At 38.9% G+C, this 72,089-nt stretch overlaps 2 protein-coding genes and 2 long non-coding RNA genes across 7 annotated transcripts; 1 reads left to right on the forward strand and 3 right to left on the reverse strand.

Annotated features, from left to right (window-relative positions):
- Nucleotides 1-1,815: 1,815 nt before the first annotated feature.
- CYLD (CYLD lysine 63 deubiquitinase) lies at nucleotides 1,816-25,168 on the reverse strand. 2 transcript variants are annotated; one of them, XM_035336692.1, is made up of 17 exons: nucleotides 25,038-25,168; nucleotides 20,599-21,251; nucleotides 19,466-19,633; nucleotides 18,370-18,475; nucleotides 17,206-17,304; nucleotides 16,410-16,526; nucleotides 14,457-14,836; nucleotides 12,665-12,830; nucleotides 11,743-11,884; nucleotides 11,012-11,134; nucleotides 9,682-9,773; nucleotides 8,542-8,608; nucleotides 7,122-7,254; nucleotides 6,806-6,914; nucleotides 6,010-6,128; nucleotides 5,166-5,382; nucleotides 1,816-3,438 (listed from the first exon to the last, which is right to left on the reverse strand). In XM_035336692.1, exons 2-17 carry the CDS (start codon nucleotides 21,103-21,105, stop codon nucleotides 3,254-3,256), a joined length of 2,730 nt encoding a protein of 909 aa, XP_035192583.1. In that variant the 5' UTR covers nucleotides 21,106-21,251; nucleotides 25,038-25,168; the 3' UTR covers nucleotides 1,816-3,253. The 2 variants fall into 2 exon arrangements, with proteins under 2 accessions (XP_035192583.1, XP_035192582.1); XM_035336691.1 differs by having other exon boundaries at nucleotides 19,331-19,633.
- Nucleotides 25,169-30,823: 5,655 nt separating this feature from the next.
- On the forward strand, nucleotides 30,824-39,099 carry SNX20 (sorting nexin 20). 2 transcript variants are annotated; one of them, XM_035337011.1, is made up of 5 exons: nucleotides 30,824-30,944; nucleotides 33,416-33,594; nucleotides 35,210-35,361; nucleotides 37,855-38,346; nucleotides 38,971-39,099. In XM_035337011.1, the coding sequence occupies exons 2-5, from the start codon at nucleotides 33,429-33,431 to the stop codon at nucleotides 39,004-39,006; spliced, it is 846 nt and encodes a 281-aa protein (XP_035192902.1). In that variant the 5' UTR covers nucleotides 30,824-30,944; nucleotides 33,416-33,428; the 3' UTR covers nucleotides 39,007-39,099. The 2 variants fall into 2 exon arrangements, with proteins under 2 accessions (XP_035192902.1, XP_035192901.1); XM_035337010.1 differs by lacking the exon at nucleotides 38,971-39,099 and having other exon boundaries at nucleotides 37,855-38,866.
- On the reverse strand, nucleotides 30,943-60,201 carry LOC118172831. 2 transcript variants are annotated; one of them, XR_004753874.1, is made up of 3 exons: nucleotides 60,055-60,201; nucleotides 57,736-57,874; nucleotides 30,943-31,702 (listed from the first exon to the last, which is right to left on the reverse strand). It is a non-coding gene; the product is annotated as an uncharacterized LOC118172831 (long non-coding RNA). The 2 variants fall into 2 exon arrangements; XR_004753875.1 differs by lacking the exon at nucleotides 30,943-31,702 and adding an exon at nucleotides 49,053-49,482 and having other exon boundaries at nucleotides 60,055-60,200.
- Nucleotides 60,202-65,738: 5,537 nt separating this feature from the next.
- LOC118172569 lies at nucleotides 65,739-68,894 on the reverse strand. Its single transcript, XR_004753758.1, has 2 exons — nucleotides 68,733-68,894; nucleotides 65,739-66,568 (listed from the first exon to the last, which is right to left on the reverse strand). It is a non-coding gene; the product is annotated as an uncharacterized LOC118172569 (long non-coding RNA).
- Nucleotides 68,895-72,089: the final 3,195 nt, after the last annotated feature.

Consider the following 72,089-nt stretch of genomic DNA (forward strand, 5'->3'; position numbering starts at 1 on the left):
AGAGGTGGGGGCTTAGTCACTGGAACCTCTGGGCATTGCATTTACCAGCAACAGCTGTGTTAAAATACAGGCTAATACAGGCTGTTTCTTCAAACTACCTTATTCAGTTCCCCATCAATATATACTGAAGGCTAAAACCAGTTTATTACCCTATTGTATGACTTATTTTACAAGTTTCCTTTCACAGTGAGTTTTTTTTTCTCCTGCATAATCCTTTTCTGAGAAAGAAAACCAAAATTAGGGTTAGTTTCCATTTTCATTACATTAGTTTCCATTTCATTTACATTGCCAGATTACCTCAGATCCAATGCAATGCTTAAAGTAGTAAAGTACTACTTAAAAGATTTTTAGATTAAATGGAAAAAGACTCACTTATCAAAAACCAACTTTTTAACTTTTTTTTTTTTTTTTTTAAATTCCATAGAAGACATCCCTGCCCTCTTAGCTAATGAGCAATAAACTAACCATGTAGTCACAGAGCATTTGCAAAACTAGTTGCGGTTTTGCAAAATAAAGTTGTACAAAATGCAGGCTGTAAAACAGTGGCTGCATTTCAAAACACAGTATTTGTCACCAAGAAGCATGCACAGTAACGCATTTAAACTGTTTTCTGTGTGTTCTGCACATACCCCAGTAAAAGTTCACACGTTTACATGTCCAGTCTAAGACCATAAGATTAGCATCAAGAAGTCAAGAGATTCATGTACACCTATCTAATATACTTCTGCTAATAAAATATGCATTGTGGAAAAAAAAAAAAGGGGGGGGGGATCATTGGATAGTTGCATTTGTGAAAAACAGTTGACTATACTTTGCTACAGGATTATCCATCTAGAAAAATTTAACGCGGGTGCCAGGCCCAAGTCTCCCCTCCAGCCACAGCCGTTCAAGGGTCTCTGAGTTACAGCAGGACGAGGTAAGGCTTACTTACAACTTTAGTAGCTTTCAGTACAGATGAAGGCAGAGACATGGAGGCAGGAGAAGCAGCTGATTCAAGAGCAGAAGGCTGCTATTATGCCATGTGAAATGTAATGCATAGGGAAAAGTGGAAAGTAAATCAAGGGAGAAGAAATCCAGACATTCAGACTGGTCGCATTTTTACGTGGGTTTGCGCTTGTCCATCTGTAAAGCTTTTATGTTTGCTTCTTGTATGGAAGTACCTTAAAGTACTACTTGCAAGTACTTTCAGGTTCAGTCACAAAGGGGCATGATCTTGCGTATCTTCAATATGCAGCCAAAAGGAAGGATGATCATACCTCGTGCTCACGTTACATTAATAAATAGAAGGTAAAAAACAGACCACACAGCTTGTATTCCCTTGCAATGCTTCTGTGGCATCTTTGTCAAGACATGTAAGTGCATGCAGCTGCTTTTCCAGAGCCGGCTGGTACACAGCCTAAGAGCCCATGGACAATAACCCCTCCTAGTGACAGCTGTTTACTTACAGAATTAATCACCTACACCTTTACTGGAATTTTTCAGGAGAGAAACAGTTCAAGAGCTCAAAATACTACTGACACTACAGAATCAGAGGTTTGCCAAAGAGCACAGACTAGGTAAGTAAGGCAAGGGATGGTGGAATCCAGACAATTAGAGGCAAAAGCAGCAGTGACACTTAAAGAACTTTGCTTGCTCTTCACAGTGAAAAGTTAAAACACACTTCAGCAGCAGCCAATGGAACAGATCAACTCTCTCAACATACCTACATTTCTTAGAGCTGACAGCTAGGTACTTTAAGTGTAATTTTCAGATCTTGCTCTAGTACAACACTGTGGTAGAAACGTGCCAAATACACATTTTAGTTTTTGTTTTTTTCCTCCCATGAAGCACAAAGTAACACTTTCTACGATATAGGATCACTCTCGTCTTTACAACAACGAAGCACATGATTTTTCCTCTTACATTTTGCGACTTTTCCTTCTACAGACTCAATCCCACATAAGATGCTTTGTATGGAAAGCCTCCTAAAAGTTGAAAATGTACAGCGCTCTCTATATGCAATTTTTCATGTCTGTACAGCCAGATTTTACTGTGTATTTATATATGTTTGCTAGTCAGAGTAGACAGCAATAGCTAAAAAAAGCAGCTAAAACAACAGTATTTCATTACAAACAAGAACCAATAAACTTGGTTCTAACCAATAATATTTTACACCAATACAGGTTTTGCAGCTTTGAGTTAGTTTTCATTAGGTACTTGGTATACAGTAAAACACCTATCTACTTTTATTTCTGGTTTCATCTTTCCAGAGATTTTTAATATTCCTTAATAATCCTGAAATGAAGAGTCAGATGTGTAACATATTCCCAGGTAGTAGCTTAATGTACTGTATAAAAGTCAGTTTTGTTTCACCAAGAACCAGAGTCCACTTCTGTAACATTCCCTGAGGCAATTCTCCATTTTATTGTTTTGTCCTCCAACCATTTGTACACAGTTGATGTTGTTCCAGTCTACTTCCTTTAGAAATACAGTTAGGAAAAGATGTTATCTTGCATTGCTAGTTTTGTTTCAGCAATTATACTTCCCCTCAAAACACTCTTCTTCTCTTTCTCCTCTTTCTCTCTCCAAAAATCCCAACTTATCAAACAGCAAATCAGTGTGCTTGATTTTCACAAGACAGGAATTCAGATATTTTAAATGGATGTGAATTTTTCAGAGATGTAAATGTATGAACTGAAAAGAATGCAGTAATGAGCTAACAGGACAGAATTAATTGCAATGAACAGTTTAAAATTTGTGTTATTAAAACTAAAGTTCTCTCTTGAAGAGAGGATCTATGGTGCTGAAAAGATCACAGGTGAGGAGCAGTGCTGGGGAGGGTGGAGAGAAGAAAGCTATCTGAGACTCATCATCCTTGGTCCACAGAAATACACTGCGCAATAGCACTGCATCTTTACATTCTCAATGGACTAAGGAGGCTTCTCCTGATAAAATTCCACTTTAAAGATTTTTTTAAAGTCTGTATATTATCAATGCACTTAAAGCTTTAAGTTTTAGTAACTTCATTTAGACTTTGTTTATAAAACAAACACACACAAGCACACTTCCTAGAGTGCAAAATGCTTAAATACTTCAATTACAGAACTCCACATGTAGTTTTTGGAACAGTAATCTTTTTGTTCTTAGAGTCCGCTTCTTCCTTGTCATCGCATCCATTGCCAGCAACGGTTGCATTAAAACTAACCAAAAAAATGCAGCAAATGCAACAGTAGAAATCTCTTTACTGTTTCTTCAGCTTTCCAGAGGACATTGTTCATTTGTATAAACTCATCGTTGGACTTTGATACATGCACATGTAAGCATCACAAAGCAGTCTTCGTGCACAGCCTTGAATTTTTCTAGAATCCAGTGAATGTAGTTCTTCTACAGACATCTTCAGGTATTCACCAACTTCTGGACATGGGGTAACTTGTGGAATGTTAAAGCCATTCTGACCTCCTATTGCATATAAGGAAAGAAAGAAACAGATTAGGATACCATCTACAACTATTAGGATAGATATTTATTCTTTATAATTTAATTACGACAGCATGAACAATTCTTGGAAAGGCCTTCTAAAGAAAGTAAATGTTTCATTTTGGACTACCTCAGGGTACACACACACAAAGCGTAAATGTCCAAGAAAAATTACGATTGTTATCAGAGTATCTGTAGTATCCAAAAAATCTCAACCAACCAACATTAGATTTAGTCTTTAAAGAATTACTGCAAATTCATTCTGCACAAGAACTTCAAAGCATCATGAAAAAGTAACATCGAGCACAAGTATTTGCTTTCCTAACAGAGCATCTTTTATATATTTGAAATACTCGTCTGCATAAGAAAAAATGGCAAGGTATTTATCTTCTTACTCAGATTTGCTTCCCAAGTCTGATTGCTCTATCACCAAACAAAGAAAAACCCACACAACCACCACACATGAACCCCACCTGAAAGAGCACTCTGGGTATTCATTAACGCTAAATGTTGTTGTGTACAACCTCACAAGAGTGACTTGCATATAAACTCCGTCTCACATGCTACTGAATTTGTTAATAAAATTACACCTAATAACAGCTGATGAATTTATAAGCCATGAGTGCCTGTACCTGACTTATATAACTAGGGCACCGTTTGCTCATGGCTATTTTCAATGTAAAAACCAGTAAATTGAAACGTAAGTAGACATCCATGACACTTCTCCAGGAGACACATTAGTTTGTAACACCAGCTGAAGAAAAATATTTGTGATACCAAAAAAACACAACTAAGATCAGCAGCATCTCATGTGAACTATATTTCCTGAAATACAGTGTTTCAGCGTTTCGTAACAGACTTAAGTCATACACATTTTGAGCACTTCAAAACAAAGCTAGATTGCCTTGCAGGTGTTAAGAAAGAGACCTTAATCCTTGTAGCAGATTGTCATTTTCAGCAGGAAGCATGATTCTTCTCCCCGCTCCAATAAAAAAAACACACCATAACATATAGGGCCTCAAGACCTCTGGAGGCACAGAACTGATAGAGTCTGTCACTTGTACCTATTACTGTTTTTTTCAGGCATCAGAACTAAACACAGTCCTTTATTTAAACACAACTTAATGCAGCAGTATCTAAGAGAACACCTGATTAATAACACTTGTATTATTACAAGGTAAGTTTTTCACTGATTCTAAAGAGATTCAGAGCAGTGGCATAGATTTTGCAACATTAGTTCTGTTATCCCAAAGAAAATTATAGTAACTCATTTAAGCAAAACCAGTAAAAATAATATTTGAAATTCAACCTGATAATTGTGTACATCCACTTAAAAGTAAATTGAACGAACACATTCCTGCAGCTCGGTATTTTAAAGATGTTCCCTCTGCCAAACTTGCAAAATATAGAAAAAACTGTAACGAGCCTTGCTGGAAAGCTTCTGCCATTGTTTTTGTACCATCTACTTACTACTAAAGCATCCAGTTTAGGTGAAATTCAGACCATACACATTCAGGTTGCTATGAAATCAGTGAGCTGAGGAAACTGAGGAAAAGCTGAGTCAAAATTAATGTCTCAGCATTAAATACCTCAAGTTGGATGATATTAGTATCCACGGATGTAATGAAATAATGAATTTGAATTTGGCACTACAATTTAGAACAGTAATACAAGTAAAAAAAAAAAAAGAGAATAAATTGAAGATGTACCATCCCGATCTGCCATGCTGTCAAAGAAAAGCCAGGCGGAGTCATCCCTCCCATACTTAACAAAAGCTACATAGTGGCTCGTTTCTATGCAGAGAACAGCAAACAACTCCATCTTCTGGTAAGGAATGCAGCCATGTCGCCAGTCCCAGTCTGGCAGGTCTTTAGGGAGTGACAAAGGATTGAATTTATGGCTCTGTCTCTTGGGATGAAGATGAACCTACAATTGAAGTAATATTTCAGAAGAGAAAAAAAAAACACAAGATTATTTGTTTCTGTGGCAGACTAAGCTAAAAAGAACAGTAGTGCTGAACTGAAGATTAATGGCATCAGAGAAGGAAGTGTAATAAAAGTCGCAGAGTAAACATTTCTTTTCTATTTTCCCAACAGTTAGTTCAATACTGCCCAGAAAAGTCAAATCTAAGGATAGAAGGAGGAGCAGCTTTAATGCAATAATTTCTACTATACTCAGAATTGAAAACAAGCTGTGACTTTGACAGCTTTCTGCAAGTTACTGAACAACTCTAAACATTAAATCGTTCTGTGTCATGAATTTATCAATTCAAACAAGGCTGCAGGTATGTAAAATTATGATTTAAAGCAAGCCACATGGGAATAGATTCCAAGCTGCCTGCAATTACTACTTTTCCAATGCATTCAGCAGCAGACTTAGTATTTGCCACATTTTTATTATGAAGTTCTTGATAAATATGTTTCAGTGTCAAGCGGAGTTCCCAATTTGTCACTGAAGGCCGCACAACCTGGCATGGCAGTTACGCTACTGTTTATGTGAAAGGTTCACCACACTCTTATCACTGCAGTGAAGAAAAAAGACAAGACAGCTTACTTGTGTATTGCAGGTTTTGCAGAACTGCTTGATTTTTCCAGCAGAAATATCAGTATCTTCATAACATTCTCTGCACTCATACATAGCAAGCCCTCCACATATACGGCATTGCCTGGGAGCTGCATTTTTAAACAAGATATTAGTCTCACACTTGGGGGGGGGGGGGGGAGTTAGTTTTCTAAGATGACAGGTATGGAAAAGAAGGAGACATTACTTTACATGAAGAAAAATTAAATTAAAAAAGCTTAAACCATACTGCTGATCAAAGCAGAAATGTATCACTGTTTTTAATTTCTTCCCTTTGATATAATGCAGAAGAAGAGAAAAAGGTTTAAAGAATGGTAAGTTGCAAACAGAGGATGATAAAATTTCAGGTCCACCAACTAGATGAAAACTAAAAACAGGTTTTTAAAAATAAAAACATCATACTGGTCTTAGCCTCTGTGTCTGTCAGCATCAGCAAAGAAATATGTAACATAAGCTGATGGCCATGACAATGAAAGAAAAGGTAATGACAGTTTCAGAGCAGAGATTAACACAAGAATTAATGGAGCTGTTAAAGTTGATTAGAATATTTAGAACTAGATGTCTTCCCATAGATAACGCAATGATAATCTCAGTGGATGAGAAGTATAAATTCAGTACTGCCTAATTGAAAAATTGGGAGACTTCAAGCTGAACATGCACCATCTGAACATAGACACACTCTTGAAAACTGCCCGATATACTTAATTTCGTTGTGTTAGCCACTTTCAAAAATTCATTTTCATTATACGACACAATACTATATACTTACTGTCTTCAAGTAAATCTGTTATATTTAACTCCAAGGATGGAAAAATTTTGTTGAACATTTTGAAGTCTTTTCCAAATCGAGGCATCTGAATAATCAGGCAAGAGGGTGCCTAGGTAAAATGACAGAAAACAATGCAATAAGTTTCAAATAGGTAACAATCTAAATTTAGAGAGGTATTTCTAATACTATGAACATATTCATGTTATTTACACTTGCAGCTCGTTGTCTTCAAAATTAGAAAGAGTAAAGCAAGACAGATTTGAAACTTAAAACTTATTTAGGTATCATTACTAACAAAGCAACCATTGTCACCAACCTCTGCAAACTTCAAGTTGCTGTTGATGAATGACCACTCCAGTAACTGCTGAATAGTTGGGACTCCCACCTTCTCATTTTTGTCCATAAAAATTTGATAGAAATAACAGTCTTGTACTTTCTGACCTGCTGATCTAAAAACAGATTACAGGAGAAAAAAAAATCAGATCTACTGTAAGAGCAGCTGTATTTTCCTAAGAACATATTAACTTCTAAAAAATATTATATCCAACATTCTACTTTGAAATATGTTGTGCTTTTAAAAAAAACATCAGCAACAAAAGGCATTAAACAATAGGCAATCAAGTATTAAATGTGGACTGATTATATAAAGACTTACTTAGGAAACAAAAGCAGTATGCTTTAAAAGCATATGCCTATGCATTGCTAAACTACCAACTCAAAAATACTTCCTAAGCATGTACAGTGAAAACTCCCAACACACTAAAGCAGCTTTCATTGAAGAGACAAGTAAAGAGTTTCAGTAATAAAGCATCAAAAGGAACAACAGTAATTCTCTTCTGTGCCTTCACAATATTCCCAAAAAGGAATTTAAAAAATCTGACTGGGTTTAATGAAGTATTTCACTTTAATCAAGAGACATTTACACTGCTTAACTATATCCAGCTACAGTAGGAGTTTCAGAAATGGCTAGTGTTGTCAGACTTCCTACACAGCCAACACAACTCTTTAAAAGGGTAATCCAAACCTGGGGGACTGCCCAGGTCTTAGTTACAACTCCCATGGTAAGGAAAAGACTCTAAAACTATATAAAATGCAACATCGCTGCTGCCACGGAATACAGTAAGGAACCTAGGGGCCAGCTAGCAGAATGACAGCAATGGGCAACAACCCCCTGCCTCTGTTCATTTCAGTTATGACAGCTGAATCCTCGTAGAGATACTGTCAGAGTGAAGGCAGATATAAATGCCAGTACCTGTTAACTTTGGAAAAGAGAAACAAAACTTGATCAAGACAAGCCACTGGAACTTTTGCATTAGCACTGACAAGGAAGGCTAACACCTTCTGACATGCAAGTCAGGTTCTATGGCTTAAACACTGACTCAGGAATCTCTGCAGCTTGTTCCAAAAATAAGCAGCTATAAGCTATAGGCCACATTAATAAGGTCCTCTTACACTAGCCCCTCTCCAGCATAACTAATAGGAAGGCGCTAAAGCTCCCACACAGACATCCCTAGGACAGGGAATCTTCATCCAGTTCTCATGAGACTGTTTGTTGAGTTTTTAAAACAAAAGATGAAGAGGGCAAAATACACTGTCGGGTTTGTGAATATAACTTCATTACATTTAATTTTATTAGCAGGAATAAACACAAGTCAAAAGTGTCTTAAAAGCTGACTCAACGTGAAAAGCAACAGACTCTACAGATAGACAAGTTCAATGTAGAAAAAGAGATTCACCTTATTTTCAACAGTGGCTCAACTCTTAGAATATGGTGAAATAAAATATTCAAAAATTCTTCTGGATCTAGGAAAAAAATGAAGTCTTGTTACTATGTAAAAACAGGTACAGTATTCAAGACTGATATGAAAGTTTAAAATTGTTTACAGGAAAAATGTAAAGCTTTTTTTTTTTTACACATTAAGATTATGACAAGCTATGAACATTTTTATGACACAAACCTCTATTTACACTTTTGGTGTCAAATGGCCCTAATAAAAGACAGGCTCAACAAGGCAACAAGACTTTCCAGTACAGATTGAAAACATACTCTGAATTTCAGAAAAATCATTTGGCACCATGTTTGTCTTTTTTTTTTTTTTTTCCTGGAGAAATAAAAGCTTTCAAAATACAACAGCAAAAGCACATGTGAAAGGGGAGGGGGAGTGACAGTAACACTTGTATGAAAACACACAGCAGTACAAAGTTCATCTAACCTAGAGACTGAGTTCTCTAATCAAGAATGCAGTCAGAACAAGCTTCCCAAGAGGTCTATGCTCCCCTGACGTACAGTTTTCTAGTATATTTCTCTTCCTGCCACCAACTGCAATAAATACTGATTTTCAACACTTAGCATTTTCAAAGAACTTTATGTTTCTTCAGGTAAAACCACACCAGTCACATAATAAAGCATTCATCACAATATGCAGCAGCAGATGAAAAGATCAAAACGTTTTCTAATATAACATGTATTTTATTTCTTGAAATAATACATAACCACTGTGATGATGAAATGTTGCAGTGAAAGATCAAAGGGAGCAGAGTGACATTTTGAAAGAGGACAGACCACAACCTTATCACAGTCTCACTTCTGAGATCTCCTCTAACTACTAGAAGGGAGTTCTCTCTTCACATAGACACAGGAACAGGAAAACAACAGCAATGAAAAAAGATCCAGTCAGAGAAAGACAGCGGGTTCCTTACAGACCCAAGGGAAGTAGAAAAGAGCCTTTCTACCACCCAGTGGTCACTCAAATCTCTGGAGCATATACTGCTGCTACAGAAAGATGTGTTTTACTTTGGTATACCAATATAGGCTTTTAAGTTCCTTTGTAGTACAATTCTTCCAAACATTAAAGAAAGTAATACCTCCCAGTTACCTTTTTCCTCTGATGTGAATCCTGATGCAGCTTCAACTTTTTCAAGTATTTTCCTCAGTTTCATTATTTTTGTAGCACATACATATCCATATCTAAGATAAATGGGTTAATGAGCTATTAGCTACTTTGCAATCAAGTCAGAAGAGCAGAAAACACTCTTAAATGTTGAAATGTAGGCTCACTTTTTATTACAATGTACAGTATTTCTTCAAAAAGTTATGTATTGACTCCTCATACTTATATGACTCCCAGTTTTGTAAATGCATTATAAAGGCAGTGCCGTGCTCAATGTTCTTGCAAAACATTAAGAACATTTTTTAAACATTAACTTACCAAAAGGATAACTGTTTCTGATTAGTCAAGTAACTACTTTTGATTTGTTTTCACACTGATTTGCACCACTTAATGCATCATTTTCACAATGTCATGCAACAGCACTGTGGAAGTCATTAATAACAAACAAACAAAAAAAAAAACAGTATTTGGGAAAGATACAGAACTGTATCCCTGACCGGAGAAGTTGGTGTTTTGAGCATTCCATCTTTTCCTCTGTATCTTTACAGAGTATAGAGAAAGTTTTAAGCCTGGCAGAACGGCAAGAGTAACACTTTGTCCTCTCAGCCACTTGAGATTTCTGCTACTGTGTTTGCTCCTACCAGACAACCCTTGAATAAACCACCCAGAGTACACACACACTTATATAAGGAAGGGTTCAGAACCCGCCATCTTATTCTGTGAATGTGAAAAAAAGTTTCCTAATCAATTGTTCAGAGGCAGCCCACAGAATTTCAGAACTGTTATTTGCAGGTTTAACAAAATTAGGATGAAGCCAAATAATTTATGATAATTTTTGTCATTTCCCCCATTGTACCCCGAAAATTATCAAGTTTTATGAGCCACTTGCAGACCACACAAAAGAATCAATGCAACTTTAAAAGCCCCTCAGTCTATGAAATTGTGAAACTCCGTAAGATAACCCAAATAGTTTTCTTGTCAAGAACAGAAAATTAAAGACATGTTACATCAATTCACAATATCCGCATTTATCAATGCTTTTGTACTCACTTCCATATAAGTTTTACAGTAACTTCATGCTGATTCTAATTCCGAATGGAGACTACAAATGCATGCATTTTATAAAAAACTATGAATAACTATTTCTAGTTTGCATTGATGAAATATACAATGAAGAACAAGTAGAAATATTAAAAAAAAATCAAACTGGCAGCAGCAGCTAGAAACTTTTCAGATTTGCAAAAGGAATGCACAGACAGCAGGATTTATTATAAAGTTTATATTAGACCAGAGACTAGTTTATGTCTTTACTTACATTCTAAGAGGATTCACGATCTCTGTCCGCAACAGCTCTTGAGTCTCACTGTAATACTCTACATCATTCTTTTCTTTAGGTCTGAGTAACACAGTGTCCAAAACAGAGCTAAATGAAAACAGGCTACAAAAGAGATTAAAAAAAAAAAAAAAAAAAAAGGTTGTTTTGATTCTAGAAGATAGAACCATTCAGATGCCTCAGCAACATAAAACAAGCCAAGCAAAGCCACAGAAAGATTTCAAGTACTAAATAAGTTCAAAATCAGGTAATTACAGACACAAGACAACACAGCCATGCTGAAGAGTAAGAGGTCCACTCTAAACCAGTTATCCTCACTCCAGCAGAATACAAAACCAGTTGCCAAGACAGGATTCTACAAATAAGTTAAAAGATTGTTCCCCTGGACTCTGCCCTGCCCCGAGTACTCTTTCATCCTTCAACAGTCCACAGACTTCAGTCAGGAAGAGTATAGATATCTAAGGCCAGTGCAATTTGGACATAGGGAAGACTGATTAGTATTTCAAGTTAAGCAGCAAATCCTGCAGAACTTGTTCAAATTTAAATAACCCAGTAATGTGTCAAAGACTGCACTGCATGACTTTGTAAGCTTGTTATTTGCACAGTAATAAAAAAAAAAAACAGACAATCACTGCAACAAAGATTGCGTGTTCTGCATTTCTAGCATATGTCCCATATGCCTTGGGATGCCATGATACAAATTATGAACTTACCAGAATAAGGTGGAGTCTAAGTAACAGGAGTTGTAATGACCCTGGATACCTTTCTTCTTTCCAATCATTGTCTCTAAACCTTCTTTTTCCATTTTTGGAGGAGTGTTCTCTTCTACCACTTCACTTAAGTAACCTCCAAAGGCTGAAATTTTTTTCAAAAGACACTTTAAAGCCTCCAATTTTATCCCTCTTCAGATTTTCCTATTAATGTTTTATAGCTAAGCTGCTGCCTTAGTGTAAGCTTTCCTTTTCTGGACTAGAATAGCATTTTATTATAACTGAGATTCAATCTCGTCCACAAAGTGAACAAGGCCTTGCATTCCACACACAATGCATACCAGAGCGCTTCAGAAAGCCTACAGCACTCAATTAATTTTATCCTGTAGGAATGAAGTTCTCTTCTCAGTTTAAATGCCCTGTTCACAGCATCTTACAAATATCAAGACACCCAACCTTTGAGGTTGTTGCAGGCACAATGACATGGACCCAAGAAAGCTAAGATACCTAAAGCCAATTTTTTTTTCTGACTACTAATTTTCATCATAAAAGCACACTTTTTCTTAGTGTTTAGAAAAAGAAATCATCTGACAAAGATAACTTAGTTCTGATATTGCAATCTCGTATTGCTGCGCTTGCAGATATCATTTTCAGCAAGACTACTTTACAATTTCTAAAGTAAACATATAGCACAAGAAGAAATCCTTAAGTTTTATGGCATTTCCTTAAATAAACGAAGATTGTCTTGTTTTAAAAGTATACAAAAGTCAGAGAACTGTTGTTTTGTACGGATTCAGGATTCTCATTTAAGTAATACCTGTACAGATTTCCAAGTGTTCAATACACAGTACGTATTGCAGGAATAAACAAAACCAAAACCCATGTCAGTTCCCAGCTGATACTTTAATAAGCAGAAGCTTGGTACCTAGAGAGTTGCAGCGCTCAATCTGGTTGGAGACGGGCTGCAGCGATGCAAACCTGGAATCTGGCCTGCAGCTTTTGAGTTTAACAAAAAGAGCTTTCTTTGGAGCACAAGTGAAGTATCGAGTTCCTTTAAATGTTCCATCTGTACAACCTGCACATTCATCTTCCTGAAAATTAAAGCGAGAATTCACTGTTTTCTCATATTTCTACAATTCTGTAATGAGAAAATACATATCCATAAATCACCCTTTAGGTCCTCTGAAGCTTAATATACAATGTTCCCACATTTTGGTATACAAACATCAGCTGAGGTGTTCTTTAACTGGATTTGATGAGAAAATTAAAAGCTACACTTTTTCTTCACACTTAAACTTTCACTCCATCCAAAAGAAAATAAAAATTCCATCAAAAAAACTTGAAGGATGTGGAAGAAGATTGAGAATAAAACCTAGTCAACTTTAGGAACTCAACTAAGCTAGCCAGTTACCCTAGATTCCCTTAGAGAACGAACACACATGGACTAGTGAGCATCTTTCAGTACTCAATTAAAATCGCTAAGCACTGGGAAGTGTGAATACTTCCAGTGTGATTGTGGACTGCACAGGAAAACTCCTGTTTCAAAACACAATGAGCATGTCAAGAAAAGACAACACAAGCTCTGTCTGAAGGATAAAAATCATCATCATTCAGTATCTCTGACAACATGATGAAGGTATGTTACCTGCTTACCAACAACTGCTAGGTTCTAGCGCAGAAGCACATGGCAGACACAATGCTGCAGAATTACTATATCCTGATTTCCCTTGAAATAGTGTACACAAGCTTTAACACAAGCTATCCTAAGGTGCGGTCTAACCCTGTGGCTAACTAGAGCTTGAGCTCTACCCAAAGAAGCCAAAAGCATCAGGATTTTTCCAACAGCTGGAATGCCAGTCACAATCTCACCTACTTGGCTAAAAATGTTTTCTGTTTATGAAAAATTCAGATAAAGCAGTGTACAATTATAAAAAGTTATGCCAAAGTAAAGAACTCCATGTGCCTAATGGTTTAGTGATGAGACTCAGTAGGTCAGGTTGATGGTTGGACTTAATGACCTCGAAGGTCTTTTCCAGCCTTGATGATTGATTCTGTGACTCTAACCACATACACATTAATAACTGATAGCCATTCACCACCACGGCAGCAGCAACTAGAGAGGAACTGTCAGCACATCAGAGCAATTCACATTTGCAGCAATTGTGTGTTCATCGAGGGATGGTAGGAACATGACGCATGTGGCTACCGTAACCGAACATCACTACTATCAATTACCCAAATCAGTATTACAACTCTACTGATAAACACTGCCTGTTTGCTGGCATGCATCATCTTCTCCCATCTTATGCCTGGGAGATTTTAGGTAGATCTACATTTCAAAGAGCCGTTAAATAGCTGTTCCCCACTTTCCCCCCCACAAGAACATCTCAGTAAGGTGAGCAAAGGACACTCCCTTTAAAGCACATAAGCGACCTACAAAGCAAACTAGTCACTTACAGTCCTTTTAATTCAATTACCCTTAGTAACACAAAGCCATCTTAGAGCCTATTAACAGAACAAGGCCTCGGAGGCCTAGGGCAGCCACAAAAGTCTAAGACTTCTAAGACTTCAGCTATGTTACAAGATCATATAGCAACCCATTTAGACAAATTCCTCCAGATTCACTACTGCAAAGTTATACGGAGACCAAATCTAAAAACCAAAACTAGTAACAGGTAATTAATATTAAAACATACTACAATTTATCAGATATTTACCAGTTCCAGTCCAGCTAATACTTCATTCACCCCTGGGGGCTGGCCAATCCAGCGGATTACTCCATAGAAAGGAGGATTTTCTTTAACTTCAGCCAAGGAGCCTGCTTCAAGACCATGAGAGTTACCGATGGGGCCTGCTGTTGATGGACTCTCCTGGTTAGCCGTAGTATTTACATCACCAATGACGGACTGAACAGATAAAGACAGGGGACTATGTCCGATAGTACCATTAGTACTTGATGCTTTTGTCAAGCTAAAGGGGAGGGAGTGGAATCTGTTTTCTGTAGACACAGAGTTTGTCAAAGGTGGCTGCAGTGGCGGTGAAGAATGCCCAAATCCAGAAGATGAATCAGTAAGTGATTTTGCAGGATCTTCAGCAACTGTTAAGAATCAAAAACAAGACGTTAACTCAGATTTTGTTTGGTTTGGTTAGAGGGGAGGAGATAAAACAAGAGACTTCGCTGTCAAACCAATAAATGTGTCTGCAACTACATTGGAGTTAATGAGTGTCCTGCATCAGAAGCATTAACAGCTGGGGATGTGCAGGAAGGTGTTTGTCCCTTAGCAATGGAGACACAGAAGTGGCTGAGGAGACATCACCATAGCCGTACCACTTTTACCACAACCAATGGAAACAAGCAGCACAAAGAGATGTTAGCCAGGAATTATAGGAAGGCTTAGACTGATTCCTCCTGACATCAGTCCCAGGTTAAAATTGGTGTTTGAACACAAGTTAACAGCCACAAGGATTATTCCTGTAGTGAATAAAACTAGGAGGAACTCATCATACAGCCAAAGAAAGAACTGGGATTATAGCTTGTACACAGATGAGTAATTGCTTGCAGGCATCATTTGTAACTGGGTAAGCGTTTATTCCCCTGGGTGCATCACAACATACTTTGGTTCTAGCACAGGGAATCTATCAGTGTCCACAGAGAATAAAGGATTTAAATAAATCATGACTAACAGTGCTTGATTAATGAGATCACAACTAGATGTAGTAACACAAATGTTTTGCATCTTTTGTCATCTCTCTATGTGGTCTCTACTACAAAATTGGAATTTACAGAGCAAAAGCCTCTTCACTACTTTTACCCACACGGCTTTATTTATAGAAGTTAACATCCAAAAAAAGCAGAAAGAAATTAATCCTTTACTTCTATACTCTTTTTAGATAGGGTACTTACCTTATTTAAAATATCATGATAACTTATTTTTAAACATATTTCCATGCTTAAAATCTGTTAGGCAACCAAGAACAATTTAAACCTATTTTTTTCCAGAATACAGGGCCTACTATTGCTGTAAGTATCCACTACACATTAACATTATTAGTTTAGTATCTTCAGCCAGCCACACTTCAGAAAGAATTAGCCAAGAAAAAAATTGAACTACCTCTGGATGCAAATCAAGATCCATTTATGCTCTGAATACACATACACAGACTTGGGAGAATTCAGACAGATTTACAAAATTAACTTAAAATACTCAAAAATCTATATACACACACATATGATTAGTCAAATTTTTCCTACTTCCATACTGATCAGTTAGCATGGCAGAATACTGCAATTCCCTTAGATCTGTAACATTAAGAACAAAGAGGCAAAATAAAACTACTGTATATACGTGGCTACTAGGAGTATCTTCACGTCTTCCTTCCAAGCTGTGTGCCTCAGCCTTTATTTTGCCTACAAGACATACACATTCCCACAGTGCTGCACGTACATTTCCAAGATGTAACTTCCTACATGCAGAATAAAGAGGTCTGTCAATTAAGACTGGGTATTTTCATTGGGGTTCTGAGATACTTTAAGCCATAGTATGTCTTCCTCTAAAGCAACGTATTCCAGTTGTTTTAATTTAAGCTTATACTTGTTTTATTTAAAGTACATGCACTTTTTTTTTTTAGAAAAAGATATGCCTACATGAAAGACTATCACCTCTCATTACCTTCATCAATATACCATGGAGGTTTTGGTTTTGTTTGAGGTTGAGAATCAATTGATGAGCCATTTAATGTGTAGAAGACTTCAGATCTGTTTCTACTTCCAGGTTCAGAGGTAGACCCTGGAAGAGAACGCATGATGTACTGAAGAGATTCATCATCATTTACAGTTGGTTAGCTGTGCTCTCTTCTTAGAGTATAAATTTGTTACTATACTTTCAAGACAACAGAACTGCCTTTCCACAACGGAGCAAACTCCTGCATCAAGGCTAACGTAGTTCTAAGCTTGCAATAAGGCAGTAGCTTATTCCACAACTAAATAATCCTCCAAGCTGAAATTCAAAGTCAGGAACCCAAAAAGATGAGAAAAAAACACCCCAAAGGTGCTAACTTTTCATTACTATGAACTATGGATATAAGAAAGCAGTTTGAGATAGTTTACAGTAAGCACTTTTTTCCTTTGTTTTTAAAGAAAAAAACAAAACACACTTTCAGAGAAGGAGAATGCAGCTGGGCTAGCAGATAACATACTCTTGAATTTCTGTTAAAGCTCAAACTGGCTTTTGTGAAAGCAATCTCAACTATTGTCTGCATTTTAACAAAAACACTAGTCAGAAAACAGTCTACCATCTTTATTACGGAAAATAAGTTCATACAAACATTCTGTGCTTTCACTACTTCAAAGAAAATTATTTGTATGTAACTGCAATAATAAATGAAATACAAGGCAATATTTTTCCCCCAAACATATAAATTCTTAATCTTATGTAAAAAAAAAAAAAAAAGACTTCTCATACATACCTGTTGCCTTTAGCTTACTATGATTGAACAAGCTTTTGTCACCACCACCTCTTGAGGTATAGGCAAGCTTGGGAGGCCTCCTATCCTGTGACACAGTCTCTAAGATGCAATATATGAACACAGTATTAGTTTTCCTTTTCTATACTTTTATTACATCACAGAAAAATTCAACTTGAAATGTAAATGAAGCAAGGTCTCACATCCTAAGTCTTAAAACTGAGTGGAACAAAATCTTGTTTGGTACATAATAATTCTGTTTGTTTATGTTTTGCTTCTATATCAACCATTACTTACACTAAAGTCTACATTTATTTCTTGAATATACCGGTCTGACTTCAGGTTCTTCAAATTTCATGCTTCCATTATGGGAAACAAAAGCATTAACTCTCAACTTTTCTCCCCCCTCTACCAACAGAACTACAGCAAATGCTTTTTTCTATAAATAAATAAATAAGAGTCCCTGTGAGTTTTCCAGAGAAAAGAGGGCCCAAAAACATGCATCTCAACTAAACGAAGCAGTAGGTGAACTTAAGAAAAGTTGGCTGGATTGAAGAGAGGGAAAACAGTTACAGACTACACGCTGTACAAGACTGCACTCTCATTAGCACCTGATTTCAGATAGAGCACTAACAAATAACATGACATTTTTCTTTCTTCAGAAAGGGAATCATGGGATTGTAGTGGTTACAAGTTAACACTATTCGGTGAATTACTGTGAATAGTGAATATTTGCACACAGTCTTACTATGAATTTTTCTGAGAATTTTCAAGTGTTTACTTACAGAACGCATAAATAATGCTGTCAATATACTCCAATTAAAGGAAGAACAGCTTTCTGACCAAGGTATTTGAATTCCTTGATTAAGTTGAAAAACATTCCAAGAATAAGATTTCTGCTGTAGACACTCATATATTTGCGTATCTGACTTGTGAATACTATACAATGACATGAATACTGCTTAATATTAAAATGCTTTCCAGTTTCCACTAGTAAGATTGTAACCAAAAAGGTGAGGTAACTCTAATGAAGTATAACACAGAAAGTGACACTATTTCAAGGGAAATCAGGATATAGTAATTCTGCAGTATTGTTTGAATCGTGTTACTGTGCCTAAGTTAAGATGTTATCAAAGTCTGCTTTCTGATTAAGAAAGCATAGCATACCTGGTATAACATCATTGATATGCAAAAGGAGTGTACTTTCAACACTTGCAAAACTGCACAGCTGTATTCCATTGTATCTTCCATCCCAATTTCCAATAGGATTATCCTAGAAATAGAAAAGCATGTTACATGTACCCCAAGAAAAGACTCGCATCATACAGAATACACAAATGTTTTTAGGAACATGCTTAACCATTAATGGTAAAAAGGAAAATGGAAGGTTTGACAGCAATTATTTTTTCTGTACAAACTTTAATTTAGAACTAAGTCAGACATTAGCCTTTAAATACAAAGATTTCTGTTTTTTGAAATATTTCCTACTTTAACAAGCATTCTTCCACTAAAATCCATTATTTATGCACAAGTTAAAGCAGTTTCAGTACCATTAGCTAACAGCTACTATAATCAAGAAAATGGAAGTACCTGATCTACAAAAACCCTTGAACTACCAAAAAAGTTGGAAGTAGCTCATTTTAAGAAATTTCAGTTTATAAATTTTTATCGACCACCTTCATGTTTTCTTGAAACATCAACTCTTGTACTTAAAACTCAACATTTAAGATACAACATGAAGTCAAACAAACCAAAGTTACATAAAAAAAAGAAAAAAATAAAAAAGAAATCCATTATTATTATTTTTTAAGGCAGAACAAAGCCAGTCTCACAAGACAAACATTCAGCTCTTGTTACTTGCAGACTGACATCCACCACTGCAAGTAGCTCAGTGGAGGCTCCTCAGAGTAACCACGGTATTTCTCCTAAATCATTCGCATCAAATAGGATCTAATTTACCTAATGCCAAAACAATTATTACCAAGTGGCATTTTGGACACAAGTGTTTATTTCCCATTTTAGGTCAGCCTCCACTGAAGCACCTTGTGGATAATGCTTCTTCTATATTGCATGTCATTTACTAGCTAACACACATGCAAAAGTTATTAAAGTCAGATTATTTTCTTACCATGTCCACTCCAACAACGTATCCTAAACTTTCGTTTCCTGGTAAGACATCACAGAATATAACTGTCCCATACTCTATACTCTCTCCTATCTTCAGAGAAACCCTGGAGTTGATCTCCAGAGGAGGAAGTTCTACCTGCATTGCATCAACTGGAGCTGCATAGTCACTTTCCAGTTCATTGTCATCGTCTTCCACCAGCTCCAGTTTGTCCAAAGCAACAAAAACCCCACAATCCTCATCACATCTGAAAAGCTGCTTGCCTTGGTACTGTCCATCAGTAAAGCCCTGGCCACGACCTTCTTCCTAAGTGTCAGAGGGGAAAGAAGAGCAGAAAAAAAGAGTAGTGTATTTTGTGCAGAATCAGGCTACTATAACAGCAATATAATCCACTGACCTGGAGAAATCACAGTATGAATTAGTCTGATGAACTACCATTACACTGGGAAAAAAAGGCAGAATTGGTGGCAAATATACACACCATCTTGTGGGAATAAATGTTAAGATGTCATTAGATTACAGAGTAGCTGCAGGCAGAAGATTGTTTACTCAGAGAAGCGTATTTTCTTCAGGTGCAGATTTTGCTTCCATCATCAAATTTTTGCCAGATCAAGGTAAGACTACTTCATAGTAGAAATGAACACTAAGCATTCCAAAATTTCACTTAGATGCCAGATAAAGAGAGCTGATTTTCAGAAGTGCTCAGGCCTGGATATCCCCTGAGATTCTTACTAGGAATTGCAAACAATGTGGAAAAAGTTTAACAACTTTGAAAAATATAGTCCTGGCACAAGAGTAGCACTCTCCTCAATCTGACCCTTCAAAAGCTCGTGCTAGGCATTATGCTTGCAGAAATCCCTCGCTGGGAGCACAAAACAGCAACATTCTCTACCTTAGCTGGTTACCATTTGAATTTTGGTGCTCTATGTGAACAGCAACTCTAAGTTTATGGGCTGTATTTTGGCACTGCTATCATAAAGAAGGAAAACTAAAACACTCAACAGAAATCTGAGTCAGATGTTTGCCATGATACAAATTTAAGCAATTCTTTCTACAACGGAAGGGTCATACAGCCCCTGGATGTGCAGAATACAAGGCTAAAGTGATACGGCACAATCACAGATATTCAGTAATAATATTTATGAGAAGACTGAAGATTGCACAATTTAACAATGCTTCTAGATTTTGTTATGACTGTTTCTTTAAAAAAATACTATAAATTCGTCTCATAAAAATATATATGATGCTTCCTCCCTATCAAAGAAACTTACCAGCAGCTCTACTCCAAAGTATATTCCTGTTAGGGACCTTTCTTGCAACAAGGGTCCTCTGAAGCGAACAACTCCAGGGAATTTATCATCTCCCGACCGAAGCTGTACTCTAACAGGTGAGCCAATATCTATTTGGATGCCTTTAGTTAACCTGCTTTTGCTTTTAAATAAGCTGTATCTCTCCTCACAGTTAGTAATGGCCAAAAGCAACTCAGCTAGCTTTTCATTTATTTCGATAACATCCTTCTCATCCACAAACAGGATTGCATGAGGTTGTTCCAAAATCTTTAATCCAATCTGTAATTTCTTGCCTTTACAAGGAATATTTCTGGAGTGTCCCACAGAAGAACGGTCTTGAAAAAACTGCCCAATGCTACCTTTGGGTACTTTCAAGAGCTTTTGAGTCTGCTTGTCTATGACACTGCATTCTTGGAGAAGCAAGTAGAAGATGCGCTCTTCCCAATATGATGAACTTGCTTTTTCTTGACTCCATAAGCCTGAATTCATTGTGATTAAACTTCAGAGGCTGAGCAGAAGCTTTCAGGAAAAAGAAAATAAGATGTTGATATATAAATATACACGCTGATCTTCTCTACTGGAAGGTCCACGATTCAGTATTCATTCTGTAAAGAAGCAGATCCAGAGCAGAAGACCTAGGACAAACCAAAAAAAGTAAATTTAAGTTGGGGAACTGCAGCTAGCCTGAAGAACAGAAAATCCTTTAAATCTGTGACCACAACCACTCCTCCTACAGAGTAAAAATAGCTCAGGAAAATCTAAGACAGTGAAAACAAGTCTCTAAACTGCCACAGTACTGTTGACCACACACATTTCTGCTTGTTAATGCTGTGTATTTCCTTTCTTTCTCTGGTTCCCTGAAGCAATGGGCTGTGGAAAAAGCGTACTGAAACGCAAGAACCACACAAGTGAAAGAAAAAGTAATCTTAGTTTCAGATGAACTGGAATAAATATCCTGCTCCAGCTCACACACAATATTTCATGGAAGCTTCCTGCTGTAAAAACCTTTTCTCGTGCTTAGTGACTACGTATTTCTGACAGCGTACTACAGCTGTCACCTCACATAACATTTTGATTTAGTGAAGCAGAAAATTGTGTGAATGTAACAGATGAACAGAAAATGGAAAGTTTACCAGTTTGTTATAGCCATTTCTGTACGTAATAGAAATGGGCAGTTCCAGTAAGCAATAAACACCATATGAACGCCACGTTGTGTCAGCACTGCAACATTAGATTATCAAGAAAAATCTGGAGGCTTTCCTTTTTATCATTTCAAAAAGGTAATTCACCTCAATTAAGTGAGAAAAATATCAGTTAATAAAGTCCCCTGGAGGAAAATGCCTTCGTTAAATATCATCCTAGGCATAGTAGCTCACAATCAATAACCTTAAACAAAAAACATGTAAAAAATACTTCACTGCTCAGGGTAGCAGATACATATGTGTATGTATGTTACTTGCTATATATATGTATATGTATGTTCACAGTTAAGAGCATATTGGATATGTGAAGGAAAATCTGCAATACCATAACAGGATTTGTTCTTCCAATAGTTCACAACTGAGGGGCAGCACCTCACTGAAACACAAGGGCACCATACAAATTAAGAATACGTTCTCACATAAATTCCCGTTGCTAACCCATGATGTGACAGCGAGCTTGCATGCAGTTAAAGGAGATCTCAGTGACTACTTATGGACTTAACTTCAGTAAATAATAAAACAAATACTTTGTGCTTGCACCTCTTCTTGCTACCCACTTCCTCCATATCTTTATTCCAATAGCATTCAAGTACCACAAAATCTATTGCCACTTCCCTACTCAGCTTGATTCCAGCTTAGGAGGCTATCAGGAAGCAACCTAGTAGCACTGTAATTGTTTTCAAGCTTTTTTTTTTTTTTTTAAAGAAGGGTGCTTAAAACTGTTTCACCTGAAGAAAAATAACAGCACCCACATACTTTTAAGTGTAAGCAAAGGAGCATCTTCCAGTCACTAGTTCACACATTTCTATGCTGACTTGCCAACCCTCCTAGAAAGGCTCCCCTGCAACACAGCCACTGCACCTCTCAGTATAGTACATTTCATTGTCAATGTCAGTAACACACTTTGACACCACTACTGCAGCAGCCTGAAGAAATTGTTTTTTTTGTTTTGTTTTTTTTTGTTAAGTGTTCCCATTTTCAAAATAATTCACAACCGAGGGACAGCACCTCACTGAAACACAGCCTGGTAAGGAAACAAAGACTGCCAATATGTTTTCAAGTTTAAAAAATATTTTTCTTCAGCTTTTATTTGATACACATGAACACCAACAAAGAATAAAGTCCATTTAAAAAGAAAATGTCCAACATCAAACTGAAATAGCACTATTATATAGGGGAACTCATTAAGAATACAACAGGATGTTTTTGTTTTCCTATAAGAAACACCCAAATGACCATGAGTTTTTATAAGTCTACTCAGATATCAAAATCAAGTTCTATCCAAGTTCTGTCTAGTTCCACCTCCCTTTACTTCTACCAGCCACTGAGGAAAACAAACGTACTGTCCTATTCTTTATAGCTCCACTTTATGCTCTGAGCTTTCAAAGGCTGATGCACTGAACTCTCCTTTTTACAAGCCATTCCACACAGCACTGACACCCACAACATTGCAAACAAGCATCTCGGACATTACAGGGATCACTTCACTTTTAGAAACAATTTTAGTATGAATAAGTACATAGGGAAACAACACATTAACAAAGGTCTGTTGAAGAGCTTAAAAAAAGAAATGAATACATTGAGTAAAGCTTTGTTTGCAGCTATCCAAAAAAACCTTAATTCTACTCTGCTGGCAGGTCCACTGCTGCAGTGTTACATAATCTTAACGTGTTTAGGAGTAGAGAATTCAGTGGGAAAACATGTTAACAGCTGCGATTAGATTACATAATGATAACTTTACACTACATGTGGTCAGCCTTCCAAAGTCCCGTCATCCCCAGAGACTGTATGAAGCTACTAAATAAAGTACCAGGAAGTTTTCCGTTATGACAAAGTTCATTAGCACTATACAAAACACCTTCAAAAACTTATTTACCACCTTCCCACGACAAAGAAAATACACAGTTCTAAAAGCTATCCTCTTCTTTTATAAGTGATAAATTAGCACTTAACAGCAAAGAACAGCTTGCTGCCGAGGACGTTAACCTCCAGCAAAACATCAGAAGCACATACACAAAGCGTGGTACCTGTTCCAGCTGTTTCCACTGGAGTGGATTCCACTGCAGTAAAGCACACTCGCTGAATCTCAACTACCAGCCCCCCGGGGGAATGAACTCGGACCTAGGCCAGTTAGGCTCAGCAACAAGCCATGACCGCAGCACACAGCGCGCAAGGACCAGGACGCTTGGTGCATACCAGACCGTGCCTGACCACCGGCAGGGCTGTGTGCAGGCTGTCTATCTACGTGCTGCTCCCGCCTCCTACCCACATTATTTCTGCACTCCAGGGGCTTTGGGAAGCAACAGATAAAACAGTTATGACTGCAATGACATGCGCTTTGGGGGAAGAGGCGACAGAGGCAGGCCGTAACAAGATGCCCAACTTCAGGGCTTCCCTGACTTCCTTTTTTGCCCAGCCCCGCGGGAGGGCTGCCAGCACGCAGCCAGCTCATCACACAACCGGTGTTGCTCCGCAGCGCGTGGGCAGTTCCCAACGCGCCCCGGCCCCACGCGCAGCACGGGGACGCCGCAGGTTTCACGGGGCGCGCAGGCCTGCGGCTCCTTCAGCGCACGGAACGAAGCGCTCGGCTTCTCGCCCAACTTTCACTTTGAATAGCAAGTTTTAAACAGCTGGCGTGCGGAGCTGTGTCCTTCAGCAGGCCAGGAAACGTCTCCAGGGAAATGAAAGCAAAATTGGCAGCACGTAAATTTACTTACAGCTCAGCGTGCACACGAATGCAACACAAGCCACGAGCGAAATCACACACCGCTTCGTCAAAACACGGGATACTGCCCCAGAGTAAGCGGGACTGTGATTCATAGTAGGAACGGCACTCCAATGGCTGCTTTTACCCGGTAATTCGCGGTAATTTACGCGGAATTTACGCGGTAATTCGCTCGGCTCCAGAAGCACAGACACCCCCCCCCGCCGCCCAGCCGCGCCCCCCGGCCCTGTCCTGGCAGGCAGCCACCGCCAGCACCGCCCTGCGGGCCCCCGCCGCTTAGATCCTGCCACAGCGCCCGAGGTGCCCGTTTGCCTCCTGAAATAACGCCGGAGAAGCGGCGGCGGCGGCTCCCTGCGCCCCCCCCCCCGGGCGCCCAGGCCCTGCGGGCCGCGGCCCCGCCACCCCGCGACCGCCCGGCGCGACGCGAACCCAAGACCTCGGGGCCCGACCCCCAGCCCGAGGGCGCCGCCCGGACCGCCGCCGCCGCCGCTCACCTGCCCCGGCCCCGCCTCACGGCCCCGCGCCCCCATCCCGGCCGCCGCCGCTCGCCGCTCTCGGCCGGTGAAACGCAGCGTGCTGCTCCCCGCTGGGCCCGCCCCCACCTGTCCCCGCAGCCAATCAGAGAGCGCGGCAGCCAGCGCTTCGTGGTGTTATTGGCCGAGAGCGCCGCCAGGTGACGGGGAGATGCGGGGCTTTCCAGCCCGTCGAGGTTGTGTGAGCCGCAGAAGGGAGGAGTGGGCGAGGAGGTCGGGAAGAGGCGGTTGGCGGAGCGTTTCCCACGGAGGGCGCTGATTGGCCGCTGGGATGACGAGGGCGGGAGAGAGGGGAGTGATTGGGTGACGCAGCGCGTCGCTGCCCGCCCGTTGGCTGCGCGGGCGGGCCGGGGTCGGGCGAGCGGAGGGACACGGCGCGGCAGGGCCTGCGGGCTGCGGCTCTGAGGCGCTGGGGGGAGCCCCGGGTGCAGGAGGCGGTGGGCGGGAGGGGCCCGGCCACCGGCACGGGCCGGTGGTGGGGGCTGGACGAGGAGGCGCTGAACTGCGTCGTACTCCAAGAACTAAACGTCGCATTTCAAAACCACTCCTGTGAAGTTCGTGCTGCTCTGGAGAAAACAGCAGTCACGTACCGAGCGGTTATAATGCTGACGTGTGAACAGAATCACGGAGCCGTTAGGGTGGGAGAAGCCCTCCGAGATCACCTGGCCCAACCATCACCCCTCCACCAATGTCACCACCAAACCCTGTCCCTAAGCACCAGGCCCAACCTTTTCTTGGACACCCCCAGGGATGGTGCGGCCACCACCTCCCTGGGCAACCCATCCCAACGCCTGACTGCTCTTCCTGAGAAGAAATGTCTCCATTTCCAACCTGAGCCGCCCCAACACAACTTGAAGCCATTCCCTCTAGTGCTATCAGTAGTTCCCTGTGAGAAGAGGCCGATCCCCAGCTCCCCACACCTTCCTTTCAAGCAGCTGCAGAGAGCAATGAGCTCTGCCCTGAGTCTCCTCCAGCCCAAACACCCCCAGCTCCCTCAGCTGCTCCTCACAGGACTTGTGCTCCAGGCCCTTCACCAGCCTTGTAGCCCTTCTCTGGACACGCTCCAGGGCCTCGATGTCCTTGTAGTGATGGGCCCAGTACTGAGCACAATAAATAAAGGCTTTCCTAGTTTCTTAGCACCACCAGCATCCCTTTAACTACTTTTGCATAGCGTGTTAATGCACGCTGTTAGCACTGACTGAAGTAAAGGCCGCTCTGGGTAACCCTGTGCCCTGTAGGTCTCTGGAGCCTGGTGGGGAGCAGGCAGCGAGCGGCTCTGGCACGGCCCTGCTGCGGGGCTGGGACACCCGCTTCTGGCCCAAGACACCTGCACCTGGCCGAGCAGCACTGAGCTGGTGTGTGCCCCTGCCACAGCCTTCAGCAGGGTGACGGGAAGGCTTGGGCTGCGTGCAAGGCGGAAAGGGGTAGGCTCTGCCTGTCAGACACCAGCAGGGCGGTATGGGTCTGACTGAGGAAACCCCTCGAGTTTCAATGCGTTATGGAGTGAAAGCTCCCACTAATCATTTATTTAGACGCTTAACAGTAGAATTCCCATTGAAAGTCATACTTAATTTGCAAAGAATAAGTAGTGGTGGAAAAATACTAAGATTTATGGATTACGTTACTCCACTATGCAGAAGGACAGTCAGTAAAACCTAGCTATGCTCTGCTAATCCTCAGGGTGGCTATCTCTACACACCGGCTGCATTTTCCTCCATTTGTTGAGTTGCCTTTTATACTACTACAAAATGCATCAGTACATCTGCTATAAATTCTATTATCCCAAATTTTGTGATATTTACATTTTGGGTATAAATGAATTACATGTGGAACATGACTATAAGTATTAACCTAAGCATATTATAATCACAATAAGAAAAGCTGACAAATGTAATAAGAATAAAATATCAAAATTTTAGATAGGAATGACTATATATGGTATACCTAAAACTCAACAACAAATATTTAAAAATATTTCTCTAGTCCAAGTAATTATGTACTTAACTCTCCTACTTCAGCAGGGAAAATGACCAACATACACCATTTAGAAAGTCTGTCATTCTACAGACAGAATAGCGCTTGTGAAATTTAACCCGAGTTAATATCCTATTGACCCATTGGGCTTGCATTACAGCTCTGTCTCTCTGACAGACTGCAGATGAAAGACAGACCAAGACTGTTATTTACTCTAAAGCTCTTTCGTACTCCTTTAGAAGTAATAAAGGAGTTGTAAAGTGGTAACAGGACTTTCGCAGTGTAAAATGGGCCTGTTGCATCTCTTTCATGTTAAAAACCCTGTCTGTAACACCAGCACAAGATACTTGCTATTAAATGGCAAGGTTGTTGTTTTTTTTAAAACCGCACTGTTGATAAAAGAAACATGTTTTGTAATATAGAATATGATAAACAAATTCCACTTTCAAAAGACACAGCATCATACAATTAAACATTATATGAATAAATTGAACAGTATTTTGTGCTGTGCCAGGATGCTATTCATTGATCACGGTACCCCAAAAGTGCAGAATATTCATGCAGAACAGCTAAGTATTTCTCCTACTTCAAACATGGGAACAGAAGTTACTTATGCAGTTGCGTAAAAAAAAAAAAAAAAAAAAAAAAAAAAAAAAAAAAAGTTATTGTAGAAGCATCAAAGATAACATTACAGCACTTTCAAAATACCAGTTGTGTGATAAAAGAGGACTTTGGTAAATAAGTTAGGTATTTCTGCCTCCCCTTGTTTTTGTTTTTTGTTTTTTGTTTTTTTTTCATTACCAACAGTTCTAACTAATGATTTGGTAAAATAAATAAGGATTAGTTACATAGGTTGGAGCCCGAGAGGGAAAAGCCACATAGGCCCTAGGAGGGAGCCTGAAGCTGTATTTCATAGGGCTGAAGCTGAAGAGGATTTTGTAACAGAAATACTACAGCCACGTTCTTTTACTAGAACAGGAGCTTGCTATGCCCATTACAACAGGAGAAACCTGGCAGTAAACTGCAGCTTGTGCGTAACTTTGGTTTATCACATCATTTTCCAAGCTGATGCCAGCTTTGTGTTCTGTGATTGAATGTTTTTTCTGTCTGGGTTTGTGTAGTCTATCAAGGCAGGATGTTTTACACTGTTGTAGACATCCCTTCTGGTTCTTAAACCATCAAAAGGATGAATGCTGGTCTGTGGATACAGGCATCCTTAATGTGGTACCACAAGGCTTGCTCCAAAGAACTCTTCCTAAAATGGGTCCTTCCAGCTTAGATAAGTACGGAGGACCTAACTCCTATGACGATCACTTTTATGCACTGCAGTGTTACTATTTTAACCTTGCCTAGCTCATGTGTTACTGCAGAGCATTCTTTTTCCATATCCTCAGTAAATGTGTCTTAATACTGTGCTCTTTATGTATGCCAGACAAAATCAGTGCCTGCACAGAATACAAACTCTGAATAAGCTACTGCATGAAAACCCCTTTTCCATCACTGAATATGACAGAATACACTTTTTCATAAATGTTTACCCTCATTTTATGAGTAGTTAAATAAATTGATGGTGTCAGTGCACTTTCCCATCTCAGAACAGCATGCTGCCATTGTGAAAAATCCCCTTTGCTGCTGCTTAACCCTTTGCTCAGTATTTGGCTGCTGGAAGTGAAACTAAAAATATGAAGAGAAAGATACTCGTTATGCATTCTGCTAGCAAACACCACTGTATATTGTGTTTGTTTTTTTTTTAATGTGCTAATCAAGTAGACATTCAGAAAAGTAAAATACCACCAGACTAACAACAGTTGGTCCCGCTGAAGGCCCAGGGCTGTCTGGACAAAACCTGAGCAGATGGGAGCAGGATGAGGAGGAGCCGCCAGGGAGGCCTGCAATGGCTATCACAGCTCCCGAGCGTGAGGCCAGCAGTAGCCCTGGGGATGTTTCCTTACCACTGGTTCAGGAACGGCCTGTACCTGCTACAGCTGGCTCTGCTGAGGTAGACAGAATTCCTGCAGAACACCCTCGATTTGTAAACTGTTTCGTATCTGTCAGCCATGTTCATAATAGATTTCACTTTTTTTTTTTTTTTTTTTTTTTTTAATCATCCAGGTTAATTCGACTAGGAGGTGCTTATTCTGAAATAATTGAACATAGAGGTCATTCTTCATATACTGAAAAATACACTTTCCTCTTTTCCTTCAGCTTTATCAAGAACAGGACAATAGCACTAAGCATCACAAAATAATACATTGCTTTTTGGCAACACATAAATTAGCGGATTCAGAATTCAAAGCTCAGATACATCTGTGAACTGTCAGCAGGGGTGAAAAGCACTGAAATCCCCCTTGGTTTTTGTTCACAATTGTAACCAAACCCGTAAATCTAACTTTAAAGGAATAAGACTTGAGCCAGAAACCCATGCCTTTTCTACACTTGAAAGAGTTGGCTGGTACAGCTACACCTTAGAGCTGTATTGGCAAGCACGGATTTCTTTTCTGGTGTAACTTAAATCACTTTCTGCATGGAACATGCTAAATGGGGTAAAGGACTCTGCCAATATAACGGCATCTAGCTCGGGGTCTTGCCAGTATGGCTGTAGCTGCATGGGAGTGATTTTTCATCGCTCTGACAGCTATTTTGGCAAAACTTCTACATTTAGACAGAGTCCAAGTTAAAGTTGGCATTGTTCTACATTGAGAATAAAGCAGAAGAGAGGCATTGCCAGTTTATGGCCCTGGTTTTACATTATTTGAAATTGTTGTTCTAAAAGAATGTATGGGGCAGGATCCATGTGGTCCTTTGGATGTTTGCCTCCCACATTAGTGCTGCATTAAAATGTCCTGTTTTTTTTCTTTTTTTTTTTTTTTTTTTTTTTCAGTGAGTGAGCTTTGGCAACCGGGAAAATTACATTACTAAAAAAGAGTGTCCATACTATTTACCCCAGAAATAGCTATCCTGGTGTTTTAAAGCAAATTTCCAAAGTGAAGTGAAGTACAAAAGGAAGCGTCTGGGCCAATGGTCATGTGGATTAATGCATCATTCTTCACTTTGTCCTCAGCTCAACAAAGAATTTAAGTACAGGATTAATTTTAGGCACACACATAAGTCCATTTCAAGTTTAGTCGTCATGTCAAATATGATAATGCTCCTTTTTGAACTTCAATTAAGCAGATATTTGAAATTAATCATGTTTAAGCACTGTGCAGAATCAGGATTTCTGTCAGAAGGGCACTTTTACATAGACCGAGGCTATTTATTATGGTACCATCTGCATTTTCTTTCCTGAATTGGATGCTATGTTTGTATTTTAAAGATGTCCTACAGGGCATATTTTTCCACATAAGTGCATTTACATATTTGACTCTTTTTTCCTCATTTCTTATTTGATAAGTGTGGGTTTGTGTTTTTTTTTTTGGTTGGTTTGGGTGGGGTTTTTTCTTCTTTTTTGGGGGGGGGAGGGGGGGTGGGGGAGGGGAAGGGGAGGGTGGTCAGAAATCCACGTGGACAAGTTTTCATTGATTTTGTAATTGCATTTAATGTTGAACTCTTTCCTCTGCCCACTTTGTGTTTGCATGTGTAATACTGACATTTGGGTTTGCAAACCTGCCTTTGTGGCGGGAGCTGCATCTTGTCTGCAGACAGCAGCAAGGCTGTTCGAAGCAGATAGGAAATTACATGTGTAATCAGTCAGCACCGAAGCAGTGAGCCAATTGGATGAGGAAGTCAGATTTAATCAAGACTTCTTCCTTCCTTTTTGTAAAACACAGAATGTGCCTGCTAGAAGCACACACAGACATATTTTTCTGCATTTTGAAAATGCAAAGCAGGCCTTTCATGACTTCGTACAGACTACCCACGTACCACAACTAAAATCTCCTTGGCAGTTCCCAGGTGAGTTTTCTGTGTGCTTTGGCTTCTGCTGATACTTACAACTCAGTGACATTTACTCTGATACAGAGTAGGAGTGTCTGGCCAAAGTAAAATTGTGTCATTTATTGCAGGTTTCCTTATGTTGTTCTGGACTTTTTTTTTAATGCAAAAATAAATAGTCGCTTAGTTAAAAAAGTTTACAGTGACTTTTAGTTGAGAAAGTAAAAGTGTTATGAAGCATAGATAGTTTTCAATGCAGATATGTGAAGACTTGTATATTACACCATTCACTTCTGCATCACTCTACCTGCAAGTATGTTGTATTGCTCAGATAAATCATGTTTTAAAGTGATATGTATACACACATATATTTATGTATACAAAGCTATAGATATGTAGATATATAAAGATATATATATTTCTTGAATATAAATGCAATTTTGCTTTTTAGGTTATGCCAACTCACAACCAAGAAAAACATCCTTATTTAAATTTGGTCAATTTCAGATGCCTCATTTAATCTGGTATTTTGAGATTGCATTCAAAAAAACATTTGAAAGTTTACAGTCTTGAGATAAGCTGTCACAAATATCAAAAGGGCTAAGCAGATAGAAATAATTGACTACTCTTACAGTTCAAAAAGGACATCTTGGGAAGTAATAGAAAATCCGTGAGAACCTTTCTTGGTCCAAAGTTCAAAACTAATGGCTTCTACGATGCTCTTCATAATGAGGATGATGATGTGTATGTTCTTTTTTATCCAGCCAAAGGAAAGGCTGCTGTTAGAGGAAAGCACTTCCATTATTTCCAGCGAGGAAAGTAATTGCTTTTCTTTTTACAGCCTTGTAGTTCACCAGAAATCAATAGCTCTACGGAAGGAGTTTCCTCACCTCTGTAACTGGCATTGCATAACTGTGTGGTAGACAAGTGGTGACAAAATGATATGTAGTAACACCTCTGTCCTAAACCCCCTCATTATTTTAATAACCTCTCCTTGGGCATTATTTCTACATTTAAAGCAGGGAGACTTGCACTTTTTTAGAGTAGGTTTTCATGTTATTTGATTTTCACCCATTGGATAAAGCATAAGCAACACTTCTCTCATGGCAACTAACTGAACACAGCACCCTGGCAAAGCTGTTAGGGTGTTCTTAAAACTTTCTGAAATGCTGGTAGAATGCAATGATACTAGAAGTACCTTTAAAAAAAAATGTAAATTTTAAGGAGACATTTATGTGGCAGAATAGCCAATCCAGTCTATGGAGTAGTAGATTGTTTTAAGCATTTTGTAAGCACGTGGCAAAATATCAGTCCTAGCAGAACAGACTTACAAATCTACTACAAGCACAGTATATGGGCTAAAAGAAGTAAAGGAAGACTGCTTGTGCATAATAGTTAGAAACCTCAGTTTGCCTTCCACCTAGCCATTGTCAGGCTCAGTTGTTATTCTCTCACAGTACAGTGACAAGTCTCTCTGGAGAGAACTTGAAACTGTGAAATAAAACAAAAATATTATGCTGTTTCAGATAGTGCCTTATTTTGCCTTACAGGCCAACGTAGTGATTAAGAACAGATGGCAAGTTCTGGAGTCTTGAGAATGGTAATTTCACAGAATTTCCAGCAGTATAAGAGAGCCAGGCTGCTAGTTATACTAATAATCTCCAAGATTTGAGTTCACATGAACTAATACATGTGAGGTGTGGGGCGAAAAAAAAAAAAAAAAAAAATCAGATTTCAGGAGAAAAATCAGCTCCCACTGAAGTTTATGGCAAAATTCTCATAGGTGATCATGGAGTTATGCACCTAATCCTATTTAACATAACTTACTGTGGTTTTCATGTTTGACTTTACTCTGCCAAAAATATCCAAACACTTTCGGTGGTAATATAAATAAGAATAGTTCTTTGTTGGTAACTAGGTAGATATTTCAGTTTATTACTTTAATGTTCATGAAGCTACCAGTGCCCTCATACATGTTCACAGAAAGCGATGAGCAAGCCAACGAAAAAGATAACCTGGAGAACAAGTCTTACGAGGAGCGGCTGAGGGAGCTGGGACTGTTTAGCCTGGAGAAGAGGAGGCTCAGGGGTGACCTTATTGCACTCTACGGGTACCTGAAGAGAGGCTGTAGTGAGGTGGGGGTTGCCCACGTGCCTGGTGACAGGACGAGGGGGAATGGGTTAAAGTTGCGCCAGGGGAGGTTTAGGTTGGGTATTAGGAAGAACTTCTTTACTGAACGGGTTGTTAGGCACTGGAATAGGCTGCCCAGGGAAGTGGTTGAGTCACCATCCCTGGAGGTCTTTAAAAGACGTTTAGATGTAGAGCTTAGGGATATGGTTTAGTGGAAGATTTGTTAGCGTTAGGTGGGAGGTTGGACTCGGTGATCTTGGAGGTCTCTTCCAACCTAGACTATTCTGTGATTCTGTGATAACCAGACTGGATCCTCTAAAGGCAGGCTACTAAGAAATGTCCTATTTTTTGTAATCTTTCAGTGACAGCTTTGCAATGGAAGAAGACCCACACTGCACAGCAGAAAGGGGGCTGTTGGAAGCTGTGAGCAGGATTACTATGTTTTCTACCACAGTTCCTCCTGATGAAGAGCAAAATCAACCTAAATCTGAAATTTCTTGTCAAGTGAGCAAAGAAAACCCGGAAAAAGATGGCCTCCAAGGTTGATGTTATCCTTTCATTTTATTTCTCATGTGGTTATTCACCATTTGTATAAAAACTTAACTTTATTTACTACAGTAGTCCAAATTTACATTGCCTACTTCACTGAAAATAACCCTTGATTAAACTTGTAGTAATACTGTAGCAATAGCAAAACAGATGCACTTCCTGATACACACATACAATTTTCCTTCTAAATCTCTTGTACCTGAAATTTATTTCAGATTCAAATTACACACCCGAGACCAAAACAGTGCTCATCAGATGGCCTGTCTCGGGAGTGTTCTTTCTGTACATCAAAAAATCTGAATTTCTTGGCGGTATGATCAAGGACTCCAAGAACTTGACTGAAACTAATCCCAACAGTAGTTTCTCATACGCCCAATGAAGAGGCAGCATTGGACTTTTACTGTCCCTGAGATTGTAGTCACATTATTAAACAAAATGTTAAATATAATTCATAATATATGCAATTTCATCAAGATTTTCAGCCTACAAAGCAGTCATAAACAGCACCTCTCCCTCAAGAAATAACGTTTTATAGAAATTGAGTCAAACAGCAAAAGCCTTGATAATCAGAACTGTATGACCAATTGATGAACAAAAAGTAAAAGTGGGGCTAATGATGGAGTGCTACAGTGTCCTTATACTCCTGTTTCTGCATCAAGCAGTTATCCTCCCATTTACTTGTGGTCATTCATTTCCATTGTCTCCATGTTGCAGGCTGACTTCAGCTGACTGTGTTGACAGAGACATTACTGATAGGAAATTGAGACTGCTGTGCCCACTATTCCATTTCTTTTATCTACTTTGTTAGGCTGTATGCCACTTGATGAAAACTGCTGTCGCTATATTTCAAAGACAGAGAAATCACCCTGTTAAAAAGCTTAATCAAATTCCCCTGTAAGTAAACATTCAACCAGCCGAGCTTCATTTTTACATATGCATATAGAGTGGGGATTTTGTGTATGTGTATGTGACTGTTTGTGTGTGGAGGAAGGAAGGGAGGTGCACAAACAAATATGACCGTGGCATCGCTTCAGCTACAAAAGAAAAGAGGATGTGACAATTCCTCCCTCAGCTAAGCTGGTTATCTGAGTTTCTTCAAGGTTAGGGCATTAATGTTTTTCAGCTTTCACCTGTTACTGGACGGTCCTGATATTTGAATATGGTCAGTATTTCAATATATGTCTGTATTTGCAACTGCATTGTATTATCTCATCCTCTTAGCAAGGAAGAAGGCTGGAGAAGCATCTGATTCAAAAGACTGAGTCAGAGGGTTTTAGGCCTACTGGGCCTCAGCTGGGATGCTGAGGCCTACTTCCTGCTCAGACTGCACCTGAGGCTACAACCTAGACATACAATACTTCTTGTCAATATTTTTCCATAATAAGTTAAATTTATATTCTGCAGCCAATGTAGCATCTTTCAAATTTCAGAGCACAACAGCTTTCCTTAGAGAATTGGGAGCAGTCTTTATTAGCAGTGGAATAATTCTTTAGGTTTTGCTGTTATGGCAACAGAAATTCTAAGCTCTGTTTTCACAATAAACATGTAGAAGTTTTCTTTTCAAATGCAAAGGTTATAATCTGAAATATTATATATATTGGTTTTAGATTCTAGTGCATCCCTAAGTCCCAACTCTTCAATGACCACTAAGGAGCTTCAGGAATACTGGAGGAATGAAAAAAGCCAGTGCATACAGGTCAAACTCCTTTTTGAAATCCCATCAACCAGAATTGTAGAGCACCACTTATCTAAATACGTGGTAAGTGCAAAAATTAATATGTAAGAAGATCATTAATTTTTATTCACTCTACAGGGGTCTGCACAGTACACAGCATGAAGGCCTCACCGATGGCCAAGTTCTGCAAGCTATGATCATACTGAGTAGAGCCTGTTCTCACTGTTTGTAAGGGCATAGCTGGTGGTATCTGCCCCTAAAAAAACCCCTCTGACAATCAGTTCATAAAACCTGCAGCACTGGGAAAGCAATATCAAGTCAATTAGTGGCTTGAGTATCCTTTACACCCAGAGGCTTGTCAACATTAAAGAAATTCACACAAGTACAAAAATATCAATGCAGTTACACTTGCACTGAGCTAGACTGCTGTAACAGCTGCATTGTATTTATATAACCTCCACATCAGAGACTCACATTAGCACAAGTGCAAAATTCTTTGATGTAGACAAAGTTTAAGACATCCTCCAGCTAGATCTCTTCTGGGATTTTTCCCGTTCTCTACCTAGAGCTCCATTAGGTGGAATATTTCTGTCGCATTTTTAAGGTGATGCATGAGTATGAGGGGACAAGAACAAGAGAACGGGTTGGATTTTCAGACCTTTTCTCACAGCACTGAGACTTTTTTTTTCTTATTATTTCTGATTTTGCTTTCAGACTTCTGGAGGACTGACGTAGAGCAAATCTTCTTCAGTACTCATCAGTGAAATTCAAATAGGGTTGTTTTCCTCATTTGCAACAGTTTCTGAGATCTGCAGATAAAAAATGCTAACAATCATACTGGTGACACTGATACTGGGCAATGCAGCTCAGTAGAATTTAAAGCAGGTTCTAGAGATTGTCCAGATATTTTGGTGCACACTATACACACCTACTTAGATGTTTCTGTCTTATACTCCCTCAAGAGTATCCAGCTAATTGAATAATTTAAAAATACTTTAGTACAGCTGTATGAGGACAAGGTTACCAGTTGGTGTACGTGCAAGTAGTTAAACCTAGTTGTTAAGTCACAAGCCTAGGCAAAATGATTTACATTACAACAAAATTGAGCCAATTTGAATGACAGTTTAATTAAATGGTATTTCTTCCCTTTCTCATGCACACTCCACACACACACACAAAGTACATGTAAATTATTCACTTAGCTGTCCTTGATAAAACGATAACTTAAAAAATTGCTCTTATGATTGCTTTGGATATGCACCAAGAGTATATACACTTTTCAGCAGGAAACAGGGCAAAATATAGCAAAATGTCACAGGGCTTACAAACGAAAAGAGATCAGAGGAGTCAGCTCAAATTTAGAAACCTTTCAAGAAGCGCCTGTAAAGATCATTTATGAAGATTAATACAGAATTTCTCTTTAAGGAAAATCAGGGAAGAAGATCAGAATTACACTAGTGCTAGTACTGGTTTGCACCCTTCTATACCAGCACAGAAAACAACTGTGAACATCCAAAAGCCAGAAAGGTCAACAGTCCATGCCCTTAGCTGGTGCACAATGACACAGCGAAGCTGGCCTCAGTGGAGCTCCACTGGTTCACACATATTAGGTATTTGGCCCTTCTTCAACATTATTGTGCTTGGATCAGGCCCAAAGGAGACCGTATCTGTACAAGACAACTCAATTTTATTTTGCAGCTATTTTGCTAATATCACATTTATTATAGTCATTTTCTTTTTGAGGCCAGAAAAGAGCTGAAGAAGATGGATTCTTGAGTACTGTTAATGTGGGACAGCATTGCTGTTAGTGAAGGATTTTGGCTAACAAACAGATTTTTGTAAAAAAGACACTTTTTTGCATTATTTATATGCCAAGTTAGTTTGAACAACAGGACAATGATTAGGAGGGGAAGAGAGACTTTGGATTTGCTCCATCTTATTTTTGCATACCCCAAATATTACTGCCAAATTACTCCCTCCTTCTTCACAAGCATTAGTAACGCCCCCAAATCCTAGAAATGTCTGATACAACATAACTTCTGTGTATTCCCACAAATGCAAAATACATTAAGTTCAATATTAAGTCTGGGAAATCCATTTAGTTCACTGACGATGACTACTTGCTTATAATAGCCATGGCTGCTGCAATCATAGCTACAGAAATGCTCTGTAAGGCTCTCTAAGTGATTTTATGTGCTTCAGTCTGCTTGTTCACCATTCTCAGCACTTTGCAGGATGGGATCTATTAGTACTTTTTCTAAAACTCATTTACATGCAAAGGCTAAGTGTGGTGCCAAAGTCCAAAACAGCTGGGGGTAGGAATTATTAATTTGATGGCTACAGATCTCAAAGATCAGCCCTACACCAAGCATTCTCTATAATCCTAGCCAGTGACTAATTTAGAAGCTCCACAACAATCCTGAGTATACAGGATTATATGCATAAAACTGGTGCAGGAAGGTTTCAGCTGGTGGAATATACAATCACAATCTTTTCAAAGCAGTAACAGACCCAAAATGTGGCTGCACTGGGGCTAGGATGGTCCTTCTCATTTTTGTTTTTCTGTTTTGTGTTTAGATGTATAAAATCATAATTTTGCAGACAGGAAGCTTTGACAGCAACAAGTCTGTAATTGAACGGCGTTATTCAGATTTTGAGAAACTGCACAGAAATCTTCTGGAGGACTTTTGTGAAGAATTGGAAGATGTGACCTTTCCCAAAAAAGCCCTAACAGGGAACTTCACAGAAGAAATAATCAATGAGAGAAAATTAGCCTTTAAGGACTACCTGAGGCGTCTATATTCTATGAAATATATCCGAAGATCAAAAAAATTTATTGACTTTTTAACAAAGCCAGAGCTTCAAGAAGCATATGGCTGCCTGCGGGGTGGCCACTACACCAAAGCTTTGGAAATCCTTTTAGAAGTCATTGGTCTGCAGGAGAGGCTGACGAGAGGCAACCCTGTCTCAATTGTCCCTACTCTCTGTGCTATTGTGGTGTGCTACAAGGACCTGGACAACCCAGCAAGTGCATTTGAATATGGAGAAAAAGCTCTATCACGCCTTCGGGTGCGTAACAGTCACAAGTATTATATTCCCCTGTTAGAAGCAATGATAACTTTGGCATATGAGCTTGGCAAAGATTTTCTGTCTTTGCAAGAGAAACTGGAAGAATGGAAGGCAAAAAAAGATCCCGTACGGGTTTTTTCCCTGAAAGAACTTGCTGTTCGGGAGTATGTACAATGAATACAAGAAATATTTAATTGAATAGCAAAGTTGCCTGCTCCTTTTCCTGAACACAGTAACTTGAAAGATTAATAACTGGAAATTACCTGTTAGGGTAACATAACTTTAAACTAGTAGAACAAATATATATATATATGTCAACATTAGCATATATTTGAAAATATTATATTTACTCTACAGATTTGAGAAGCACCTAAGCTTAAGACTTCTGGAAAGAAATTTGTAACTAAAAGTCATTTATAATTTGCTTATTTTCACAGTATTTTGAACATAAACCACTTTGTATGGATGGATAGCTAGAATAGGAAAATACAATGAATAAAGCACTTAAGAATCTGCAGAATCAGAGGCATTGCTTGCTCTTGTGGAAATTACTTCCTTTCAAGAAGAAAAATATCTAAAGGACACATTTTCAGACACCAAATGTTGATTTTTCAGCTCTTCCAGCTGAAGCCCAGTCAAAAAACATTTTGCCATTTCTGAGAATGCTGAGGTTGGTCCTGTTCCTACTGGTCACCTTCTTTGGGGGGAGGATCTGGGGGAAGGTTTGCCATTAACTTTAATAGGAGTAAAAAATACAGGTAATGGCCATGCCAGAGGTGAGAGAATATGCTTAATTTCCATTTTGTAGCTGACACAGTTTTATGACTTGCATTGAAGGCATATGCTTGTTTGAAGCAATTTTTAAGAATAGCTCTGACCTGAGGACAAAATTCATACCACATGCCATGCATAGATATCAGAAAGGAACCACTGAAGGGTGCTACTGAGGAGAACATCTGGCTAATATAATGGTAGCATTTAATTCTGATTATCAAGCTGTGAGACACGATTAATGAGCAAACTATCCTAAGCACTTGCTTCTCTGTTGTCTTTCAGAAGTTTATGTAAATTGGACTTTGCCTTAGTTTTACAGCCTGGTACACCATACAACTACCATTTTGGTGGCTCTGCAATATCACATCTAATTCTTTGAGGGACCCAATCCACATATATGAATACTACACTTAGCTTGGCCCTAGCACTCTTGTGAAATCTCCCTAACAAATGGAAAAGCCTGTATTTACCTGCTTCTGTCATTCTCAATGCTTTTCCCATACACTGGTAATAATCTGGTAAATTAATTTTTAGAAATATTGTAATTAACAAGTCATGCTAGCGTGGGTCATTATTTTCTTCAGAATGTAGTCTGCTGAGTATTTCTAGGCCTGTGCTCCTGCTACAAGTACTACACACACCACAGCTGCATTGTTTATGAATTAGGAATAACTGTATTAAGTTGCCTCCCAGACATATAAAAGAATCAGCCATTTGAAAATGCATTCAACCTGAAAAACATTGCTGTGTGTTGTTACAAGGTGAATGGCTTGGAAAAAAATACAGACTAATAGAAGGGTCTGGGATGGAAAGTTAATATTTTAAGTAGGTATTAACAGCTAGGCATTAAACTCAAAATATGTGGATTATAATATTTGACATATAATATTATTTTTTTCTAGTTATATTAAAAGGAAGAGAATTAAGAGTAATTAAGAGACTTAAGGACTAATCTTCCCACAACATACCATATTGCAGGACAGTTAAAATGGACCAATGGTAACACTTTCTTCTAGGATCACGTCTCAATCAGTGACAAAGCAGTAACAAAAGAAGCACGCCTGCAGCCTGCACCACGTTCAGGCAGCTTGGAGTTAAGGCAGAAAGGAAGCATGGCCATGCTGCTGCTCCACCTCCACAGCAGTTTGTGGTGAAAGACCAGAACAATAGGGAAATATAATTTCCCCCTTTTTGTTCCCTCCCCTCATTGTGTGCAGCATCCCATGCACGGCTGCCTTGGATTCTCCTCAGGTTCCTGTGAGGCTGCGTATGAATAGCTAATTGTGTCCGCAGACCCTCATCCTACAGTTGACCACAAGATTAGTGGGTCCATAAGTACGTGCTGTCTGGCAAAGACAAGTACCAGGAAAGCTGCACATCAGAGGGATCTTCCTTAACCTTTACTTGTGGTGATGCTGTAACTTTCCATCTCTGAAGGGTTAAGCGATCCAAAGCTGACCAATTTTTGTTGGTGTGGCAGTGCACATTAAGAATGAGGTGGTGCAATTTGGCAAAGAGATAATTTTACATCATCTAAAAGGCACTAAAATAAACTTTGCCAAATAAATACTATTTTGTTGGTATAAGCCAAATTCCTTCTGAGAATGCTTTTCCATATATTAGCGGAGTTACACCAGCAAAATGCTCCTAAAACAGATCACTTTGTCCCTATCCACCTAAAGACAGACGTTATTCTCCTCTTTGTGTTGTAGGAAAACTGAACAAAAAAAAAATACAGGAATGGTGCAAAGAAAGAGCAATGTGCTTGTTGTATAATTTTCCTATACTGAACACTTTTAATGCAGAGCCTTTTCAGTACATCTGGGGCAACCCCTCAGCTGCATTCAGCTTTTTATCATTCCTCAGAGTCCACCTTCAGAGCAACCCAAGAGGAACACACCTTGCTTAAAGGCCTGATTGCAATTTCATCTGCACTGAGACTTCCAGGAAAGCAGCTCCATGTATGAATCCCCAGAGCCTACAGCATGTCGGCAAAGGGTCAAGCGTAGCATCCGTAAAATTAGTTTGTGATTTCATATAACAAAATGAAACTCTTCCCCAGCAATTCAACCTCCCCCAAAACACATACATGTCCCCTTCCTACGAACGGAGCCTACGACCTTCTGGCTTATTATTCACATCAGAGATGATACTGAAAATACTCAAAAAGGAAAGCTAGTATGGCGATGGCAAGAGAATGGGGACCCAAGGGGCCTGAACTCCCCAGGCTTCATTTGAACTTTGCTCAAGTAACTTAACCTCTATTTCCTCATTCAGTACTTCCCCACTCATGTTTCCTCAACCAGGTTTTCAGTGGTCACTGAATAAAGAAGCTGTGAGACTTGACCAAGTAAGTTAAGACAAATGTTTAACTTAGGAACATGCATTAAGATGGAGGCAATTTTGATTTATACACACCATTTAATTTCTTGAAGATATTCTTGGAATGGAATAGAACTTAAGAGGCAGTAAATTGTCGAACCTGGATGATTATTGTTGATTGCATAGTTTCTTACTAATACTGTCTTATTTTGGAATCAGACATTACTTTCCTTTTACATTAGGTAAGGTACAAAAGTGTCTGTTTACCACAGTGAGGAGATGCTGCCTTATCAGGTCCACAGGGAATCATCCGGTTCTGATTTCAGAGCTGTGTACGCTCAGAAACTGGTTAGACCTGCCAGAAGAATTCAGCTTTCATTTACTCATATTTCAAAAAGTCAAATTCTCCTTTTTTTTTTTTTTTCTTCTTCACTTAAGTAATGGTAATGGCACCTCTGCTCCCATACTGACTCTTCTATCTTCTACTTGGAATGACAGCCTGGAAGGACCAGGTTCCCTCTGCATGTACAGATGACAGTCTTCCACAATTAAAAACGTGCAGCAGGGTGAGCAGGTGCCCTTTTCTATAAAGCTATATTTTAGCTCTATTTTATCAGTATACTCCAATATATCATTATCACTATTTTACAGCTTGGGAAATACTGGTACAAATGAGAAAAGTGATTTTCTCATTCACAGGATTGTCTGGAGAGATAGTTAAGCATCACTGGGTTTACAGCTTTGCAAAACAGACCTGTCACACTTCTACGTTAAGTTCATCTTGCATGGTCAACCACAACAAAGCTTTATTTTTGCCTGGCATCAGATACCTGAGACAATTGCACATAATGTCTGTGGAAGGAAAAATACTTGAATACATCTGTCATATACATTTTAAGAAGTAATAAGTGAATACAGAAAATATTTGATCTGCTATTTCATAAATATACCAAGAGAGAAAGCCTTTTGTAAGAGGCTTTTAGAATATATTAAAAAACTCTAGGCTTCAATATCATTTTTCATGAGAAGGAACAGAAATATTTTCAAATACATTTTCCAGTTTTAAGCAATTCTTAGAACTTCATCATTTCTTTCCCCTGCTCCTGTACTCTAAGCTAGAAGAGCCAGACAAGCACTACAGAGTACCATAGATATTAGCAATCCAATATTATCCACTTTCCTCAACATTCAGCATACACAAACAGCACACAATACATCCGAGCTTTCCCATACGATCTTACTCTTCTCATTGACACTTCGCTCTGAAGCATACACAAGATAACAATCTAAGTATAAATTTACATATATTTTTTTTCCCCAAAAGAAAAGGTCAAAAAGACAAGAAAACATCGTCCAACCAACATCTGCCTAGCATGTTTAACAAACCACAGGCTGCATACACACGAGCTAGAAGAAAATTTAAATAAAATCTGGGCAGATCATCTCCAAGAGTCCATGGAGAGTTGTACTACAATCTATTGAGCTTTGCCCCATTTCCATATCAATTATTATATCATTTGGGACATTAAGTAGATAATGCTGTTTACACAACTTTCTAAAATAACTAAAGAAGCCCATGAGGATGCCTAGTTACTTATGAAACATATGCAGACAAGATGCTCTCTGTGCAATGCAGCATCTTGTTTACAGGGAATCCTGTGATCTTTATCACATACTTGTTATTAACTGCTGTTATCTGCTGCATCACTGGAGGATAATATTTGCTTTCCTGAATCTTAATAAGGCTAAATATATTATTGAATTCAACACATATACACAAGCAGCATGGGAATCCAGTTCAGGACACAACCTAGAAAGGTTTTGTGCTCAGACAGCAGCTGAGCAAGTCAAATCAAGAATGTTTATTTTCTGATTAGATCAAAGGCAGGAGCAAGATGTGTTGAAAACCTAAACACAGTTGTAATGGTGTAAAATACTGAATGTCAGCTCCCATCTGAATGAGGTGAGAATCCCAAAGAACCAACCTGTTTGTATTAAGATCACATTACAACACATGTTCATCACACTTTGTATGTATTTGCTGTATATACAGATACACAAGGCACTAATTTCATGTCAGAGCAGTGAGAGTTGAGAGTTACAACACTGAAATTAAGTTATAATGTAACTGAGATCAAAGTAAGTTCTATTGTCTGTATAAATGTGCACAATCCATGTACATGGTGGATGGGTGGATGGACAGATGAATCAATGAGTGAACGGAACAAATAGATTTGGGTGTTTTGATGCTTAATACTTGCCAAATGTTTCAAGAAACTTACATAAAAACTACTTTCACAAGGACCATGTGATTATATATACATATGCATCTTTAAATATACTACCTTCTTTTATTAGTAATACATCTGTAAATCTGTGACTATTCAGGCTTCAGGCAAGGAAAAAATAATGAAAAATAGACTGATGGACAAAATGTTATATCTACCAACTAATCTCTCTGAACTAGTGTCATCTAAATATTTTTTTCATTTTGGACACTGTTGGAGTAGACTCGAACCATGATACCTGAAAGGAAATCCTAAATAATTTTACTGGAAATGCAAAATTTAAATCCTAACGTTTTTCTTCATTTATAGAATCTCTGAAAGATTTGCCTCCTCCCTGACAACTGGCTGCAGTGTCACTAGATGGAGCTGCAGCATTTGCAGGAGCTCAGGACCTCCTCAAGCTTAAGAGAATAGAAAATAAACTTTTTGTTTTGAACAAAAAGGATTGAACGATTTGAAGTTAAAAAAAAAAAAAAATACTCTGAAGTCTAACATTTAAATGTTAATACAATTAAGCTAAATATATATGTGTGTGTGTGTGAATTCCATTGCGAGTTCAGACTGTAGCACCTAGCTTTCTAGCTGTCCTTCAGGACAATTTAACATACCCCTTTATCAGCCAGCTCTATGAGCTGGCTAGAGAGCTGAAAGAGAAAATGTTCTTGCAGGCTTTTAGACCTGGTGAGTTCAAAGGCAGAGCCACTGCAGCGCCTCAGTTCCTACAGTACCTTTTCCTTCTGATCAAAAGGAACTAAGTAAAACTTGCAACTCTTAAAAGAGCTATCAAATAATGGGGGGAGGGAAGTAAAAATAAATGAACCCATAATGCCCTCTGAACAGTACCGGGGAAAGTTTATTGACTCCATTTTAGATAGCTGCACTCCCAGTGGGAAAATGAGAGCTGATCACATTTTCATCTGACTACCATCAAATATTTTAAAGCATAATTACTTTATTTCCATAAAGGCATAAATATTTCCCAAACACTATGAATACGCACATTATTTCATTTTGAGCTTTGCCCCCTTGTTGACAACGCAGAAGGTGAAGGAAGACACGATTAAACTTGGATTGCAGTCACCAGTCATCTCTTCAACTATGCTTTAAGTAACAAAAATATTTGGGAAGCAGCTCCTGAAAACACAGTAAGTCTGGCTAACATAGGCCTACAGTTCCCTGAGTTGTGTTCATAATCTTTTCAAGTTGCTGGGATAGCCTGGATTTGGAACCTAGCTTCTCCCCCCACTGCACGCGAGCTGCAGACCAGAGCTTGAAAGCAGTCTCCCCCTGCGTCAAGACTTTTTTCCTCCAAAAGGCTTCTGCAGAGGCTGCCAGCTTTCAAAAGTGCTTAGGAAACAGCATGAGGGAACTGGGCAGTCCAGCAGCAGTGAAAAGCAAGGAAGACCATGCCAAAATCTTTGAAAGAATACTCTCAGGAGATGAAAACTTTGAAGGGGGTCTCCATCCTTCCCATTCAGTTTCTTCCAGAAATTGTGGAAGGGAAAGAATACAGAGAGAAAGAAAGAAAGAGGCAAGGAGAAATAGAAAAAAATGCGATCCCCAAAGACGAGACATGGATTTGGTTGCTTCTGTCCCTGCACCTCACCTCCAGAATGGCAGCTTAATGTGTGCTGAGTTGGCAGCAGGGGACTTCCATGGGCTCAGTAATAATATACAGTGCTTTTATAGTGCTTGCCATGTTCAGAACATTTTATAAATACCAGGCAAGATTAATCCAAGCTTTAAATCTGCATAAACCTTGGCAGAGGGGTCTGGTGCCCGTGAGATTATGAAGTCTGCCGTGCAACTAAATTGTGATGATCAAAAGAGGAGGCTCAAAGAAGGCACAGCAAGAAAGAAAAGTGTGTTATTGGGGAATCATGAAGAGAAAAAAGAAATCTGGGAAGAAGCAAACAAATGGGTGGGCAAGGACAGCAGAGCTCAGTTGCATAACAGATGGCTGCATTCTTAGGGCTGATGTTGGCAAACTCTGGGAACGGAAGGGCATAAGTTTCTTTTTATCTCCTCTGGAGAACAAAGGATCATGAGGATTTTTAAGGTAAAACATTATTTCAGAGAGAGTGACAGGAAAACGAAGCGGGGTTGGTATATGCACTCACATTTCTTTTTTATCTTGAGGAGATAGCAGTGAGGCTACTTGGTTACAAGTAAACAAACAACGGTGTAAATTATACAGACTTCACAAGCAGTAGCGAACCCTCCTGAATTGTTCCTTGATTAATATGTTCATCTGACTGGTCCACATAGCCACTGTAACAAGCTTCATTTTTACCGTATCTTCAGAATGTATTTTAAATATTATATTTTAAATGTATTTAAAATTATGATTTGCCTGCTTTGAGGTAGCTTAATGATAACTGACCTAATTTGCCATATAAATCTCTTGTATAGGGAAGTAATTCATTTCCCGTTGGGAAGACGATGCGCTCTCAAACAGCCTTCATCTGCTGCTGCCTCCCCAGACCCTTCAATGCCTAAGTTAAGAGGCAGATAATGAAGCCAGTGCAAGTGAGACCCTTTTATCTGATCTCAGCATGTTCTCCCTATTTCTCCTACCCTGTAAGCATGCCATTGACACTAACAATAACGAAGATGAGGGAGCAGTAAACACAGTAAAAACCCAAACAAGTAGAATGCCAAGACAAAGAACAATTAATACAGCTAACCACTGCCAGAGGAAGCACATGGAAGAACTCAGCAGATTGTTTGTACGTCAGTCCAGAGGTCCAATCTTTCTGCTGGATGTATTTATAGCTGCTATTCTGCATCACATTCACAACGTCACCACGCGGCTTAATAGACCTTCTCTCTGCCTCACACACTGCAATTATATTTGGAACAAAACCGTGTCTGGATTTACTAGCTATGAAGGAGCCTCCAAATTGGAAACAAAGCACTCGAGAAACCATCTCTCACCTCCCTGTTGCTGCATCTGCAAATTAATTCAGAACACTGTAAGGGATCAGCTGCAGCAGCACAGGCTCCAGAGATGCCCTTAACTTCCTAATATTGTTGGTCTTTCCTCAGACACAGATGGGATTTATTCACGGAACACTGCAGCCTGAATGTACACCCTTCTCCATATTTTGTCTTCATAGTTTGGTATAATTCTTTATTTTAGAAAAGCACACGTAGCCTTAGAGAGCTAAAAATCTCAGCCTAAGATCAAGTTTTCAGACATGCATGCTTGCTGTCATTGCAGTACAGCTGAGCAGCACCCTGCAGTAAATTTTCAGCTACATGCTGAGATGTAAATTTTCAGCTACATGCTGAGATTTTCAGCTACATGTTACGTGTTAGAAGACATCTCTGCAGAACCACAGAAAACACGTCTTACTTGCATAATCTATTAGCAACGGTTACAGGCGCTTATGTCTCCTTGCACAGTTGTTCTTACAAATCTGACTTCTCTCTCCAGATTTTGTTGTTACGCCAGACTTCAAGTGCTGTATTTCCTAACCATGTGGTTATAAAATTTCCTTTTGTCCACTGCTATTTAAGCCCTTCCTACCTGATGTAGATGACCTTCAGCCACCCGCCCTGGCTGCTATGATTCAAGGTTGCCACATATCTGATGAGCTTTGTCTCACTGCTCTGGAAACAGCAGGGGCAAGCCCTGGGGTTGGGACTTCCACCAGCCTGATTATCCACTTTGGTACCAGCAGATCTGTTTACACACATGCACAACCATCAGTAAAAGCACTGAACTACCTTCAGTTCCCTCCTGACTAGCTCAAGACCTCTAAGGTCTGGTTAAGGCAGCATCCTTTCCTAATTTCCTTAGCAAGCTTTATGCATTGTCAGGCCCCACCATTCACTTACATAGAGGAGAGATGGTGGTGATCAAACTGCTACCTAAATACCTAAACCTTTTTTTTTTTTTTTTTTTTTTTTTTAATTTAGAAGAAAAGGATTAAAAGAAAGTCTTATAACAATGAAAAAGGCTGTATGCTAGCCTTTTGTAGGGTGGTATTTTTTTTTTCCTTAAGACCACTAGATCTGAGGAAGGACGTAATTTTTTTAGCCTCTTTCCTCAACACATCATCCTGAATCAGCCTGTCCCTCCTGACAGCTTCTGGTAACAGTCTTTTTTTTTTTAATCCTGAGAAACCAGCCAACATTTGATTCATCTCCAAGCCCCTTGCTCTGGCAAGAAAATAAAAACAAAACAAAACAAAAAAATCCACATTTCAGGTCCCTCAAAACTATTGATTTATTCTTCCTCCTGTCTTCCTAGTGCATGACTGTGACTGAGGCCAGATATCGTGAGGAACTGTGTGGCTTTCTTGTTTGCTTACCAGAAGCAGCAAACATTAGGCAACGTGTAGATACAAAGGGATCTGATAACCCAGCCATGTATTACTTCACCTGCCACCTCCAGGTCATTTGCAGCAGCTACATGATTCGTTCTGGTCAGTGTTGTTACAACAGTACGTCGCGCTACCTGGAGCATCACACTCCAAGCCTGCTATAAAAGAAAATACTGAATTAGATCCTTCTCTGATACTCTGGTGTCCCTCTGCCTGCTTTAACTTTGAATGGAATGCATATATTTCTACCTTCTATTTACCATTTATTAAAATGAATCTCTTAGGAATTTGTATATAGTTCAGAGCTAATTTTAGCTTGATCAGAAAGCACTCTGGGGATGCTTGCATGGAAGGTGCTATAGAAGTGTACTACATTGCATCGTATCCAAAAATCAACTGTTGTAGCAAAGAACGCTGCAGGGACAGGATGGCACAGAGTCTGCACTGGAAGAAAATGGCTAAGTAATTGTGGTCTCTGTATTTTTACAGTTTAAGACAAGGGCCTTCAAGTGCAACTCAAATCTGATACTTTGAGATAGGAGCTGATCACATGCAAAAATCACAAAGGGATTTATAAGCAGTGGATAACTGAGCTCCAGCCATACAGAAAAGCACTAGTAGACCTAGACTACAGAACGCTCAATAGCTGTGGGTAAGAGAGTATTCTCTTTTCTCCCTGCCCTGTTGGTAATAATGCAAGGGACATGATGAGGGCAACACACTAGGCGAATCAATACTCAGAACCACTGAGAAAAATCTTATTTTCCATAGAATGAAGAAGTAATGGCACTCTGAGGTCAGAGTTAGGCAGTCAGGTGTACATGGATAATTGCAAGCATTGCAGTTCCTATATGCAGTCTTCACAAACACATTGATTCACCACAGAATGCCTCCAAAAGAAAAGGAATTCTTAAGATTTTTCAACATTCTCCCATGAGAGCAGGGTGATTTTTTTCTTTTTTTCCTTTTTTCCCCCAATCTATTGTTCCACTGTTACATCCTTATTTTTATTTTCAACAATTTTCATCGAATCAGAATTCCTTTCTGACACAGCTCACCTTTTAGAGACACTTTCTAATTGATCTAACCCATCTATTCTACCTAAGAACTCCTTTGCCTGTTTTTTTAAAAAAGAAAAATACAAATCAAAAAACCTAGGATGCATGTAAAATGTAGCATCATTAACAATTCTTTAATATATACAAGCAAATCTGGCAACTTTAAACCACATTACTTCTTTGAAACATGCCACAGACTGTCTTTTCCACTTTCTACTTAGTGAATCTTCATAGGGTTTTTAATACTCTTTCTACTTTTGCCATGATCAAAGGAATTGCTCTCCGTTTGCTTGTTCCTCTGATAAGTGATAAAAGATGTCAGTGAGACTAATGAGAACTGCCTCCAGCTTCCTTCATAAAGCCCTGTAGAAAAGAAATCACAATGCATCGTCAGACCTGCTAGTCTTTTAGGAAATAAAGTGTGGAAAAATACTAGGCACAAAGACAACAGGGGGATGGGAGTGGGGGAGGTAGGGAAAAAAGCCTTTTACAGAAAAACAAAACAGGATGATGAGTAACTAGAAATATTACTCCTACAAATAACCTGTACTGGGGTAAATCCTGAAAACTGTATCCTTAAACTGCACCTGAAAACGTGGAGCTTCAGTGCTTTGTGAAATACTATTTGCTTTCTCCCCCCGTCACATGTGCTGAAAAGATAATGAGTGTTAAAATCAGAATTGAAACCCAGATTAGGCCTTTACCCTTCAGTGCTGAATGACAGTTTACATTACTTTTTTTCAGGATCTGCCAGAACAAAACTCTCCTCAGCTTCAAAGTGAATTTTGCTTGCTAGAGCAAAGACCCTCAGTTCCAGTGAAGCCTGAGGATGGTTAGCACATCCTCAGGCCCTAAACCCACGGATGTTTCCATTTCCTCACACTGAAAGCAACTGGAATAAACCCAATGTATCAAGCGCAGCACATGCGTGTCAAAACCAGTCCCAAACAAGCAGCAGGATTTTAATTCATGCCATGAAGAACTGTTCAGCCTGGGTGAATTCCTCTGCCAGTTGCTGTTTCTAGCTTGCTTCTGCAGATTTGCAGACCAGTATCTCATCAGTGGGGGCTGCTCATATGTGTTTCCTCCAACCCAGATAAGGGTCAAGTGCAAATAGTTCGGTATCTTGCTGAGGTAGAACCAGCAGTCTCAGTTCATTGAATTAAGCAGCAAAACCAAGCAGCTGTGCAAATCTAGAAGTATGCTCATTCCCTGCATGGCCTCCTCCCAACAGTATCGTGCACACATCCTTCACCACCTCCTCCACGACAGGCCTCTAGAGAACATGCTCTTCTTTTTCAGGCTGATGTGGACATGCCAAAAGGCAGTAGAACTGTGATTTTTCATATGGATTAGCCATGCCATCGCATATGCTTAGTCGATTGCATATTAAACCCTGTTGAGCTAGACCTGTGGGTTGAATTTTATTTCAGTTCTCTGAAGGCTCAGAACAGTGCAGCCTGATAGAGAATTACAACCTTTAAGTCAGCAAGCAGAAAACTCTGACTTATTTTTGCTTTGTTTTACATCGATACTTCAGTTATTTTCCTAAAGAGAAGATGACTATCTCAGGCTGGTACCTAATAAAATATGTTAATTTATGAGCAACTATAGCCATCTTCTGTCTGCATATGTAGCTTTCCAAGGATAAGCATTTATTAAAGCAATCACAGAATGTAAAAAATACTGCAGAAATGTGTATCAGTAGTTAGAATAAATACAAATTACTGTAGGTGTTCTCAAGGGGAAAACAAAGTTATCCAAATATATTTGACATTTAAAACTAATTATTTTAATCCAAAAAGAAATGCTTATTAAAGCATCTTGCAATGGCCGTTTCTGGCTATCATGTCATTTGAGTTTTTTAAACCACCTGGTCTTATCTTACACCTCATTTTTAACCAGAGGTGATAGAGGAAAAGCAGGCAACCTGCTTTTTGTAGTGCTCTGAGTGCCAGATATGACAAAATGGATATATTTTAATCCAAAGAAAAAAATTTATATTTGTCTTTTAGGAAAATAACTGAAGGGTACACAGTAAAGACAAACATCTCCAGATTTTCTATGTTGACTTTAGTCACTGAATGAAATTAAGAGAATAAATGGAAACTATAGAACTATTTTCTCTGCACCAGTAATGAAGAGTGATTCGGTGGTCCAGTGTGAAAACTGACAGCAAACCACATTTTTTGATTTTTTTCTTTAAACATTGAATGATTAAATACATCAGAATAAATTGGACTTAATATGGGCTTAAAGCTTAATTTTAAATGGTTTTACTCAAGAAAGATTTTTTTAAGCCTAAATTAAAAATCCAATTTATTTTTAAGTCATTGATTTTTATCCATCCTGCTGTTCCTCTTCATTAAGGGAAGAATGACTCTGATGCCTCAACAGAACAGAAACTCTGATCTTTCTCCTGGGGCTCTGTTTCCTCCTTTATACTAATATTAAATATGAAGGGCCTACAGAATCTTAAATAAGAAAAATAGATATGTTTCTAGGCTGGATAGGGGAGAGATTAAGCCAGGGATATAGTCGGGGGGAGATGCCCCAGGGCAGCTTCTGTTCTGTTGCCATTACTTTCCCTGTGCTGAACCAAATTACCACCAGTTAACACCAGCCTTGAATTTGGTCCATACCTCAAAGTCACACTCACACATGATCTTAAGGCTGCGTTCCTCTTGTAAAATAGTACAATTTTTAGTGACTTAAATATAGCTACAAGGTTAACCTTGTAGCTATATAAATATATAAATATAAAATATATAAATATATAAAGTTGCTTTTAGTTTTGATTCTATTCAGATTACTGTTATCTTCTGAGAAAGAGTCAGAATGCACTAGTGACCATCAGAATGTACTGACATTTGAATTAAATTCACTTGTGATCATATTCACTGGAAGAATCGTTCACTGGAAGATGCACAGTTCCGTGTTCACTATTTCAAGCTCACAAATGCTATCCTTGCAGCTTTCCTTCCCACAGAATACCTGCAATGAAACAGTGCTTCTTACATTCAAAACAACAGTCTTGTGTTTTCCCATGTGAATTGCCCATTTCATGCATTTACTAATGAAACAGTATGGTCTCCAGAGCAGCAGGCCACATTTTTGACCCTTTTTTACAAATCTCAAAGTTAAAGATTGGTGAGGACATTCAGCATCTACCAAAAGAGCTTGAAACCCACAACATAGTTTCGGCAACACAAGCTGATTCAACCAACCAGTCCTGCTCCAGAACAAAATTTCTCAGAAATTCCAAAGGTTACTGCCTGTATACGAGCTAGTGATGACTTTGAGGTCTGTAGCCTCCAGAGACTGAAACTGAAAGGTCTAAGCTGCTGAAAACAAAAACAAAAAAGTTCTTCAATCTTTAAGATAGTGGAAAAAAAAAATACAGATTCCCTTTTAGGGCCACCTCAGGAAGATACAATTTTTCACTTGATATTTAGCTCTATTTCATTTGTCAAAACTTTTCAGGGCATATCAAGAGAGCCTTGACATTGTTTGATGAAAATGTATGTATCATTTCCATATCTACACAGCAAAACTGACTGTCAGAGATGCATCAGGGAGGAAAGGAACTGAGAAAGGAAATTGCAATAGGAATAGTGTTCTTCAGAGAATGAAGAGAGGAGGCACCAAAATGCAGTGCTACCTCAGCACTCAGGCAGACAGCTAAGTGCTTTCTGATGCCCACATGTGTGTTTGCCCCCCAACTTACACCTCCTCCACATTTCAACAACTCCGTTAGCTACAGGCTGCAATATTCAGAAATACACAATTTTTTAAAAAAGCTTTATTTCTGAAAAAAAAAAAAGAAAAAAAAAAAAGAAAAAACAAAACCTTCAATATCTGTTAGCTGAGATCACTGCTTTATTCTGCGCTGGCTAAACTGCAGCCTGCACTTTGGTATTCCAGTTCCCATCTACCAGAGCTCTTTCCCAAGTGAGCAGTTTCCCCGTGCAACTACCAAGAGAGCAGCAGTCTCCTGGCTACCTCGTCTTTTTAAAAGGAGCTTATGGAAAAATAGATGAAATAAGAAATGAAAGAAAAAGAGGATAAAGACAAGAGAAAGGAAAAGTAGTCAAACAAATCTAGAGCAGTTTAAAATCATGAGGGAAGAGAGGAGGGGTTTAGAAGAATAAGAAAAATGCTGACATAGGATTGAAATTTATCAAATGAGGTGCAAAGGGAAAAAAAGAAAAATAGGAGGGCGGTTACAGAAATATCCAAAATAAACAAGTCAGGAAAAATAAGAAAATCAAGGAGGAGAATATCTTAAGATCCACACATCTCAGTTATTCTAGAATGCCAGACAGAAACCTGGAATGGCTTTCTCAAAGTTGCACCGTGAACAAAAGAGGTTATGTTGATCTTCCTTTTCAGAAAAAAAAAAAATAATAATCTAATTTTACTTTTCTTCAAAAAAATACGAAATTTCCCACTTCCCACAAGCTGTAAGGATTTTCTACCTGAAAATGAAATTAAGTTAAAAGTGTACTGCGGGTCCATGTCCAAATATTTTAGACAGCTGTAAGAACACCACTGAATTTCCTTTGTCAAAGGAAAAAGTTTCACAGGTTTGCTCAGAAATTGTTTAAAATTTATAGGGAGAGAAAGCTGCTTCTGTTATCTTCACATATTCAATCTAAAGGCATCTAAATGGCCACATTTTAAGTCTGGCAGAAATTAGATCCTACATGTCTGTGCCATCTGCCTAGCACATTTTTGTTATCCTTCATTCAGGTAACAGCTCCTTCCTTCAGTAATTTCTGTGCAGACCGTTCTAAAAAGCTATTCCAGAAACAACATTAAACAAAGAAACACATTGAGGAATTGCTGCAGTGACATCTATTAGCGTTTTTCCAGGGGAATCAGTTGGTTTGAATTTTGTTGTATTACTTCTGGGAAACAGCTAGGCCAAAGCACCTCTTTATACCTGACCATTTATTCTGGTATTTCTTTCACTTAATAGGCTTTTCAGTATGCATAAAATACTAGGGATTTACCTGTGTTGTTTTCAAGATATAGACACAGGGAGTTCAAGGAAATAAAAATAGCAGTGAGGGCTTATAGCAAGAATGCCATAGAAATGTTCATTCTTGTGATAAGTTCCACTTCAGGGCTGTTAGCCAGACCTCTTGTAATAAATTTAGGCTTTCATAAACAGGAAACCTCAGGAAAATTCATTTGAATGAACTGAAGTTGTGAGTTAATGTTCCCAAGTGCCTTGACACAGACACGCACTTAAGGGTTTAACATGCCACTGTGCAGTACAGTTTGGGGATGTCCGGAATATGGCTGTGAGATACCACAACTTCTGAAGTCACCATTTTTTAAACAACATAATTCAAATGGGATGACTTGCACTGTTCTTAGCATTTTCAACACTTTAGTTTCACTCATTTTTAAATATTTCTATGAAGACTTGTCCTTGAGAGACCCAAAGTAATGAAGTAAAGTGATAGTTTTGCTTAGTGCTGCATGGCATTGAGGCATAAGGCTCAATTACTGTAAAAATAAAGAATTCAAGATCTGGGAGGTGGAATCCTTATCCCTTCTCTCCCTAGAATGAAGACCAGAGAAAATACCATCTGGTCTACAGCTGCATTGCACACACACAGATATATACATCACAACTGCCACCATGGACACAGGATATTTCAGGACAATATCAGTTTTATCTGTTTGTGGATCCACTGAACATATCTAAGGTCTCCTTTTCTGTTCAGCCCCTATAGCTTGCCAATTTTGAATACTATTTTAGAAACCTGAACACTAGAACCGCACGCTACCATCCTGTACAACCCCCACAGCCTTCTTTCATTTCCCCACTGGACTACTTATATCACACATTCAGTTGCTTCTCCACTGTGCTACCCCAGCCCCTTCCACAGTGCTTATGTTCACAATACCACTCTTAATCATCAGGCACAGGTCCCTGTTACTTGACTGAAAACTTAGCATTTGGTTATATCACAGACTATTCCATTCTGGTGCCAATTCTACTTTGCAGTCCAAGTCACCTGGAAGCACACGTTTGCTCTCGGTTGGCATTCCACCATCAGCAGCATCATAGCAGTGATGCTACACTGAGAAATGCTGATTAATGCCAGGCTTCAGATGGATATACAACGTTCCTGGAATTACAGTTATTTGATGAAAAACACTTTTTGAGAGCTATTGTAAGACAAATCAATTCAGTTATTACTAAATGCTTTCCATACCAACAAAGTATAATGTTCTTATGTAATAGTCACAAGATTTACAGACGCCTCAATATAGTCTTTACTTGGTTAATTAACCAAACTTCATTTGCTCAAAGACTAAAGTTAGGCTTGTTTGAAAAGACTGGTTTTCCACATTGATTGGCACTGATGTTACTCTTACCATTACTATTACTTTGTTAAAGAAATATTTAGCTATCAATTTTAGCAGCTTGACACAATCACTAAAAACATAATAATTAGTTATATCACTAATGTTTTAGCTCATGTGGAACCTGGCCACTTCTTAAAAGAGTTAAGAATCTTGATAAAAATGAGAATAATTTATAACCACCAGAACCTCTCACCAACTTATAAACCACAGTGTCTTGACAGAGTGCAACTGAATCCAATAGAAAACCCAGAAGGAATTCTTTTATTTATACAGTCTATTCCCAGCCATCTAAGCAGCCCCCATTTCTATCCTGTTCGCTGAGAACGTATGGTGAATCAAACCGTACGTTACATGAAGTAATTACACAATAGCATTACTGAAGTAATTACACAAAGCATTATTAAAAACTTACTTGCCTTTACTAAGTATTATCTTTATGTGAAAAAGCACCCATCCCTGACCAGATTCAATCTTTACGTAAATAGGCATATTTACATTCCCTCCACTAGATTACACTTAAATAGACATTTTCATTCACTTCACTGGACTTCTATGCAAGTACAAGCAGGTGCAGGAAGCAGCCTACAGTATTTTTTTTTCAAATATTTAAATTCCAGCATTTAACATCTTCAAAATTGTTATAATTACAGAATAAAAAGACTTTGGACTGTGCTGCAGAAACTAAAGTTATGAAGCGTGGAGGTCTCAGAGATATTTAGGTCAACATTTCCTTTTCTTGTGTGGTGTGCAGCGACAGCCACCTACCTCCCACAGAATGCACATGGACAGAGTTAGCTAAAATGGGGTATTATCAGCTCAAGTCCAGGAGACTGTAATCTGTTACTTTTTGGGGGTACATGGACATTTAAGATTCAGTATCTTTTTCTTATCCATAACACTTACTTCGTATGAAAAAAAAAATCCTTCCCCAAAACTTTTTAAAAGGTGTTCTTAACTGAAGTGTTATTTGGTTGTACTTGGTGCTGTTCAGCTCCACAGCAAAATTTTTACTGATTCCAACACGGGGAACAGTTCTCAGCAAGCTTTTCGTAAGGAAGTTTTTTCTTTCAGTTAGCAAAACAAAATGTTGTCACCTGTGAGAACCAGGGTTTTCTTCTCACTCTCCATCATCCTTATAGGAAGGCAAAGGGAATTTTAGCCTTCAGAACACAAACTTTCTGTGCAGAAGCTCTAGAGAAGAGAAAGACATGCAGAACAGCAAGGCAAAAGCCTGGTGTACTAAAATTTCTTCTTGTCCATCTACACCTTAGACACCAATTCCACAAGAAAAATTAATTCCCTGCATCTGGCAAAGGAAGGTGCTCTCTGAGCAATTTGGAGCAAGGCCATTATAGCTTTAAACTCATTATATAAAGCATACTTTTAAAATTTGTAAGTAAATGTAATATGCTCTGAGAGCAAATTATTAAATATTGGGAACAGATGGGTAAATGTCAGACCATGGCTACTTGTATTTCCTGCATTTTACAGCTGGTTTGCAAGTATGAAGCATGCAAAGCTTTAAGCCACTCAGGTCAAATGATCACAGCGGACCAAATTCTGGTCCCTTTATTCATGCTATTTATTCTGCATTTAATTCAGATGGTGTTTTACATGAAAGCTACACCTTCTTGTTCAATATGCTTTCTCTTAGGACTGATTAAGACCTCTTTAAGATAGTCCTGGAACTAAATGAAGTTTCCCACCTCCTCCAAAGCCTTTGTCTTCTCCTGCATGTCAAGGAGAGAAGGACTGCCATAGCATTCCTAGCGCAACCAAAAAACCCTGATCTTCCCCTACAGAAACTGATGGTTACAGCAGGCTCCTTCCTCTTTCCCTTCAATCTTTGATGTACCTTAGTCTCGTCAACATTGTCAGCCTCAGAAAATATGAGAGGCATCTTTATTTCTTTGGATTAAAACAAACAAACAAACAAACAAAAAAATCCACTACGTTGTTCTAGGAGTATTTTCTCCTTGTTTATGCTGTTGCAAAGAGAAAACAGATCCCGCTTAAAAAAACCACAACACACCCCACACATCACTCCTCAAGAGCGAACTGCTGGTGTCATTACTTTTAAAACAAAAAATCGAGTTGCTAGATGCAGCCAAACACTATGAGTGTTCTTTTTAACCTGAAACTCTGCCTGTGGGCCATATCATCCTAAAAACCCTTTGATACAAGATAGGAACTAATGCTAGGGGCGGATCCAGAACTGCATGCGGGTACCTGCTGATTTGCCAACTCGTGGGTTTTAAAAGTCTCCTAACCTGCTCCTGGCACCTCTTGTCAGTCACCGACAGGAAGATCTGCCTCTGTGAAGGGCGATTTGCACAGCAGGGGATGTGCAAAGCAGCTGCCGCAGGTACTGTAAAGAAAATGTAAAAAGCAAATGATATAAAAAATGAAATGGAAAAAAGGAACTGGAGAGGGAGGGAGGAATTTGCTCTTATGAAAAATGGGGCATGGAGCAAAGGGGCAGAAGAGGAGGAAGACATGAAAATGTCATAAAAATCTCAGAGCACGATGGATATAGCTGGTAAAAGATATTAAACGCCATGGAGCGAAAGAGTTCTACGTTCATTGCATACAGAAGGCCATGATGGGCATCCTACTTGATGTTCAGGCCAGGGACTCCTGTGCTCTCAGTAGAGGGTAGAGCTCGAGCCAGAGCACACCCTACTTTAATTTCCCGTGGACTATGGTTTATTGCCTGGTGCTTCTGGCAGGATGTGCTCTGCAGCCTTGTCATCTCACAGTGCTCTGGAGGACATTTCTATGGCAAGCTGAGGCACTTATTTGCATATCTGCTCTATTCCCCTCAGAGGCAGGGCTGAATCATTTAAAGGTACAAAGATCCAGCCTTGGCATTTACAGTTTGAAAATCCAAAATTGTGGCCCAGGACAGAATGCCTGCTTCAGGCATGTCAAACTACAGGCATATACAAAAGACATTTTTTCAGTTTTAACTAGAAAGTTACGTAAAGAACAAATTGCAAAGAACTAGAGGAGAAATTAGTTCATACAAACTCCGTATTTTAAATACAAATATGAAACCCTACACTTTATCATTAACCTGTCTAGTCCCAACTGTCTCCAGCAATATGCACTAACATTTTAAATTTAAGAACATGTAATTTCACACAAATGCAATTGTTTCAGCTCTTCAAACAATCCTCCTAAATCATTACCATTAAAAGCCCCAAATCAGCTGGAAAAGATACTTCATAGCTATACAGACCTAATACTGTCCAACATGTTCAAATTAGTCATGACTATAATTAAGAGCATACACAGGAGTGGCCATAGGAAAAAAAAACAGACCTTTGAAAAGTATTTTTGGAAGTAAAATTAAGTATTAATCCTTACTAATAATGGAATAATGCTTCAAGTTTGTAGGTAACACTACAGATCTTTTAAACCATGAAAAACAAACCCCAGAAGCTAAGTGAAAAAGTTAATAAGCGACAGGTGAAGCTGAATATTTTTCTAGGTGGTGGAAAGAAAACTTCACTGATATAACATTAACATCATCAATATTTTTAATCAAATTCTGGGTAGAACTACATCTGCGAGTCTTAGGACCCCTGTAATATTTTATCTTTGAGCTCAGGGCCATAATTCTTGCTGTCACACAAGACAGTATTTGCTTTTAGTATGGGAAATGATTGTATCTTGGCTGACAGCTTTGACCACAAGTACAATGACAAAGCACGGCACTGGTGTGCTGCAAGAATGCAATCAGAAATAGAATATTCACCTGTTTGCACATACTTTGCAGTAAATTAGTGACTGTAGTGTACACAGAAATTGTGATAAGGGCCATGCTGAATGACTGGATAATCTGTTAGTAAGTGCCTTAAGTTTAAGCATTCGAAACTGACTAAAAAGGAAGCAAGAAATAAACCAGAGATGGAATACAATCTGTCACTGTTGTGGTTTGTTTTTGTGGTGACAAATAACAGTAGTGACAGGAAAATTGGCACTCTAGGAGAGAGAAAAAGGGACCATGAAGTCAGCATCTCCTCCTTCCCCCACCAAAGTGCGGGTTATTCTAAAACAGGAATTTCAGTGCTGCCAGATGCATGTTTTCATTAGGACCACGAGAGCACGGCTGCACACATTTCAAACCCACTCAGACTTGTGGGTTTAAAAATGTGCCCCTGTAAGCAAGCCTTCTGCATTCCATAGAGAAGCAGGACTCTCACATTTCCAGTACCACTAGAGGTTGGAACTGACCTGGTAAATCTATTTATTGTCATAGCTATGTACCAGAAGGTACGTGGCAATTCCCTGAGCCAGCATTGTTTGGCACCTCACAGCAGGAGAGGAAAAAAAAAAAAAAAAAGAGCCAGGCTGATACTGAAAGTCTCCACTAGAAGAACCTTGTCTTTGTAAAACTGAGAGAGAGAATATCTGAAACAAACATTCCTTTACTGATCAGTTCTTTACCGAGGTCCCAAATGAATATGTGAGTAGGTGGTACAACAAAGTGACGTGGCTTGTACCATAAAACTAGAATAATATTTGCTGCAGAACAGCACTCACAGATTTCCTTTGTTGGGGAAACCACTTTCTGTAGGAGCAGACCTTCTCACACAAGGATTCAGCAAAAGGGAGAGAAAAAAGATGTTGACCTCTTTTCAAGTCAGATCCTCAGCTGCTGCACATTGACATAGAGCCACTGATTAAATTGTTTGCAGCTCTTTCTTTGAGTGAACAAAAGAAATGTTTGATGAGATTCAGGTGAGCCACTAGAACAGCACTTGCTAGCCCACAAGGTCAATTAATATTTTAATTTTTAAAAAGCGTTTTTTTTTTTTTTTCTGAACTGAGAGAAGGAAAGGTCAATGCAAGCCTGTTAAATTGTTAATCCTTTAGAATTAGACACCAACTACAAACTGTATTATTATTCCTCCATTTCTTAACTCAACAATTATGAGATATTAGAAAGAGTGTGCGCTTAGCAAAATTACAGAAATCCAATTTATCATCTTCATGTTTCACATAAAGTTTATCTTTGTACAGAAATGTATTGACTTTTGAGCTCTGGAAAGCTGTCTTCAGAGACAGCAGTTATTACCCAAATGTCTGTGTGACTTGGAGAAGATTTCCCAGATAATATGAAGTCATTTTTCTTCTATTTTGATAATTATATTCATTCCCCTGTTCATACTTCATCTATTTTAGAAAGGCAGAAGTAAGTAATCATAGTTTACAGTTTCAGTATGAATGATGATTTAGCCCAAATGTCTTTTTCCATAATTTGTCAGCACAGATTATGAAATGCAGAGCCCATTCTTCTCCAGATAGGCTCAAGAATTTCGGTTTTATACTCTACTGTACTCTACTACTTGGTTACCTGGTTATGAATTAATATTACTGCACTAGCAAGACCAAGGCACATTTCAATAACACTCCTTTTTTTTTTTTTTTTTTTTTTTTTTAAATTGGCATATTAACTTAAGTTGCTTTTAAGAAAGCAGTATCTTCTTAAAAGATATTTTGCATTAGGGTTTTACTACTGGTAGGCATCCTGCTGGATGGTGACATTATGGAGATCATTGTGTCACATTTCGTGCCATCACTAAATTTATGTCTGCTTCCTGTCTTCTTCCAGGCACTTGTATTTAGATGATGTGTGAAATCCTGGCCCTCTTAATCAATAGCAAAATTCCAGTCAGCTTCAACAGGATCTGGATTTCTCCCTGTGAACACTGGAATCAAGTCCCCTGTTTTCGTTCCAGGCTACAAAGTGCTTGTAATGCAGTAGTTGTCTGCTAATTAACGAATGTATGACAAAGTTGAACGTCTCTGGAACAAGGCTCCTATAGCCTTCATCCTTAATGCCACCCTTAATGTTTTGGCTAAGAGGTACAGTATTTTAACTACTGCTACTTTCAACTCATCTAACTCAAGTACTTCCCATGGACAGCTCATGAGATTATTCATGCTTTAAAGTTAAAATAAAGTTTAAGTGATGAAATGCCAGGTCCACACTTTCTATCTAGCTTTTTCATTAGATGGTATTTGAGAGCTTTCTGCTGAATCAATCTAGAATACTGTTGCCACAAATAACTTCTACTATAAATGAACAGAAATCAATAAAATAACAAGAGGAGCAACCTTTGTGTGATAATTTATCATTCAACCGCTACAAGATGTTAAAAAAAAAAAAAAAAAAAAAAAAAAAAAAAAGTTAAATAGGCCTGAACACTGAACAGCCACTTGAAAAATAGATCAGCGTGAAGGCAGACACAAGGCACAGGGAAGCAGAATAAACACAGGAAACTACTCGGAGAGGGAAGACCCCCTACCAAGTTTCAATAACCGTGTGCAAGTCCAACTCAAGATTACAAATGGTGTCACAGACTGTGAAGGGCCCAGTTCCTTTGTGTACAAAAATCCATGGCCATGGAGATCCACATTTCTTTCACAGGCCTTTTGAGAAACGTGGCTCTGAGGCATCTCATTTGAACCAAGCAGACAGGAAGCATAAGTTCTGTCTGCTGCCACCCTGCATAGAAGAGAGAGATATCATCTTTTACGACTTTTGCTCTCATCTTTCTGTACTTATAAAGCTCACATTTAAAATCACAAAGATTACAATGGGTATTTGTAAGACATTCTTCCTTTTTGTTAGTCTTTATTGATTAAAAGTTCTTTCAAGGAGGTGCTGTTTATTTTTAATGGTCTGTCCAGAGCCGTAACACCAGGGCTCTAAGAACTTCAAGGCTTCTGCTCGTGCTAACCAAATAGATGCACAGCTGCTGAATGGTGTGTGTGATTTTAGCCAAAAATCAGAGGGTGCCTGCTGAAAAAGTAGAAACATGGCTGATTTTGCTGTTTCTTTTGCCAGGTCAAAACATGAGGACATACACTGTAAAAAGAGAACATTTTTTGAAGAATGTTCTTGTGCAGAGCTGAATTGTCCAAAGCATCAGTAAAGCTGATGCAGTGACTTCATTCAAAATGCAGTACTGTAGAGAAATCATAATGGGACTGATTTCTCTGTCCCAAATCTCTGTCCATGCAGGGCTCTCCCAGGTGTTTGCATGATTCTTTCTCCTTCCAGAAGCACACATTCACCAGGGCACAGGCTGCACTGAACACACTGCTGTCCAAACTAGAAGCTAGACATGTAGGTCTGCTTTCAAAAAAACCTCCCATCTGTTTTGAGGCTTTTAAAGTCTTCTCTTTTTGAAAGAGAAATGCACTCTGAAAGCAGAGAAAGAGACTGAAACACAACAGGTACCCTCAGGGCTCCACTGTGGCACTCTTCAACAGTGGAATGCCAATCACCACAACAGTGCAGAGCAAGCGAAAACTTGACACTCATATAATGTCATTTGGTCTCCCTTTGTATCGCTGACCACAGAAAAGAACGGATTTGCTGGATCTTTCCCTACTATTCAATACTGTTCTGGATGTGCAAAACAACAATCTGGCCCTGATTTTTAAAGAAATTCAAAAAACAGACAGATGTCTGTACAGAACAATAGCAAATTTCTTTGACTTAGTGTTGCCATGTCCAGATAGTTCATTACTAGTCATATAATATTTTATTTAGCTTCAGTTCCTTGCTTATCTGTCTCTGCTTTCAATTAAAAAAATAATCAAAGAAAAAGGAAAACTGTTCACTTGTATGCCTCCTGCTTTCAAGGTGGTACATAAACTCCAGAAGAAAGTAATGGGAGATCTAATATGACTTTTCTAGATCTCCTGATTTTAAACCTCATAATTTCTGTGGCCTACCCATTTTTGAATGCTCAGGCTTTTTGAAACTTTAAATTCACTCAGAGACTTTTGGTGTCATATACAAGATGTAATTATGGGCTATGACTTATGACCAACTGTACGTCACCTGTTCAAGCGTCATGTGTAGTATACTAATAGTGATGCAAGACAAAAATTATATTCATGTACTTCATTGCATACAACAAGCAAGATAGACATTAAAAAAAAAAAGTTATAACCAAGTTTTCAGTTTGGTTGTAAGTTTGCATCTAAGCAGAGAACACTAATGCTATTACAGAAAATTCATTTATTGGATAAATTCTTTAGCTGGAGAGAAACTGCACCTGAAAATGTCAGCATCTGTAAATAACTGCAACATTTGCCCATCTAGAAAGTTTAATGTTGAGCCATGTCACAGATAATGTTTGTAAGATTTTTATTGTAGTTGCAAGTAAAAGAAAGGCTTAAAGTCTTGTAATCTTCCCTCATACTTCGGGAAATAGTCCGGAACCCTAGGAAGAATGTAGAGACTTCCTCAGGACACCTTACAGTTCTGAATTTAATAAGGTGTATTTGTGATACACTTCTTAAGAAGACAAAGCAAGATCAATAAACATTTGGGGCATTTTGCCTCTGTGAGAATCAGTCCGTGTAACTCTGAGGAAGAATAAATGCCCCAAATGTAGATGAATCCATTTTCAGTTTCTTTTCTGATGCAAAAATAAGGTAAATTATGCTGTAATTGCATTATTGTTTCTCAGACTGCCAGGAAATACCTTGCAGATATCATGATTAGCTCCACCTGTGTACACAGATTTATTTATTTTTGTATTTTATTATTATTATTTTTTAAATCAACACCTGTAGCCGAAAGGCTTGAAACTGCCCCTACAGACTTTGCAGACTTTTGTCCATACTGCTCAGTAGCATTCTCAAGTCTAATATGCTGGGGAATATCCACGGATCAGAATAACCTGAACAATGAATATTGTAATTATGTTACTTAGAACATATTTCACAGAAAACATTGAGACCATTTGTTAAGCCTCCTGTTTTTGTATGTGACAAGTCCAAGATATGTCAAGGTACACCAGTAAGGGGTTAAAATGTCTGTGGGTGTTTTGCATGGCAGAGTAAGGAGATGATTGTTCAGTAAATTCTGAAATGCTTCAAGACTGTCTCAAACTCTACCCTTAGGATGAAAAAAAAAAAAAAAGAAAAAAGAAAAAAAGAAATTGAAAGTTATTTTTAGTTAAGAAAAACAGAACAAATATGTCTTCATTGCTCCCTCCTTACTAGTAGGCTTGGAATGATGATGAGGCAATGAATTCAGCATTAACCTCAGCTGCATCTGTCTCTTCCAACTGCAAAAGCTTTGTCTGTATTAGCCTGTATAAAATTAATACCTAGGGTCAGATTATCACATCCTCATGAGCAATACCACCAAAATAACAGGACATTATGTGGAGCATGGACTAATACTCTGTGTAAGAGAAAATGCACCTCACTTTTTCAAAGCAGTGGGAATTAAGGGTTTGTGGAAAATAGACCTTTAATCTCTCAGTGCAAGTATGCCAATGCAGGACAGACCGAGCACATGCTAAACTTCAGGGAATATTCATCAGCTGCTCACCATTTTTCCTGCATCAGGAGCTCTTCCAGTTTTTATGCCCTTCTCAGTTCATAGACTGTTCTCAGGTTGCTGTTCTAAGTTTTCCCAGATCTGCTGCTGATCACTAAGCTAGGCAACAAGATGTTCCTTTGCAATTTTAGTTACTTTGGCTTTTTCATAAATGAAGAGGTCATGAACTGCTCTAGAATGTGTCTGTGCCATGTCGGCTATTACTTCCCAGTCCTCTGAGGAACAGATAAAGTATTCACTCTGGATTCTCAACAATTCCTACTCTTTTCACAGTATTGACTATTGGTGACCTGTTTCCTTTCATTTTCTAAATCCTGCTACAGGAATTTGAGCAGTGTGCTGATCCAAGAACAGGAAATACAGACAAAACTTTCAGATGCTGGCCCCAGCTCTACAGCTAACGCTGAAACATAGTATGTATATACTTTAAAGTATGGTTCCCATGGATAAAATCAAGCATAGATGTTTTTCCACCTTGCTTAAACAGTCTACAAAGTGTATTCAATAATATGAACCAAGTTAATGCAGGAATTTTTGGAGGATTACTTAAATTCTAAGACCACTGAGGACCTCAGAGAACAGGCACAAGTTGAGTCCAAAGCATTTGCAGAAATCTCAGTGGATTTCATTACTGGTAAAACCTCAGACGAGACAGAGATAATCTTACTTGGCTTTCAGCATCCAGCCATTAGAGGTAAGTGGTGATAACACTGTTCTGACTGAGCTTTTGTTTTGTAGAAAGGGTACTTAACAGCACACAGTGTATCAAGCCTCACATAAATAAATGGTGCGATTCATTTAAATCAGAACTATTGCCACAAGCCTCACGATGTGTAATTAATATCTTCTGGTATGCCTCATCTCATAATAGTTTTTATTCAACACAAAGGATCATTAGGAGTTGGATCATTCTGAAGAGAACGCTGCAACACAAATTCCTTCTGCTAAGATCTAGTTTAAGGATTTTCTACCGTAAGAAAATAAGGTATAAAATACTCATTACAATCCTTTAAAATATGTTAATGAATGGTGATATTTATCTCAGTATGGCAAGTATGTCTTAAAGGTTTTGCTGGGAGACAGCTTTCTGCAGCTGGCACATGATGAGCCAGTGGACACATTTCTTCACTTTTGACACCACTATCACACCCTACCCCAGCCTGCCACATAGTATCCCCATCTGCATTAGTGTAAAACTGCAGAATACAATTAAATTATCTGTCATCACCTCAATGGTACACACACAGATTCTCAGGTATTCTGTGTAAAACTATTTCCCTGGATATAGGGAAGGAAAATCTACAGCTTTTGCTACACAAGCTGTAATATTAACATCTGAGGAAGTCAGTGCCAATTGAAATCAACGGAAATTGGATTTACCGCCAAGGATTTTTCCAGTGGGAAGAGCTTGAGCCGCCTGTCCGGGGTTTTCTGAGTTTGCTACGACACTAGGTGGCAGTAGTTGTTTTAGAAGTTTTCTTTCTTTTTTAATTTTGATCCCTAAATAGAAGTGCACACACAATAAGCATGCACAGTAAGATCAGTGCTGATTCCACTGCCAGTTGATGAGGTGGGGAAATCTGTAGAGACTCAACACCAGAATAACATATTGCTTGAGAACCAAGATGAAATTGCATCCAAAAAGAGAGTGATGGCCAGTCCCAAGTTCTTGTCAAGAAACCTCTGGGAAGGACAACAAAAACCCACTAAGAGTCATACAGTCTGTCATGGGAAGGTTTCTTCTAAGGCATTCCCAGAACTAGACCTGTCATTTCTTTCCCTTTCACGGTCAGTTACTACCTTATCAAGAGATTACAGGCTCTTCTGTCACGTGTGGGAATAATACTGAAAGTTCTTCTTTTTTTTTTTTTCTTTCTTTCTTTCTTTTTTTTTTTCTTTCTTTCATATTTGGAGATATGTTATCTTAAGACATGAAGAAGTATGTACATTAATACTGAACTGAAAGTCTACTTTCTACATTGCATATAATGGGATATTTCTTAATTAACTTTCAGAAAAAGGAATATGATGTATTCCCATCACATCATTTATCTAATAAATAAATAATAAAACAATTATTTATCTTTCAGAAATTTTAGCCCACCAAATGCTTCCAGTATTAAGCAAAGTTGATTCAAATAGCACTACCTCATAAAACAGCGTACAAATATTTTCAAAATTCCTACAATTTGATTATGTAAAACCAAAAATTAAAAACATGCCAGTCAGGTCTAAAAGGTCAGGAGTATTCTAAAAATATAATACATTTCAATCTATTTTGTGCCTGATACTTTCCGATCCCATAAAAATATATATAATCAAGTTTTTCTCCATTTTTATAAAATGAGGTGCTTAATTTTTTATGAAAACTAAGATTTTCACCTAATCATTTGAGTCAAAGAACTGAAGTTTTAACAAAATGTTGTGAGATTTGCATTTAATTTGCTAGAGTTGGCAGTGCTGCATTTCAGGAACTGCACAGACCATGTGCATCACCTGGGACACAACAACACTCTGTAGCCCTTCTGTGCAGCAAAAGAAGCAAGTAATGGCTAGGTCAGCAAAGGGGGACTTAACGATGACATTATCCATGTTGAAATCTGATCAAGAGGTCCCTACCTTTAGAAAAAGTATAGAGATCATCGTATTCAAAGGCATACCACACCTTCACCAGCCGAGTTCCTCCTGGGGTCATATTGGGACATTGGCTGAGAGCAAGTACTAGCTTACAACTAAGGTCTTTCTTGAAGACTCTCTGAGCACTTACTCTAAATAATGAAAGCATCTGTAGTCACAGCACAAAATGTTCTGGCTAAAATGGGGGTACATCCCTCTGGAAGATTTCATTTTTGAAACCTTTTGCACGTCCTGGGAGAAGTGAGCAGTTAGGACAGTGCTGAGGATCACATCATCTCTAACAACAGCACTACTGGATTTCTAGTAAATGTGGAATTTCTGGCCAGAGTTCATACAGCATTTTCCTTTCTCTGATCCCAATGTTATTTGCCATCAGACCAGATATTTGAACTAATCTATCCTAATCTAGTTCTTGCGTTCTTCTGTTTTCAAAGAAAATGCACGCTGATTTTTTTTTTGTCTTCAGACTGACAATGACACTGTGCAGACTAATAGTGATACAGTTATGAACTCCAGCTGTCTTTGGTAAGGAAAAGCCATTATCATTGGCTTTCCCTTTATCCTTTTCTTTTATATCTATTTGCTTGTTAGCTGAACTTTCTATGTACCTCTTGAAACCCAATGTAATAATTCATACTGATTGCAAAAGACATACTAGAAGAAAAGGCTGCAAAGCCACTTATTTGTAGTTATCTCAGTTGTTGATCTTAGCCAATAAACTGCTGACTGATCACTGCAAATATTTCTGCTTATAGGAGATATGCAATGGGCTGATACTTAACTCACTTTAGCTTCTGTTGCCACCAGTCTTTTAGCACAATAGCTAAAATGGTGCACAATTCCCCAGCTCTGACAGGCCACAGCACAAGTGATGCACCATGTCTCAGAAGTGGAATGGTGCCTGGGTTGTTCTGAAACACTCCCTGACGACCACCTAGCACATGTAATTGGTATCACCTCTGACTTGGTGACTACTCCTCTAGCTGTTGCAGCTGCAGATGGTAAGGGGAATATATAGCCACACCTCTAGGCTTTGTCCATCATAGCTAGTGTATGTTAACGGAGATGGTGAAAAGGGGAGAAAGTGACAAGAGAGTGTATGTGTGTGGAGCGTGGGACAGAAATGCTTAGCTTAGGGGCTACTCCAATTTCTGTTGACAACTCTGTTCTTTCTAAGGTAGTACCCTGAGCTTTCCCATTTCTTTTTTACCTTTAAAGTGCTCATTGTGATGTCCTTCCTCGATCAGGATGACAAGGCGTGCTGCGTGTCTTGTGCTCCAAGGGTTCAGCTGCCAGCCACAGGTTGAAGCTCTTCCTGGTATTTCCCAAACAGCCCTGTGGTGAGTGCAGCATGCTGCAGGACAGGTTCTGAGTTCATCTGCAAGATCACAACACATAACAACTGAGAATGCTGAGTAAGCAGAATTTGGATGTTAAAAACATTTCATCTGTGCTTCTCCCTCATCTCTTGACAAGCACTACTAGCTACCTACAGTCACTATTCTCTCCTAAACCCAAATGGGAATTTTGTCCTTCACATACCCTCAGTTTTGAGCCGCCTGTCCCAGCACACAGCTAAGCCAGTCTGTGTAAAGATACCCTCACCATAGCCCTCACACTGTGAAGGAGACAAGTAAATACAACACGCAGTGGAGTGCACAGTCATACAGATCACTACTGTCATAGCTTCTCTTTATTCCCTGCCTGTCCCCATCCATCTGCTTTCTCTTGTCTTAGAAATGGCAGCTTTTGGCAAATGGACTGGCTTTTTGTTCTTTCTTTGAATTAGATCTGGGGTTACTAGCCCACAATTAGAGCTCCTACACACCACAGTACCCCAGATGACAAGCAGCAGCCCAGAGAAGCACAGACAGGTATGCACACCAAACGCCTGCCTGGTACTGGTACGTGGCATTGGCGGCTGTGCAGAGGCCCCTGCAAGGCCTGTGAAGCACTGCAGCTTCATCCAACAAGATAAGGATGCATGCAGAATGCAAGAAATGCAAGTCTACAGCAAAGGGATAAATTTTGGACACGTGGAGAATGTTTAATATAAATAAAACAAACTGCATGAATCAAGTATTTAGTTTTTGAAATGCTAGCTGTTCCAGAAGTAAAAAATCTAAACCATTATCCCTGAGATAAGCATCACAAACTATATTTATATTTCCCCCTAGGTTTTATTTTGTGTTCATTAATATATCCAACATTTTCATTTTCAAAAATACATTGTGAGCCGCATACTCTCTCTGTGTACTTTTATGGAGTTGCTATTAGAGTTGGATTAAATTGCATTTGCATTCAAGACAGAACTCAACTCACTATAATCATGCCTAATTTGTTGGAGCACTGAGTATTTAAATCAGATTATTATGATGTTTACGGCTTCCACAACCCCCAAATTGCATAATAATTGTCATGTCATGCAATTTATAGCTACGCAGACTCTGCATGAAGACTGACAGGACTATTGTGTATATTATTAGTGAAACATTTGTGAATCTGAAGAAATTATAAGGAATCCAAAAGAAAGCTGAGAAGCAGATTCTTGGTAGCATGCATACTGTGTAGCTTAAAGTAAACTCACTCTATTGCACTACTGAAAATGTGCAGTCTTTCCTACCATTTGAGCTCCTGGAGGAAGGCTTCCGCTGACATGTTCAGAGGTTCATGTGGTCAGTAGCCCCAGAGTAAATAAAGATGGGGAAAGTTGAAATATTCTGCAGATATGCTTTCTTTAAATATTAGGCATATTTACTTCCTCAAATTTATTCCCGATATCAAGCAAAACAAACGGATTGTTATGTATCCACCAAAGAAAGAAGCTACTAAGTAATCGGGCAGGAACTTGAGTGCTTGAGCTTTAGCTCTGCTTCCTCTGTAAAGGAGCTCCATGTGAAACTCAGTGGCTGAATAGCAGTCCTGTAAGCAAAGACATGACACTGAAATAAATGCACCTTGGTGATTCTGTAGCACTTAGCACAGTGTGGTCATGCTTCATGAGTAAGTTTGTAGATGCCACTAAGAAATCACTGAGTACTTTCTCATTAAGAGGGGGAAGGGAAAACAAAAGGTAAGACAATGATGTTTTCTGTCTCCAGACTCTAATTCTCACCGTTAGAAAACGCGGAGTTGCTAGAACTGTGGTGGTGATGCCACTGCTAAAATTCTCTTTGGGAAAGCTGTGAGAAATGCTCCATTTTCCAGTTCTCAAACACAGATGCCCTCCACAGTGCAAGAGCTGCTGCTCACTTCCCGGCCAGTGGTAACTCCATGTTCTACTCTTTTAACTGGGTAATGGCAAATTAGTGGGGAAGAAAAATGAAGGCACTGTACTGATCAAAGAGGAGTTTTTGCAAAAAGGCATGTGTGGTTGGTTATTAACTGAAACACAATGTCAGTGGTTCTTTTTAAACAGGAAGAGGATGCTTTTGTTGCTTATGGAAAGGCTGGCGGAAATTTGCACAGCCTTTGAAAAGTGTCATTTTGGAACATTGGCTTTGTGGGATCTCAAGCACGCTGCCAGCAGGGAGACGGGGCGGTGGCAGGAGGAATTCCCTGTGGCTTGTAAGGAAATCGATTACAAGTAAACCCCTGGATGGAGACAGGTTCTGCAGTACCTACGTGATGTGGCAACCACGTGGGCCGATGAACCGAAAAACAGGTGGTCGGCAGCAACTGCCAGATCACCATCTTGACCTCATCAATAGCCAATAAAGAAATAGAGCAGAAACAAGATACAGATGGCAAACAACTAAATAAAAAGACATTACGCTGCCAAGAGGAGCTCTTCTGAGGAGTAAATTGGCCCTAATACTACCAATTCTGACTAAGAAAAAGAAATGAAATGGTTTCCCTAATTTACTCTGTGTGTTCAGAGCAGGAGTATGATTTCTATGGCCTATCATTCAGAAGAGAAAGAGTTTAAAGATGGTCAGTGGTTATCAACAAGGCAAATATTATTTTTAAAGATGTAAAGATATTTTCCCTTCTAGAAAACACAGCCAAGAAGCCAGAAAAATAAATAGGTCCTGGCGATTAGTTTATTCTAAAACAAAATGGAGAGTGGCTGAAACATAAACTAAAAATCAGTTAAAAATTACTGTAACAATCGAAAATGCAGGAAAGTCAAATTATTGCACATGTTTTTAGAATTGAAATAATTCAAGTTGAAACGTGCCTGCCAAAGATTCAAAATGTAAAACAATCTGTGGGACTGAGCTGCACTGGGATATATTACAGGAAAAATGTGCAAGATAAATGTAGCACAACAGCTAAAGTATCCAAAGGTCTTGTGAACCGTGTTAAATAACCAGCATGAATGTGGTGGACAGTGATCAAGGAAGCTTAGAAACTCCCAAAGAGAAGAATAAAACATTAGGTTAATAACAGCCATTTACAAAACGGCAGAGATTAACCACACAGTTGTGATTACTCTTACAAGTGAGAAAAGAAAGATGAGGGCTAACAAAAAAGGCAGCAACCATAGAGTTACGATCGTGTTGCCTTGCTAGAATTTGTTTCTTGAGTTGCTCTTTCTAAAACAGCAATCCAGGCACAAAAAGGA

This window comes from Oxyura jamaicensis, chromosome 11 (genome assembly GCF_011077185.1).
Source record: "Oxyura jamaicensis isolate SHBP4307 breed ruddy duck chromosome 11, BPBGC_Ojam_1.0, whole genome shotgun sequence".
Lineage (NCBI taxonomy): Eukaryota > Metazoa > Chordata > Aves > Anseriformes > Anatidae > Oxyura > Oxyura jamaicensis.

Excerpts from the sequence above, each read along its gene's own strand:
- CYLD (XM_035336691.1), bottom strand. The coding sequence starts at position 21,105 with ATGAATTCAGGCTTATGGAGTCAAGAAAAAGCAAGTTCATCATATTGG. Across the intron at positions 18,476-19,330 it reads ACGTTGTTGGAGTGGACATG|GATAATCCTATTGGAAATTG; the intron begins GTAAGAAAATAA and ends TTCTATTTCTAG. Across the intron at positions 17,305-18,369 it reads TATCAATGATGTTATACCAG|AGACTGTGTCACAGGATAGG; the intron begins GTATGCTATGCT and ends ATTGCATCTTAG.
- SNX20 (XM_035337010.1), top strand. The coding sequence starts at position 33,429 with ATGGAAGAAGACCCACACTGCACAGCAGAAAGGGGGCTGTTGGAAGCT. Across the intron at positions 33,595-35,209 it reads GGAAAAAGATGGCCTCCAAG|ATTCTAGTGCATCCCTAAGT; the intron begins GTTGATGTTATC and ends TATTGGTTTTAG. Across the intron at positions 35,362-37,854 it reads ACCACTTATCTAAATACGTG|ATGTATAAAATCATAATTTT; the intron begins GTAAGTGCAAAA and ends TTTTGTGTTTAG.